This window comes from Cherax quadricarinatus, chromosome 63 (genome assembly GCF_038502225.1).
Source record: "Cherax quadricarinatus isolate ZL_2023a chromosome 63, ASM3850222v1, whole genome shotgun sequence".
In the NCBI taxonomy this organism is placed as follows: Eukaryota; Metazoa; Arthropoda; class Malacostraca; order Decapoda; family Parastacidae; genus Cherax; species Cherax quadricarinatus.
In genome coordinates, this window is record NC_091354.1 from 1,631,905 (window position 1) to 1,703,993 (window position 72,089).

General features: G+C 42.9%; 2 protein-coding genes across 3 annotated transcripts in view; both read right to left on the reverse strand.

The window, feature by feature from the left end:
* Nucleotides 1-27,548: 27,548 nt before the first annotated feature.
* On the reverse strand, nucleotides 27,549-54,927 carry VGAT (vesicular GABA transporter). Its single transcript, XM_053790400.2, has 3 exons — nucleotides 54,325-54,927; nucleotides 41,976-42,206; nucleotides 27,549-39,593 (listed from the first exon to the last, which is right to left on the reverse strand). Exons 1-3 carry the CDS (start codon nucleotides 54,655-54,657, stop codon nucleotides 38,643-38,645), a joined length of 1,515 nt encoding a protein of 504 aa, XP_053646375.1. The 5' UTR covers nucleotides 54,658-54,927; the 3' UTR covers nucleotides 27,549-38,642.
* Nucleotides 54,928-69,361: 14,434 nt separating this feature from the next.
* LOC128698287 (uncharacterized) overlaps nucleotides 69,362-72,089 on the reverse strand; it is a 134,396-nt gene continuing 131,668 nt past the window's right edge. For both annotated transcript variants that reach the window (XM_070098558.1, XM_070098559.1), the window contains one exon: nucleotides 69,362-72,089. In XM_070098558.1, coding sequence (XP_069954659.1) covers nucleotides 71,781-72,089 — 309 coding nt within the window. In that variant the 3' untranslated portion in view covers nucleotides 69,362-71,780.

The following is a 72,089-nucleotide window of genomic DNA, read 5'->3' on the forward strand; positions in this document are numbered from 1 at the left end:
TTCTTTCAATTATAACCCTACCGTATACTTTTCCTGGTATACTCAGTAAACTTATTCCTCTATAATTTTTACAATCTCTTTTGTCCCCTTTCCCTTTATATAAAGGGACTATACATGCTCTCCGCCAATCCCTAGGTACCTTCCCCTCTTTCATATATTTATTAAACAAAAGTACCAACCACTCCAACACTATATCCCCCCCTGCTTTTAACATTAACTGCCAATAAGTTTATTAATAAAGTTGTCTTGGCGTATATTATCAAATTAAATTAATCAGTTGAATATAATATATGATATAAGTTCCTACACTTCTCTCGTGTACAGTAGTACATGTATTGTGCTGAAGGCACATATCACATCTTAATGGCTTTCAAGTACCGTCTGGTACATTGTTAACATTTAATAACGTAATACAAATATATACAAGTAAGTTTGTGTGTGTGTGTGTAAGTGCTCTAAGTAGTTAGCTATGTCTCAAGACTCGATTAGACTTAACCAGTGACTGACTAAAAGTCTTCACATAAATTAACTTCTTGACCAACCTGGCAATCAGAACAGCTTGCTTGAACAATAAAACTACTGATAAGCCGAACAGCAATATAACAAGCAACAGGGACACAAAATCAGGAACGAGGAGATAATATAACGACACTAAGTAGGGACCATCTGCAGATCCTCCACAAAAGTCACAAAACTCCCATACTACTGAATCTAAGTTCAGCATTAGAAAATCCCCAACTGTGACAGTACACAGATACCAGTCAAATAAGGTCAGAAGCTACAGCTCAGGACCTGAGTTTCTCAGAGTGTCTATGCGACACACAACCTCAGTACAATGTTGAAAATCACTAAGTCTAGGCTATGTTCTGTGAACAGAGTTACACAGAACCAACAAGAAAGCGACAGAGACAATCTTCCAACAAGGGCCCACAAGGGAGTGGAGTAGAGGGACCCCTTGCTAGAAGCACGTCCAACCAGACAATAGGCCAAGCAGGCCAGACAGACTACTCCAGGTGAGGTGTGATCACCCCTTCCTGATCACGTGACCTCTTCAAGGGGGGCTCCTTGGCGTGGTGAAGAGGCTCTTGGTCTGAGGAATTAGACCTGTCGGTCTACTTCCTCAGACCGAACCTAATTACCCCCCAATCCCCCGTTCCCTATCCCATCCTCCCCTTTTTCCTTTCCTCCTCCTCCTCCTCCCCACCCCTCCCTTTTGCCCTTCCTTTTTTTTTTTTTTTTTTTTTTTTTTTTTTCTTCTTCCCCAAAGGCACACTAGTTCCTAGGTAGGGGAAAGTGTACCGGGGTCCATCCCATTCCGTTGAGGTTCTTGGCGGCGGCGTAGTTTGCCGTGGAATCTGGATTCCCTGGGGATGTCCTGATCCCTCTCCGGTGTCCCGGAGGGTGGCTTTGGGTGTCTCTCGGGCGACGGGTGTATCTCTGGAAGCCACCTTTCAGATTCCGGGGGTGGTGGCCGAAGGAGGTATGCTTTGTGGCGGATTTCCGGCCGCCCTCTCTTTTGTCCACCGAGGTAGCTCGGCAGATGTGAGGTTGCTATCCCGGATTGCCGGTTTACTGGCATGATGGGTAGGGTATGGCACAGGTTCCATGCTGCATCTGCGCTACTTGCGGTGCTGAGGTCCTCTTGGGCGCGGAGGGAGATTTCTGGCCCTTTCATTCCTCCTAGGAACTATCCCTCCCTGGTGCCCCCTTTTTTTATTCTTTTTTTATTTTTATTTTCTTTTCTTCTTTCTTTTTTTTTCTTAAAAACAAAAAGAAAGAAGTAACCTAACCATGGCAGCCCTAGTCCATGAACCTGCTACCCCCGGGCCCCTTCTTGATACCGCACCCCGTTCTGACCCCGCCTCATCTTTGGACCACTCTTCGGACACTCCTCATGCCTCTATACCTCTTGCCGGTGCTGTTTCCTCACCCGCTTCAGGTACTGAGGCCTCGACTGACTCCTTCGATTTATCTGACCTTCGCTTTCCTCTGACTATGCTTCTGGCCTCTCCCTCTACAGTGCGGCAATTTTCGAATCGCCGGCCCGTTCCACGTCGGACCAACTCTGGTCCCACGCCTAAACGACAACGACAATTACCTGATGATACTTCTCCACCTTCTCGTTCTTCTCAGAAAAGATCGACACGTCCTTCACTACCTTTCCACGCTCAGTTTCAGACTGCACAATGGACTAAATTCTTTACTTTACGACCGACTTCCTCTACTGCCTATCTTTCTGACCACAGTATTGGCAAGGCACTCCTACGCCATGTTGGTAAAGATATTTCTTTTCATGCTCTTAAGAGCGGTATGCCCATCGTCACCGTACAGAATGCTACCCAGGCTCATGAGCTTTCTCATCTTTCCCATATCGATACTGTTCCTGTAAGTATTGAAAAGCATCATTCCCTCAATTCTTGTAGTGGCACCATCATTCTGCCTCATACCATAGTTCAACAAAATTTCCAGACATGTGGCACTGACATTCTTGAACAGCTGGAACTCCAAGATCTCCCAATCCTCAAAGTAGACACTTACGTTCTTCCTGCCCGCGGGTGGAGACGATACCCTAGCAATGTGGCTTGTTTAACTTTTGACAGCCGTGAACTCCCATCCTCAGTTTATGTAGCAGGACATCGGTTACAAGTTCGAAAGGTGATCCCTACACCGCAACAGTGTAGAAATTGCTGGCGATTTGGCCATCCAGCGAAATATTGCAGATCTATCGCCGAATGCCCAGTCTGTGGTACCGATGACCATTCTAATACGTCTTGCAATCGACCTCCCTCTTGCCTTAATTGTCATGAGGCTCACCCTTCGTACTCTCGCCGTTGTCAAGTCTACTTAAACGAGTGGGAAATCCAGTACCTCAAAGAGGCAGAAGGTCTCCCTTATGCCATGGCAGTTTCTCATCTCCGCCTCCAAGGGAGACTACCTCGGGTTTCTTATTCCCGTGTTTCAAAACGTCCCCCCACTTCTGGTATCCCATCTTCTGCACCCACCTCTGTGGTTACCTCTCCCATAGTCACTCCTGTAGCTAATTCTTTTGCTGTCCTCGGCTCAGACGTCCCTACTTCAAAGTCTCAGTCTGATCTTGCTTCTTCGTGTTCTCTCTCACAAGCCTCAGTAGCGACGAGATCTCGTATGACACCTCCTCCCAATCGTCCCTCTACTTCTCAAAAGTCAAAAAAAGGTCCGTTAACACCTCCTACCCATCTTCCACCTCCTCATTTTCCCTTTCCTGTCTCTGTACCTGGTTCTCCCCCTCTCACTGGCTCTGTTACAAGTGTAGAGGTTCACCCTCCTCCTCGTACTGTACCTTCCTCCCCTATTCCCTCCCAAGTTTCTTCCTCTTCTGCCACCTCCCAGGTTTCTGCCTCTTCTGTCCCCTTCCATGCTTCTCCAGTTCCCTCCACCCTTCCGTCCCCCCCTACCTTGGTACAGTCCATTACAGTTCCAATCTTTACTCATCCTCCCCCTACCATTTCCAATATTGTCTCCCATACGACGTCTCTGAATTCTGAAACACTTGAAGCAATCTCTGAATATATTGCAGAGATCAAACCATCAATGGACACTGATCCACCCTCCGCTCCTTCTCTCTCCTCTACTCCATCTGCGCAACTCCTTTCTTCACAGCGCACCGTTCCTTCGCTGCTTGAACGTTTTCCACTGCCTCCGCATGTGGACTTTTCTAACCCCTCTAGTCCGTAGGAACCCTTACCTGCAGATTTCAGGTATCTTTATCATTGCCAATCATGGCCTATTTACAGTGGAATATACGCGGCCTCGGGTAATCGGGGTGAGCTTCAGATGTTACTCTCCCAGTTTTCCCCTGTTGGTGTTTTCTTACAGGAACCAAAATTACACTCTGCAGTTATCTCTCCCATCTCAGGCTATAATTTATTGTATTCTTCAGAACCTTTTCCTGATGGGACCTTTAATGAAAGTTCCCTTCTTCTACGCACTGATATTCCGTACCGTCAGCTATTTGTTTGTACTTCGCTGCATTACACAGCAGCCCGTATCCACTTGCATAGGTGGTATACGCTCTGTTCTTTATATCTCTCTCCTTCTCGGGCATTATCTATTCCGGATATTGCCTTTCTTGTTTCGTCATTACCACCACCGATTCTGTTACTTGGTGATTTTAATGCCCACCATTTCCTCTGGATGGGGGGGTCTCACTGTGATTCCCATGGCATTCAGTTAGAGGCTTTTCTTGCCACCCACCCCCTCCATGTTTTAAATACAGGTACTCACACCCCTTTTGATCCTCGAACTCACACTCTTTCTTGCATCGATCTCTCAGTCTGCTCTTCCTCCGCCGCATTAGATTTCACTTGGTCTGTTCTTCCGGACTTACATGACAGCGATCATTTCCCAATCATTCTTACTTCCCCTTCATATTCACCACCTCTTCGCATCCCACGCTGGCAATTTGATCAGGCAAATTGGAACCTTTACTCACACCTAACTGTTTTTAGAGAGGTTCCTTCTTCGTCCTCTATCGATGAGCTTTTACACCTCTTCTCGTTGTCCGTTTTAACCGCAGCTTCTCATTCTATACCCCAAACTTCGGGCAGGCATTCTCAGAAATGCGTGCCTTGGTGGTCTCCTGCTTGTGCTCGTGCAGTACGTTTGAAACGCGCTGCATGGGGCAGGTACCGGTACAATAGAACCACAGAGACTTCTTGAATTTAAGCAGAAGCGTGCGATCGCTCGCCGTGTCATCCATGACGCTAAACGCACTTGCTGGCGAGATTATGTCTCCACCATCACCTCTGCTTCCTCTATGAGTGCAGTCTGGAAAAAAGTACGAAAACTGAGTGGTAAATATTCTCCTGACCCGGCTCCTGTTCTGCGGGTTGCCGGTGTTGATATAGCAAACCCACTAGATGTTGCCAATGAAATTGGCAATCATCTGGTCCGTATTTCTCAGGGACTCCATCTATGCCCCTCATTTCTTTCCTCAAAGTCTGCCAGAGAGTTAGCACCCTTGAACTTTTCTTCTCTCAGAGAAGAACAGTATAATGTGCCTTTTACACTTCAAGAACTGGAGGCAACACTCTCAGCTTGCCGATCATCGGCAGCTGGGCCCGACGACATTCATATTCGTATGCTACAACATTTACATCAGTCAGCCCTTGCAGTCCTATTACGGCTTTACAATCTTATTTGGTCACAAGGAGTTCTTCCACAGCTGTGGAAATCCGCCATTGTTCTCCCTTTCCGCAAACCAGGCACTACGGGACATGAAACCTCCCACTATCGTCCCATTGCTCTTACCAGTGCAGTTTGCAAAGTGATGGAATGCCTAGTAAATAGACGTTTAGTGTGGTATTTAGAGACACACAACAGTCTCTCCACTCGTCAATATGGCTTTCGTAAGGGACGTTCTACCATAGACCCCTTACTACGCTTGGATACGTATGTTCGTAATGCCTTTGCGAATAACCACTCAGTTATTGCCATATTTTTTGACCTTGAGAAGGCATATGACACAACTTGGAGGTATAATATTTTAGCCCAAGCCTACTCCTTAGGCCTTCAAGGCAATCTACCATCCTTCCTTAAGAACTTTTTAACTGACAGGCATTTCCGTGTTCGGGTTAACAATGTGCTCTCCCCGGACTTTATCCAAGCTGAAGGTGTCTCCCAGGGATGTGTTCTGAGCACAACACTTTTTCTCCTTGCTATTAATGATTTGGCCTCTAGTCTTCCATCAAATATTTGGTCATCACTCTATGTTGATCACTTCGCTATTGCCTGTGCAGGCGCTGACTGTCACCTTATTACAGTTTCTCTCCAGCATGCAGTCGACCGTGTTTCCAATTGGGCCACCACACGTGGGTTTAAATTTTCCAGCACTAAAACCCACCAAATTACTTTCACTAGACGCTCTGTCATCTCCGATCATCCTTTGTACCTCTATGGCTCCCGTATCCCTGAACGTGATACAGTCAAGTTTCTGGGCCTCCTCTTTGATCGTAGGTTATCCTGGAAATCTCACATTACCTCTCTGAAGGCAACTTGCCACAGCCGGCTGAACCTCCTTAAAACCCTTGCTCATCTTTCATGGGGAGCTGATCGTCGAACCCTCCTTCGCCTACATTCCACCCTTATCTTATCGAAACTTGATTATGGTGACCAGATCTATTCAGCGGCATCTCCTGCTACTCTCTCTAGCCTTAACCCCATTCATCACCAAGGATTACGTTTATGCCTTGGTGCTTTTCGCTCTTCCCCTGTCGAGAGCCTCTATGCAGAAGCGAACGTTCCATCCTTATCCGATCGCCGTGATGCCCATTGCCTTCGCTACTATGTACGCTCTCATGATCTCTGCAATCCTTCCATTTATAGAATGGTCACTGATATTAGTAGACATTCTTTATTTGTTCGCCGCCCCTGTTTACTCCGTCCCTTCTCTCTTCGCCTTCATTCGCTCTTGTCTTCTCTTCAATTACCACCTTTCTATGTACATGTAGCATCTCACTTTTCCCTACCCCCCTGGGAAGTTCCAGCTGTTCGAGTCTGTTCTTTCTCTCTCCCTTGCTCGAAAGCCCAACTGTCTACGGTCGCTTCCCGCTCTCATTTTCTTGACCACTTTCACTCTCATTCTCATGCCATTGCTGTGTACACAGATGGCTCTAAGTCTTCTGATGGCGTAGGATTCGCAGCAGTGTTTCCAGACAGCGTCGTACAAGGGCATTTACTATCTTCGGCTAGTATTTTTACTGCTGAATTGTATGCCATCCTTACAGCACTTATCCGTATTGCATCTATGCCTGTGTCATCATTTGTGGTTGTCTCAGACTCCCTTAGTGCTTTACAGGCTATACAGAAATTTGATACACCTCACCCCTTAGTCCTCCGTATCCAACTTTGGCTACGCCGCATCTTTACCAAGGGGCTCTGGTGGCCTGGTGGTTAACGCTCTTGCTTCACACGGTGAGGGCCTGGGTTCGATTCCCAGCCAGAGTAGAAACATTGGACGTGTTTCTTTCCACCTGTTGTCTATGTTCCCCATCAGTAAAATGGGTACCTGGGTGTTAGTCGACTGGTGTGGGTCGCATCCTGGGACACTGACCTAAGGAGGCCTGGTCACAGACCGGGCCGCGGGGGTGTTGACCCCCGGAACTCTCTCCAGATAAACTCCAGAATAAAGATATTGTTTTTTGTTGGGTTCCTGGTCATGTTGACGTACAGGGCAATGAACAGGCAGACACTGCTGCGTGGTCAGCAGTACATGACCTACCAGTTTCATGTAGAGGTACGTATTCCATTTACGGACTATTTTGCTGCAATATCTTCCCAACTTCACACCCGTTGGCAACAACGTTGGTCTACTATGCTCGGCAACAAACTTCAATCTATTAAACCGAGTATAGGTTACTGGCCGTCTTCTTATCACCAGTGTCGAGGTTGGGAGACTATTCTCTCCCGTCTTCGCATTGGCCATACTTGTCTTACTCATGGATATCTCATGGAGAGGCACCCTGCTCCTCTCTGTGAGAATTGCCAAGTTCCATTATCAGTCAGCCACATTCTGTTGGACTGCCCACTTTATCAACGAGCACTCAGAATTTACCTCTGTCGTCGTCTTCGCTCTGCTGCTCTCTCTTTACCTTCCCTTCTCGCTGATGGACACACCTTTCATCCAGACTCTCTCATTGACTTTTTGACAACAACTGACTTACTTCACAAATTCTGATACCTTCAGCCCTTTCTACTTCAATCTCTTGCTACCCCCTACCCCCGTACTATCCCCTGCCCCGCTGTTTTCTGTAACCTACTGATCATCCCTCCTCCCTTCTGCCATCCAATACCCTCGCTTCCTTCCCTACCCTGCAGCGCTGTATAGCCCTTGTGGCTTAGCGCTTCTTTTTTATTATAATAATAATAATGATCATGTGACTCTCTGTGGACTGCTGCTGCCTAGCAACACACAAGCCGGCAGCATAACGAGCGGAGAGAAAACACAGTAGTTAGACAATGTTGTCAGCTACTTAATACTACTTGAACTATGACCACTGAATAATATATAAATGTTACATCCTACCTAATAAATATAACAGTCAAATAATAATATAAAGCAATATATTTATGATTTAGCTAATATTGCAAATGTAAGCAATATAAAATTATATGAACAGGTAATATACATTATATACATTGTGACCCATTCAGGGGTTGCAATAAAGGGGTTACTAGCCCCTTTCCCCCGGCATTTTAGTCACCTCTTACAACACGCATGGCTTACGGAGGAAGAATTCTGTTCCACTTCCCCATGGAAATAAGAGGAAATAAATTCAAATTCAAATTCAATTCAGATTCAAAGTTTATTCTCTATAAGGATTACAATGCTGAGTTTACAGAATTTGGTTATTGTGTGGTTTACATGTAGTAAAGTAATAATTACAGAGTGTACCACTAGAACACCTAGCATGGCTAGGCATTTCGGGCAGACTTAGATTAAATCTTAAGTTTAAAATATTACAAAATTACGAGGTAAGTTGGTATTATGGCCAAGTGACTAAATACTAGTGTGTGAGTTGAGCAATGTGAATGCTTTTGTTTTGGCACTATACATAGTTTCAGTATTGGAGTATCACAGGCCAACTTATGACTAGTTAAGATTCATTATTTTGAGATTGAGATTGATATTTCTGTTTATGGTCAAATGGGTGAATGAGTGTAAGCGTGAACCACCAGGTGGTATTCGTGTAGTTAGTTGAGGGGTGCATCAGGGAGATAAGATGTTTTCTAATGGTAGTTTTGAAGGTGATGAATGTGTCTGCAGTTCTAGAGTTCTCAGGTAGGGTGTTCCAGATTTTAGGGCCTTTGACATACATTAAATTTTTGTAAAGGTTTAGTCGGACACGGGGAATGTCATAAAGATGTTTGTGTCTGGTGTTGTGCCTGTGGGTTCTGTCACAACTATCAAGAAAGCGTTTTAGGTCAAGGTTAATATTGGAATTTAAGGTCCTGTAGATGTAGATTGCACAGTAGTAAGTGTGGATGTACTGAACAGGGAGTAAGTTTAGATCTATGAAGAGTGGGGGAGGGTGTTGCCAGGGATGGGATTTAGTGATTATTCCGGATCAGCCGGGCTGTGGCTCGTATGTTGGTTTGCGTGCAGCCAGCAGCAACAGCCTGGTTGATCAGGCTCTGATCCACCAGGAGGCCTGGTCTCAGACCGGGCCGCGGGGGCGTTGACCCCCGGAACTCTCTCCAGGTAAACTCCAGGTAAACTGCAGCTTTTTGTTGGGTTATTATTGGCTTTAGGTGTGTTGCTGCAGTTGAACCCCAAGCACAGATAGCATAGGTGAGGTATGGATATATAAGTGAATGGTATAGTGTGAGAAGGGCAGTTTGCGGCACATAGTATCGTATCTTGGAGAGGATCCCAACCGTTTTGGGTACTTTTTTGGTTATGTGTTGGATATGGGTGCTGAAGTTCAGGTTGTCGAGGTATAGGCCTAGGAATTTGCCCTCATTATGCCTGGCAATTAGAGTGTTGTCGATCTTAATGTTAATTTGCGCATCTCCTGCTCTGCTACCAAACATAATGTAGTAGGTTTTGTCAGCGTTAAGCGTAATTTTATTGGCTGTCATCCAAGTCGATATTTTGATCAGCTCCTCATTAACAATGGTGTTGAGGGTGGCAAGATTAGGGTGAGAGATGACATAAGTCGTGTCGTCAGCAAAGAGAATGGGGTTCAGGTGTTGAGATACGTTTGTAAGATCATTGATGTATATGAGGAAGAGCAGGGGACCAAGGACACATCCCTGTGGAACTCCAGTATCAAGTGGCTGTGTTGTTGATGCTGTGTCTTTAATGGTGACATACTGATACCTATTAGGTAAGATTTGAAATATGCAAGCACATGGCCTCTTATACCATAATGGTCAAGTTTGTGGAGTAGGATGCCGTGGTCTACTGTGTCAAAAGCGTTTCTTAGGTCAATAAAAACTCCTAGTGGATATTCCTTATTTTCCAATGCTGTGTAAAGCAGATCTAGCATTTTTATGATAGCATCGTTAGTGCTTTTATTTTTCCTGAATCCAAATTGGCAGGGGTTGAGTATGTTTGTGCCGTTATAAATGAATATAGTCTCCTGTGCACGAGTTTCTCAAAGATTTTGGATAGCAATGGTAAGTTTGATATTGGCCTATAGTTGTTTAAATCTGTAGGGTCACCACCTTTATGAATTGGTGTAACCCTTGCCATATTGGTGTAACCCTTGCCGTCTTGAGTAGTTTCGGGAAGGTGCTAGTTTGTAGTGACTTGTTAAAAAGTAATGAGATAGTATGCGAGAGGACATACCAGAAAACCCAGAGGGGTGTGTATATATATGCTTGTACATTCATGTATAGTGTGACCTAAGTGTAAGTAGAAGTAGCACGACGTACCTGAAATCTTGCATGTTTATGAGACAGAAAAAAGACACCAGCAATCCTACCATCATGTAAAACAATTACAGGTTTCAGTTTTACACTCACTTGGCAGGACAGTAGTACCTCCCTGGGCAGTTGCTGTCTACCAACCTACTACCTAGAACACTCATTACTTACCTTAAAATATTTTCCTCTTTTGCTTATAGTGAGTGGTGAGTAGTATTAGCCCCTAGCAAGAATGTTAGCCTGTCTTAATCATTTGTGCTTAACAATATTTTATTACATATAAAACTACACCTTTTATACCACAGAAAGAAGTATAGTGTGTCTTTTGCAGCCTTGAAGCCAGTCATTGACTTCTCTTTAATAATAAATGTTTTAGAGATCATCATCTCCCAAAATAAAACTGTTTCATCAACATTAAAAATTTGTTTCTTGGTAGGTATATCCACCATATGTGGATAATTTTCTGCAGCTACATTGTGTCAGTGGTTGCTGCCTCACCCTGCACTTTGATGTTGTGCAGTTGGCTTCTTTCCATTAACCTTTGAAACCAGCTTCTGTTAGCTTCAAATTTATCTTCAGCATATATTAGGTGTGCAGTAGAGCTAGGCATACAAAAATAAAATGAATGTAAAAAATTGCTAGAATATAGATGCAGAGTACCCAAATTCTGTAAACAGTGTTTTGGATGGACATGTAATATATGTGGTCAGATCAACTCAGATGGATACACATTAATCTGGCAGTTGAACAGGTATCTGGCAATTGAACAGTGCTAAACCCATGACATAATAAGTACAATTGTCAGTACTATCTCAGTCATAGACATACCTTGCTCACTGAGTTAAATCATTTCTAACTTTGCACATAAAGTAAGAGCCTGACGACTCTTCTTTTTACCACAACTACCTTTAGATGTCATTGTAACACAAAAAGTATACAGCCACTCCTCACTTAGTAATGTATACTTGTTTACCAACCACTCGCACTTATGACCAGCTCTCCAACCAGTATGCAAACCTAAGTAATGTATATTAGAGCTGATTTCCACTTTTCTGTTTATTACAGTATACAGTACACTACTGCATAAACATTTAAAAGTATACTAGAAATGTGATAAATGGTGCATAGGTGACATGAAAAAAATATCTAAAGATGGTTGACTCAAACCCACTGTCAGTATAGTACATATGCTCTTCATTTAACGATCAGGTCACTTACCGACCTACTCTTAGGAACAAATCCCCATCATTAAGTGAGGAGAGGCTGTATATAAAATATGTAATAACTTTGAAACACTTGGCAAATCAAGAACTGTATAAACGGTGGGAGATGGCCATCATTTTATAAAAAAAAAAAAACTGAAATGACCATATTAGTGAAACATCTTAACCCTTTCAGGGTCCGTTCCGTAGACCTACAGCTTCACATTGAGTGTCAAAACCATAGATCTACGCCAAGATTCTAGCGCCGTCAAATTTAGCGCGAGAGCGCTCATAAGCCTACATGTGAGAGAACGGGTCTGCGTGGTGGGTGTGCGCCATAAACAAAAAATCTAGGCGCCCGCATAGCATTGTGGGAACGCCGGCTCAGTTACCCTTGTTCACCATGCCTCGTCGCAAGTCAGCTCTCACTCCCCGGAAAATTGGGACTCTCCTCTTCCTGATAGTTCTGACACTGATGGAAGTGGAAATGAAGACGAATTCTATGGCTTTGATCAGTTAGTGACCGAAAGGAATGACCAGGATATCGATAATAGTGCAGAAAACCCTGACGATCCTCAACCTTCTACCTCTGGTGTGGGCACTCGTGACTCACGGTCGGTTGTGCCTCAACGCAAGAGAAAACTAATATTTTCGCGTGGCCAGGCCTCTGACTTCAGTAATGATGATGATAGTGACGTGGATTGTGATTTTATTGCGCTTGACGATCATTCAAGTAATGATAGTGAGGAATCATATTCACCAGTGAAGCGTTGGTATGTATGCCGCCGCATGTGCTCGGGTAGTGTACCCTATGCTGTGCCCAGGGGACGGAGTACATCCCGGAGTACATCCCGTGGCCCTACACCAGGTTTAGATAGTGATAGTGAGGATGATGTGGCTACACTTGGCGTGGATAGACCACAGGCATCAGTAGATGGTGGTAGTGGTGATGGTAGTGGCACCGCCATGCGTGACTCACCAGCCCAGGCTGGGACCCACGCTGCTGACTCGTCAGTTCAAGGACAAAGCGGAGCGTCAGCCACCAGCCCACCACAACCACAACCACCCGCACAACCAGCCTATGATGTCCAGTATCCACCAGCATACCGTATCTGGGATTGGCAGCAAAATCCCGATTTTGTTCCCAAGCCCCACCACTTTGATGACTCTCAAAGTGGAATTCTACCTACTTGTCCCCTTGGAACCACGGCCAATGAACTGGAATTCTTTGAATTATTCTTTGACCAGCCATTGATGGAAACTATTGTCAGGGAAAGTAATAAGTATTTTGAGTACACCATGGCAAATACGATCATATCACCACAGTCAAGACTACACAGGTGGAAAGAGACGACTGTTGCAGAAATGTATTTGCTTTTTGCAACAATAATGCTTATGCCTCATGTCTATAAGCATAATATAAAAGCATACTGGTCCACAGATCGGCTAATTTCTACCCCGGTCTTCAGTGAAATCATCCCAGTGAACAGGTTTATCTTACTGTTACATATGTTGCACTTCTCTGACAAAACCAGGCCTGACAGAAGTGACAGGTTATACAAGATTAGAAATGTTTTTATGTATCTCAAACAAAAGTTCAGCATATACTTTTATCCATTCAAGAATCTTGTAATTGACGAGTCTTTGATTTTGTTCAAAGGTAGACTGTCATTCAAGCAGTATATACCGAGCAAGAGGAAACTGGTATAAAACTGTTTGTACTCTGTGACTGTGACAGTGGCCTGGTGTTGGATATTGTTGTATACACGGGAAGTAAAACATTGAAAGATACCAAGATGTTATTGGGTATCTCAGGTGACGTAGTGAGAAACATGATGGCACCTTATCTTGGTAAGGGGCATACATTATATACCGATAACTGGTACACAAGCCCATTACTCAGTGATTTCATGCGAGTGAACAAGACAGATGTGTGTGGCACAGTGCGCTCTAATCGTAAACATATGCCCAGGCTCAACGCAGGTGCTCGTGGTGATGACGTGCAGGTGTTTACTGCCAATGACATCATGACATTATGGTGGCATGACAAACGAGATGTCACATTGTTGACAACCATTCACCGTAATGAAATGCAAGACAGTGGCAAAGTTGATCGAGTGACTAATGAACGTATTCGAAAACCAGTGACAGTGATTGATTATACACAAAACATGCACTTGGTTGACAAATGTGACATGCAGATTGGTTTTGTTGATTGTGTTCGTAAGAGTTGCAAGTGGTACATGAAACTTTTCTTCCATCTCATGGACATTTCAATGCAAAATGCATATAATATGTACCAAATAAAGACTGGCAACAGACCACCGTATGGTGAATTTTGTTTGTCTGTTGTCAGACAACTCATAATGAAGTACCAGGTAAGAACACCTGCTATACAACAAGGTCCTTGAATTACTCAGGATATACCCAAGCGTTTGAGGAGGGAAGGTGATCATTTCATAATACAGCTTCCTTCAACTCAGAAGAAATGCATCGTCTGTGCACAAACAAAACGACGGCAACAAAGACGCAAAGACACTCGGTTTATGTGCGAGGAATGTAAGGTGCCTCTGTGCATGGTGCCTTGTTTCAAGGAGTTCCACAAGCTCCAGCAGTTCTAAAACCATGTCCAGTGATTGTAAATATGTAAATATATGATAGAACATTAGTATTACACAAGATTTGTGCATGTTTATTGTAATAAACAACAGTGGTAAACAATAATAGTTATTAAACTTTAGTGCGGTTATTGTGTTCAATACAGTGAGTTTATATATACATGTACATTATATACAGTATTGGTCTCTCAGGCCCCAAATGTTAGTAGGAAAAGAAAAAAATTGGAAAAGAAAAGAAAAAACTACAAAAACCGCTAAATAAAGTAATGCGCGTATGTGGAATTCGTCGATGTTGCCGCCACCACATCATTTTGGACAAACTTCTTGGCGCTGTATCTCGGTAAGTACTGATCAGAAAAAAAGTTTTTTTTGTCTTATTACCTTCACAAAAATATGCTCTTTAATTCTGTAAGAAAAAATATTTTTTTTTTTTTTTTCAAAATTTCTTGGACACTGGAGCACCACTTCAGATTTTGGCCTTGGACCCTGAAGGGGTTAAAGCAGGGCCCTCCAGTAATGATGAAATGTAAAATACAAGAATAAGGAACATTAATAAAAAGATGGTATTTGTCTGGTATGGTTGACAATATGACTATCCCAAAGGGGGTAGATAATTGCTGATCTTCTGTAATAATAATAATTTGATTTTCAACTAAATACAGTGGAACCCCGGTTTTCACATGCTCCAGTTATTGGAAATTTTGGTTTTCAGACCGTTTTTTTTTGTGCGAAATTTTGTTCCAGATATCGGACTTTGCTCTGGTAATCAGACGTTTGATACAAGTCTGCCAGCCCGGCCGCCAGGAGGATGCTGCCACTACACCTCTGTCTGCCTCTGTCACTGGTTGAGTGAGCATTACCTTGCGCATTCCAAAACATTTCATAATAATAACTTGTTTTTGGTGCTTGTTTTTTAATTGTGACTGCAAAATAAACCAGCATGGACCCAAAGAAAGTTTCTAGTGCCAGCCCTTTGATAAAGAAGGCGAGAAACACGATAGAAATAGAGATTGTAGAAAAATACGAAAGTGGTGTACTCTTAGCCAACCTTGCCAGGATGTATGGGAAGTTGACATCAGCAATCTTCTCCATTCTGGCAAAGAAAGTAGAAATCAAGGAAGCTAAAGTTGTGAAAGGGCTAACAAAACAGAGATCACAAACAGTGGAAAATATGGAGTTGTTGTTGGTGTGGATCAACAAAAAACAGTTAGCTGGAGATAGTGCCATGGAGTCGATCATTTGTGAAGAGGCAAGGCAGTTACATGTGGATCTCGTAAAGAAAATGCCTAGACGAGTGCTGCTGTTAGTGATTTTCAGGCCAGCAGAGGCTGGTTCAACAGATTCAAGAAGTATAGTGGCATACACAGTGTTATAAGGCATAGTGAGGCTGCAAGTTCAGACAAAATTGCAGTTGAAAAATTTGTGCATGAATTCAAGGGGTACGTAGAGGCTGAAGAATTCCTCCCCCAATGAAACAGGCCTCTTTTGGAAGAAAATGCCAATGAGGACCTACATCACACAGGCGAAAAAGGCACTGCCAGGACGCAAGCCTATGAAAGACAGGCTAACACTCTTGTTCTGTGCTAATGCTAGTGAGGATTTCAGAGTGAAGCCTTTACTGGTGCATCACTCAGAAAATCCTCAAGTGCTCAAGAAAAACAATGTCTTCAAGAGTAAATTGTGTGTGAAGTGGAAAGCTAATAATAAGGCATGGGTCACGAGGCAAATTTCTAAAGAGTGGGTCCATGATGTGTTTGGCCCAAGTGTGAAAAAATACCTCCTGGAAAAGAAATTGCCACTCAAGTGCCTCCTTGTCCTGGAGAATGGTCCTGCTCATCCTCCAGACTTGGAAGATCAATTGTCTAGGGACTTAAGTTTTATAACAATGAAGTTCTTGCCCCCTAGCACCACCACTCTCATAGAGCCCATGGACCAGCAGGTCATTTCTAACTTCAAAAAACTCTACACAAAAGCAGTGTTTGAAAGGTGCTTTGAAGTGACCTCAGACACTGAATTGACCCTAAGAGAGTTCTGGAGGGATCACTTCAATATCCTCCATTGCATAAGCCTTATAAGTAAGGCTTGTCAGGAAGTGATTTCCAGGACTTTGAACTCTGCTTGAAGAAATTTGTGGCCAGACTGTGTCCAAGAGGAGGATTTTGAAGGGTTTGAGGCTGATCCTGTCGACTCTGCCTGTTGTGGAATCAGTTATCATTGGGGAAGTCCATGGGGTTGGATGTGAGTGACGAGGATGTGGAAGAGTTGGTGGAGGACCACAGGGAAGAGCTAACCGCTGAAGAGCTGCAAGACCTTCACCTCGAACAGCAACAGACTGCAGCTGAGGAAATTGTTTCAGAGGAGAAGGTAGAGAGAGGGGAGAAGGTGCCTTCTTCAGTAATTAAGGACATTTGTGCAAAGTGGAAGGAGGTGCAAAGTTTTGTGGGGAAATACCACCCTGACCAAGCTGAAACAAGCCATATCTGCAACATGTTCAGTGACAGAACCTTGTCCCACTTCAGACAAATCTTAGAGACGCCAGAAATAGACCTCTCTGGACAGAGATCTTGAGCGACAGGGTCCAGTGACTCTCAAGCTGGTCCTACTGCCATTAAAAGACAAAGAAGTGAAGTAACCCCAGAGAGGAACTTGTTACCTGAAGTAATTATGGAGGGGGGATTCCCCTTCCGAACAAAAACCCCCAACTCCCTCTCCCCTCATCACCTTCTTCCATATGCCAACAAGAGTCTTCAGTAAAGGTATGTAATGTTTATATTTATTTAGCATTGTTTTGTGTATGTTAAACTATATTTGTTCTTTAAAAAATGAATTTTTGGTGAATATTTTTGGGTGTCTGGAATGAATTAATTGTATTTACATTATTTATTATGGGAAAAATTGATTCAGTTATCGGACGTTTTGGTTTTGGAACCACCTTCTGGAACAGATTAAGTTCGAAAACAGGGGTTCCACTGTAATTTGGCATTATGTGCAAGATTATAATTTTTAATGTTAAGGTACTGAACCCTTTTTCTGCTACAACCCCTGAAATTCTGAAATTAGAAGTTCTGACAGTGTTGAAATTTAAAAAAAAAATTATCTTCAGAAATGGTAAAGAATCTTTTTCTGAAGGCATTGATATTAAAAATGTACAATTTGGTAGGCACAAAATTTGTAGTCTGGGCACAATTTGTGCATCAGCAATTTCACCCACTTTTGAACTTTGGCAAAAATTGAACATTTCTGCTACTTTGAGCTCAATTTCAAGGTACTTTTCATTGTGAAACCAATCAGAATCATCTCAATTTCTGTAATATGTCTTCCAGGAAAACTAGAATACAACCATAAATACCATACAAAAATACAGTGCAAAGTCGCTGTTTTAAACCAAAAACACGGTCAAAGTTTTTTTTTTTTCTCGTTACACACTGTGTGCTGCAGGATTTTTTTTTATACTGTGCACACTGACCACATAGACCCATTCTTTCATATGTAGGCCTACCAGCTTTCTCTCGCTAGATTTGAAGCCGCTAGAATTTAGGTGTACTAGTACGTCAATAACCCTGGTGCGTAAGCCGTACTAGTATATGTCGGAAACCCTGAAAGGGTTAATTTAAATACACTTACAATAATCACAAATAGACTTTCTGCAATAAAAATAATGCAAAATATACCAAACAATAAATTTCAATCAACATTTTTTAATATAGTACATATTATAAAATATAAATTTAAAAAACCTCAGTTATGGATAAATTTAGGTTAATCAAAATGTTTTAAAGAGAAGTGAGAATACCATACTGAATTATCTGTATGAGTTTAGTATTTGTTTTGAATATCATTTCTGTGTTGTCATCAACTGTGAGAATCTGGTCATTTTAGTTTTTTGGAGAAAAGCACATTTTGGGTTTGTTGACAAAGGTACTTACTCATGTATTGGTGTTTTGTAGGCTTCTAATGTCATTTTTCCCAGTTTGTCAATAACAATAGTGAATCAGTTGTTTGTTTGTGCTTCATGATGAACCTTGAATGTCTTTTAAACTGCTCTCTTGTGATACAATACTTGTTACCATGAAGGTGGAGTATAGAAGGGTTAGGATGACAACTAGTATATTTTTTTTTTTAACAAGTTGGCAGTCTCCCACCGAGGCAGGGTGACCCAAAAAGAAAGAAAATCCCCAAAAAGAAAATACTTTCATCATCATTCAACACTTTCACCTCATACATAATCACTGTTTTTGCAGAGGTGTCCAGAACACAACCTATAAAGATACACAACATATCCCTCCAAACTGCCAATATCCCAAACCCCTCCTTTAAAGTGCAGGCATTGTAATCCCATTACCAGTACTCAAGTCCGGCTATATAAAAATACGTAACCGGTTTCCCTGAATCCCTTCACTAAATATTACCTTGCTCGCACTCCAACAACTCATCAGGTCCCAAATACCATTCGTCTCCATTCATTCCTATCTAACATGCTTGCTGGAAGTCCAAGCCCCACACCCACAAAACCTTCTTTACCCCCTCCAACCTTTTCGAGGACAACCCCTACCCCGCCTTCTTTCCCCTACAGATTTATACGCTCTCCATGTCATTCTACTTTGATCCATTCTCTCTAAATGACCAGACCACCTCAACAACCCCTCTACAGCCCTCTGACTAATACTTTTAGTAACTCCACACCTTCTCCTAATTTACAATCCAAGCTTCACATCTATATAAGTGTTAGTACCACTATACGTACTTTCATATGTTCCCTTCTTTGCCTCCATAGATAAGTTTTTTGTATCCACACATACCTCAATGCACCACTCACCTTTTTTCCTTCATCAATTCTATGGTTAACCTCATCCTTCATAAATTCATCCGCTGACACATCAACTCCCAAATATCTGAAAACATTCACTTCTTCCATACTCCTCTCCAATTTGATATCAAATTTTTCTTTATCTAAATCATTTGATACCCTCATCACCTTACTCTTTTCTATGTTCACTTTCAACTTTCTACCTTTACACATTCTCCCAAACTTGTCCACTAACCTTTGCAACTTTTCTTTAGAATCTCCCATAAGCACAGTACCATCAGCAAAAAGTAACTGTGTCAATTCCCATTTTGTATTTGATTCCCCCATAATTTAATCCCACCCCTCTCCCCAACACCCTAGCATTTACTTCTTTTACAACCCAATTTATAAATATATTAAACAACCATGGTGACATTACACATCCCTGTCTAAGACCTACTTTGACTGGGAAGTAGTCTCCCTCTCTTCTACACATCCTAATGTACTTATACTAATTAAAAGAATTTTCAGTTACATTTGAGATTCTTAAGGAATAATGATGACTGGGTGTCTCTTGAGCATTATAGTTGCATGACCGCTATGGGTTTAGTGCTTCTTTATGAGCTTTTTCGACGAACTGGCCATATCCCACTGAGGCAGGATGACCTAAAAAGACAATCAAAAGTTTTTCTTTTTTAAATTCAGTAATTTATACAAGAGATGGGTAAGTTACTGGCCCCTTGCTTCCAGCATTTTAATCACCTCTTATGACACACATGACTTATGGAGGAAGAATTCTTTTCCGCTTCCCCATGGAGTTCTTTATTTTTTTTTTTCCAACAAGGCGGCCGTCTCCCACCTAGGCAGGGTGACCCAAAAAGAAAAAAAATCCCCAAAAAGAAAATACTTTCATCATTATTCAACACTTTCACCTCACTCATACATAATCACTGTCTTTGCAGAGGTGCCCAGATACAACATTTTAGAAGCATATACTATAACATACCTCTCCAAAGTGTCAATATCCCAAACCCCTCCTTTAAAGTGCAGGCATTGTACTTCCCATTTCCAGTACTCAAGTCTGGCTATATAAAAATAACTAGTTTCCCTGAATCCCTTCACTAAATATTGCCCTGCTCACGCTCCGACAGCTTGTCAGGTCCCAAAAACCATTCGTCTCCATTCACTCCTATCTAACATGCTCACACATGCTGGAAGTCCAAGCCCCTAGCCCACAAAACAACCTTTACCCCCTCCCTCCAACCTTTTTGAGGATGACCCCTACCCCTCCTTCCTTCCCCTACAGATTTATACGCTCTCCAAGTCATTCTACTTTGAACCATTCTCTCTACATGACCAGACCACCTCAACAACCCCTCTTCAGCCCTTTGACTAATACTTTTAGTAACTCCACACCTCCTAATTTCTACACTTTAAATTCCCTGCATAATATTTACACCACACATTGGCCTTAGACAGGACATCTCCACTGCCTCCAGCTGCCTCCTTGCTACAGCATTTACAACCCATGCTTCACACCCATATAAGTGTTGGTACAATTATACTTTCGTACATTCCCTTCTTTGTCTTCCTGGATAATATTTTTTGTCTCCACAGATACCTCAATGCACCACTCATCTTTTTTCCTTCATCAGTTCTATGGTTAACCTCGTACTATAATAATAATCTAGAAAGTCACAGCCTTTATACAATTATAGCAGTGAATCCTTTAGCAAGAATTTACAAGTATTAATTTTCTTCTTGATATGGAAAATGCATTAGGCATTTTCAAGAAGGGGTAGAACCTTGATGAGGAATTGGATCCATCTTCCCCTTCCTAGGATCAAACCTGATTACAGGTCTCCCTCAACATTCGCGAGGGTTAGGGGATCAAGAGCCTCGCGAATGTTGAAAAACCGTGAATGCTTGGTGCCCCAATATATTGTAGGGAAATATAATACAATACTGCTTCCTTAACTTGTTGAACCATGAACAATCATAAAATACATGAAAACGTCGTAAATTGTACTAAATATATACATGTTATGCTTTAATAACATGTATGTTATTAAATACCACAGACTCCACCAATGCCTCCACCACTTCCCCAACCACTGCGAGTCCCTACTACCCTCCCTCCGACCCCCGCAACTGGCAGCCAGCCCTCCCACCACTCAGTGTGGTGAGTGTTTTGTTTGTTCATTATTTGCTATTAAACTACAGTATAAATAATGTAAACCCATTCATGACTGCATATTGGAATGGCTATTCGGACAGATATTGGACGGTGACATCATGTGTTTAGTCTTGAACACAGCAAAGAATCAAACATTTCTGCTACTGCTAATAATAACAATAGTAATAATAATAATAATAATAATAATAATATAATAATAATACGATATAATTGAAGAAGGAAATTGTACAAAAATACGAGGGAGTGGTTGACACATCGTCAGTGTGGCTTTGTTTATGCTGGAGTGAGCATTAGTCTCCCTGCTCTTTCCCCTCAAGGAAGGTTCCTTGATGTTCGTGAGGGGCTCTTGATTTAGGAAATTGGATCTGTGCTCCAGTTCCCCGAATTAAGCCTGAATGCCTTCCACATCCCCCCCCCCCAGGCGCTGTATAATCCTCCGGGTTTAGCGCTTCCCCTTGATTATAATAATAATAATAATAACTCCCTGCTCTTCCAAACATTTCACAATAATTCAGCGGTTGAGGCAGTGGTATTTAATAACATATATGTTATAAATAATAATAGTACATATTAATAACATGTATTATTATTATTAATAACATGTATGTTATTAAATACCACTGCCTCAGTCGCTGCTTCAACAGTTGCCTCAACAGCTGCCTCAATCGCTTCCTCAACAGCTGCCTCACCCACTGCCTCAATCGCTGCCTCAACAGCTGCCTCAGTGACCACTGCCTCAATCGCTGCCTCAACAGCTGCCTCAATTGCTGCCTCAACAGCTGCCTCAATCGCTGCCTCAACAGCTGCCTCAACAGCTGCCTCAATCGCTGCCTCAACAGCTGCCTCATGCACTGCCTCATGCACTGCCTCAACAGCTGCCTCACCCACTGCCTCAATCGCTGCCTCAACAGCTGCTTCACCCACTGCCTCAATAGCTGCCTCAACCACTGCCTCAATCGCTGCCTCAACAGCTGCCTCACCCACTGCCTCAATCGCTGCCTCACCCACTGCCACAATCGCTGCCTCAACAGCTGCCTCAATCGCTGCCTCAACAGCTGCCTCAACCACTGCCTCTACCACTCCAGTCGCACTCAATCTACAAGTACCAAACACAATGAATTATTGTGAAATGTTTGGAAGAGCAGGGAGACTAATGCTCACTCCAGCATAAACAAAGCCACACTGACGATGTGTCAACCACTCCCTCGTATTTTTGTACAACTTCCTTCTTCAATTATATCGTATTTATTATTATTATTATTATTATTATTACTATTGTTATTATTAGCAGTAGCAGAAATGTTTGATTCTTTGCTGTGTTCAAGAGTAAACACATGTCACCGTCTAATACCTGTCCGAATAACCATTCCAGTATGCAGTCATGAATGGGTTTACATTATTTATACTGCAGTTTAATAGCAAATAATGAACAAACAAAACACTCACCACACTGAGTGGTGGGAGGGCTGGCTGCCAGTTGTGGGGGTAGGAGGGAGGGTAGTAGGGACTCGCAGGTGGCGGGAAACTTGAATATGATTTGGCGGCTGGGAATTTGGCGGTTGGGAATTCGCGAATGTGTGAAGCCCGCGAAAGCTGAAAACGTGAATGTTGAGGGAGACCTGTACTTTCAGTTTCCCAGGAACTGTATGATCCTTACAGGTTTAGTCCTACCCCATGAATACAATGAAACTTTGATTTAATGACCCTCCATTTAATAGATTTCAGAAAGAACACAAAATTTGGGTAAATTTTTTTTTCTTATAGTACTTCATGAAGCAGCCAGTATGTAGCAACTCAGTTTGTTATTGCCTTTGTATTCTGAAGAAGAGTTATCATTCCCCCTCTATTCTTTCCTGGATTAATTGTGTTTATCTATACTTTATTATAATATAAATTACATTGTGATTAACCATGGCCTCTAAAGCAAGTGCTGGTGTTAAGAGGAAGAAACCAAAAATGTCAGTTGTACAGATTTGGTTGATCTCGCCATCTGCACTGACATTTCAGAAGAGAGATATGTGCAGCTCTATTATGAGCACTTTCACGCTGTTAGAGAAATTTTCGTCAGAGAGCAGCATCAACCACCCAGAAGGCAGCCAGCAGTTGCACAGCTCTTCTGACTTAAAATAAGTTATTCTGTATCAAAACAATCTCATATATCCACCACAAACAGGCAAGTACTCTTACTTTCAATGTTTATTTGTAAACTGTGTCCATGGTACTGTACCATGTATACTGTATAGTGCTTTATTTTGCCATTCAAAATTACAGGACAATTGGCATTATTGGACACCATCTCTGTGTGGGATTTTGGGCAAGATGAGTACGTAATTACATATTATAATAAAAGGACTCACTGTGTTGTCAGATACTCATCTTTGCTGATGACAGCTCAAAACACCTGCAGCCTCTACCAGGGTTTTCCTTCAACATTTGCTGTTTTAGTACATACCATGGCTAAAAGGAAGGTGATTATAACTAGGGTTAATACATGCCCTGCTGACACGTGTTATCAGCATATCAGGTATAATACCTGGAAGTTGTGAGCAACCCTTACTTGTGTTTTGGGCTTGGCCTGCTCATCACAGCCTTGAATGGTTAGGGCTATTCATCTAACATTGACCCTAACCACTGCAGTGGAATTAGGAGAATATCCAGTAAAATAGACTTACCTGGCTCATTGTAACAGGAGCTGGTGACATTACGTCAAAGGGACTGCTATCGACGGCTTGAGACACGTAGTGACGTCATGGAGTCTTCACATGTGACGAAGTGGCCGGGTAGCATTAGGCCACTTTGTCACATGTTCATTGGCTGAAATCAAACTGCAATCCGCCTGTTGCAACCTCCACCCTCCTTTCATGGGCGTTTATCTGCTGACATGATGTCTACAGGCTGGATGCCTGTATAACTCAGTTGAATCAAGTAGTGTGGATTACTTGAGTCTGAGATGCTGGCTGAGAATAATAATCCCCCCTAGAAATATTATCATCTTCAAGGCATATATTTTTTATATTAAATAGCCTGGGAAAACAGAAGTTTCCTCAGACAAACACAGAAACTCCCGTAAGAGTGTAAAATTCTGCTGGACACACGTAAATATTCGGTGTTGATTATATCTGCTATCCCATTAGACGGGGTCTGATTTTGCAGGGTCAGAAACATATGTTAAAATAAATGGGCATCTTTGCTATGCACTAATTGAAGCTATGTAGCAAAACACAAGACCTTACTTTATCTCTGCTAGTGCAAAGAGAACAGAGCATGACCCCTTTCATGCTCACTTCTGTTCTCCAGTGTGGGAAAGTAGAGAGAGGGGTTTTAGCTCCCTTGAGAAAGATAGCACCCCCCCATAGGGTAGGAGAAAATTTCCACAATCTCCCCTCTATTGATATGTTAAATCCACATTTACTGTATATCAATAATATACTGCAAACACAATTACAAGATTTATACGTATAATGCTACACAACATGAGTCAGTAGTCAGTTTACATTAATGGAGGTATAAATTAAAAACAGTGATATCATTCATTTTATTTCAGTATTGTTTCGCACTGACTCGTTTCAAGAATTTGCCAGGGCCTCAGCATGACTTGCCTCATTAAGGTTTACATGATGAAGCCAAGGCGAGCTAGCCACCGAGCCTATGTGGGAACGTTACGCAACTTATCCCTCTTCTGTCTTTGCTAGCCATCTCATAGATTTTGATTCATATAAACTATTTTGATTTTTAAACCATAATTTTTTCAATATACATACATCATTTTCATATACTGTACATCATGATACTGCATACATACATTATATATATATATATATATATATATATATATATATATTATATATATATATATATATATATATATATATATATATATATTATATATGTAGTACACACACACACACACACACACACACACATATATACAGTGGTACCTCAGAATACATCCTTAACTTATACCAAACAGGACATATACCAAATTAATTTTCCCCCCATAAGAAATACAGGGAAAACGATTAATCCGTTCTCACGAAAAAAAAAAAATCCTATTATTATTGGCATATTATACATTGATAGGGTTGTATAAAATAATTTAAACATTGCTTAATACTAAAATATGTAATTTAAACATTGTTTAATACTAATATACATACATGTACATAAATATAAAAGAATTAGATGAAATAAATGCAAATTTAACCTCGCTTTACTTTGCTGAAAAGAGTCAAGTGCCTACTAGGATAGTGCTGAGAAGGGAGGAGGAGGAGGAAATGTTATTATTAGGAAGGAGAATACCCTTCTCTTTTCTGTCTCTTTTCCCTATTTGGACCTGGTTGAAGCTCACCAGGTTTGACTTTTACTAAAAATCTGTCCAAAGAACTTTGCTTCTGCCTTCTCCTCAAGAAGTTTTGAAAATGTGACATTGTCTGGCCATTCCAGACAATGCTATTACGGCTTATTTGGGCTTTGTTGGGGTGGTACTTCTCTGCAAAGTTTTTGACGCCCATCCATTTGGCAAAGATTTCCTTGATTAATGAAGTAGGGGCTTCCTCTATCTCCTCTTCTGAGCCTGAAGAGAGTGCATCCATCTTAAGTCTTGTACTCCTCCTCAAGTTCCTGCAGCTCCTCAGTGATCAGCTCTTCCCTATGCCCCTCCACTAACTGCTCCACATCACCATCAATCACATCCAGACTCACGGACCTGCCCAGAGAGAGAATATCCTCCACTACAGACACTGCCTCAAAGCCCTCAAAGTCCCTTTCAGCCACTGCTTCTGGCCACAAATTTCTCCAAGGAGAGTTCATTGTTCTGCATGAAACTTCCTGCCAGGCTTTGTGAATGAGAGATGCAATGGGCAATAATAAAGTAATCGTTCCAAAACTCTCTCAGGGTTAACTCTCTGTCAGAGCTCATTTCAAAGAACCTCTGGAATAGTGCTTTAGTGTAGAGTTTCTTGAAATTACTGATGACCTGCTGATCCATGAGCTGAATGAGAGGAGTTGTGTTAGGGGGGAGAAACTTTGCAGTCCTCTTCTTAAAATTATCAAACCAGTCATGGCTAGCTTTTAACACCACTTTCTTGGCTCGTTCCTGCCTTGTTTTTCAAAAGATCGGCATGCATCAGTTTTGCGTTTTTGCAAATCATTGCCTTAGATACACTATTGCCAGCACACTGTTTTCTGTTATCCACATCAGAAGCAATTTTTCAACATGCTCTAACATCCCTGATCTTTGTTTGGTAATCGATTTCACCCACTTCACAACATTAGCTGATTTAACAACATTTTTGTTTTTCACAATCATAGATACTGTTGTTCTCGTCATATGGTATGCAGCAGCCAAGTCCCGGATATGCATGCCACCTTCATTCTTTTCAACAATCTCTTTTTTGACCTCCGTGGTGATCCTAACCATTTTCTTTGTTGCTTGGCTCTTCTCATTAACTTTCTTAGAACTCATGGTTAATGAATTTACTAATAGTTTATATGAAAAAACACAAAATCACAGTTACAGCGTGGGTTGTTCACTGAATGGTAGCAACGGGTGTCCTGACGCTAGTGGGCAGTCGTGCCCGGTGGCCTGGTGGCTAAAGCTCCCGCTTCACACACGGAGGGCCCGGGTTCGATTCCCGGCGGGTGGAAACATTCGACACGTTTCCTTACACCTGTTGTCCTGTTCACCTAGCAGCAAATAGGTACCTGGGTGTTAGTCGACTGGTGTGGGTCGCATCCTGGGGGACAAGATTAAGGACCCCAATGGAAATAAGTTAGACAGTCCTCGATGACGCACTGACTTTCTTGGGTTATCCTGGGTGGCTAACCCTCCGGGGTTAAAAATCCGAACGAAATCTTATCTTATCTCTAGAGAGAGGTAAACAAGGGGTGTTGTGGCTCATTTTAACCCATACAAGTTCTAGCATGAGTTGTATTCCAAACAAAGGTTGTATACCAAGCAAAAATTTTCGCGTCCAAACAGGACACATACCAAGTTGGACTTATTCCAAAACGGACATATACCGAGGTATCACTGTGTGTATGTATGTATGCATGCATGTATATATACATGTATATATATATATATATATATATATATATATATATATATATATATATATATATATATATATATATATATATATAATATATAAATATATATATATATAATATATATATATATATATATAATATATATATATATATAATATATATATATATAATATATAATTAATATATATATATATATATATATATATATATATATATATATAATATATAATTAATATATATATATATATATATATATATATATATATATATATATATATATATATATACACACCTACCATCCGACTTACGACCTGCTTGACTTACGACCACTCGACTTACGACCGTGTTTTTTATGCCAAATTTCTGGGAAATAAACAACAATTTGTGTTGTACACAGTGTTTATCCTAAACCTTACAGTATAAAATACAGTACTAACAACATAAAAAGTAAAGTAAAACATGAAATACCAAAATAAAACAATAAAATAAAGTCATTACAAAAATGTTTTGTTGATATTCAGTAGTAAAGTTCGACTTACGACCATTTCGACTTACGACCGGTTTCTCGGAACCGAACTCTGTCGTAAGTCGGATGGTAGGTGTATACGTATATATGTATATTATTTTTTCAACACATCAGTCTCATTTTTATCACAATGTGATGTAATGGATTACAAAGGTGATAGTTGGTAAGATTCCTGCAAGACTGTAGCAGAAAATATCTTTATCTTACAGACAGCGACATAACCAGGCAACTAACCTTACACACTAACACATAACAGAGTAACACATTGAACATAATAGAGCTGCGTGGCTTCAAAGCTTTGACTTCATTCATTAGCTAATTCATCAACTTCAACGCGAGCTACACAATGCTAATAATGAAATAGAAAGCCTTGAAGCCTGAGCAAGGAATTCATAGGCCTTTGGCCCAGAATATTATGTTCGGGTCACCCAGTTCACAACCCAACTTCAACAAGAGAAACCTGCCATATAGTACACTGTAATTAATTTCAACTATCCTCATAACTACTACTGGAAGACTTGGTTTCAGAGCTAACACAGCATTGTGACCCACAGAACGACATGTCGATCATAATGTCAGTACACATACACACAAACACATACCAGATACACACATGCAGTAGTGTGAGAAAACAAACAATATCTGGAAGTGAGGAAAACAACACATCATCCAGAATGGGTAAGGATAAGGAATAGTAATAAAAAAATTAGAGTAAGCATTGAAGGGTTTGTAGTAAGTGAACATGTTGAATACTATAGGTGAATAAGCAGACAGGTGAGAAAATATGGGCCTTAAAAAATTACATTTATAAATGTTAAACTGTTTAGGAATTCCAAGAATTTAAAGACAAAAAGAGGACTGTAAGTTCATCAGTATCAGGAAAGATTTGCCAAAGGAAGACCATATTAAAATCAAGACAGACTTTATATAGAAAGGGCCAAAAAAGTTTTAATGAATGCTGAAATAAAAACTACACAAAAGCAAATTAGCAGTTGTATGGAAAATGGCAGATACAGTTTTGTTAAATGTTTCCTTTAAAGGGAGAGGGGGGTTGCCTTGATACTGGTGAAGGGCTCTTGTTTGGAGCTACCCTCCCTTTCCTCAGATTAAATCAATTACCTCCTATTTCCCAAGTGTTATATAACCCATATGGATTTAGCACTTTCCCATTAATGTTTGTCAATGCACCATCAAAAAAAGTGATAGGTAAGACCCTTTGAACTAAAGAATTCTTAATAAATATTGCCAAAACACTGGAAAAAAAATTGAGAAAAGTGGCTAAAACACTTGAGAAGAGAGAACAGTGGCAAAGACAGGATTTCTGTCTGGGTGGTGGTGGCTTAACAATCATAAGATACTGAAAAAAATCAAAGAAATCATTTTTTAAACACTCATGATGTTCAGTACATGAAACTTCTTATACTAATACTATCATGTTTTCATGGTCACTAGTCAATATTTAGCCTTTCTCTCCCTCCCATATTATTATTATTATAATCAAAAAGAAGCGCTAAGCCACACGGACTATACAGCTCTCCCTCCCATAGCTGCACCACCGAAAGAGAAAATATGTTAACTGACAAATACTATAGTTTCAGGTAGGAAATTCTGTATATCGCATCTCTTGAGCAACTAAAAAGCATTTAAATTATGCAAGCACAAAATGGTAGACAGATTGCATTCACTTATGGAATTTGAAAAAGTCTTTGTATAGTTCCTCATGAAAAATTTATTTTGAATATACAGTACTGCATTTTGAAGAAAAGTAATTGCAATGAATGTGGGATTTTATGTTTGAGAGAAAAATGCACTGCGATAAGATAAATGTCCCCACAGAATAGTGTCACAAGCGAAGTTTCATAAGGATCAATATTTGCCCAAGGTGATGTTTTTAATTTATAAAATGACTTAACATAGGGACCATTTAAAAACGTTATGCAAATTGGAAGTCAAAATTATTCTAAATTCCTACAGGGAGATTTGAATAAATTGAGTAAATGAAGTAATAAATGGATAATGGAATTTTGTAAATGCCTCATAATTGTGTAACTATAAGCAGGACTTAACAAGAAAATTAATTGTTTTATCATAAATTAAATCATAAATTATGACCTAAAGGCTACATTAGTACAATAGGTACAAGCTGATGTGTTTTAATGGTAAACTTTGTATACTGTAATCTTCAAATGGTGTGATGTAGTAAATACTGTGTGGGTTATTCTTGATCATAATGAGTGCATGTAACTGTAATATGATGTTCACACCTTAAAAAAACATGTGCAGTAGTTAAGATAAAAAATTCAGACATGCAACCAAATGGATTCTAGAGTTAAGAAATTTGATTTAAGAAGAAAGATTGAAGGTACTGCACAAACAGCATGTCTTCTGATTCATAAGTGAGCTTTTTACTGGCACTCTTTATGAGTTGTATAAATATTGGTAAAATTACCAACGAAGTTAAGTAAATGGACAGAACAACTAATGAGACTTCCTTTACTATATAGTATAGAAATCTTTAGAAATTTTTTAAAACTATTATTTTTATTATGATGTTTTAAGTATATACATGTGATTGTCCATTGTCGAAGCTAGTACGTTGTATTTTGACTTATTCGTATGCTGGATTCTTAAACAAATATATTGAAAACTAACATACATTAGTATGTTGCAGCTGGATACATCCTCAATGGAGGACAGGCTGGGAGGTGCCAATGGGGGATTGGGGGCTTCAACCTCCCAATAATTCTCCTTGCCTCCCAAATAAAAATAGCAATAATAATGCTGCTTCAAAACAGGTCTCTGTATGACCATTAGGGTTTAGTGCTTTAATTACTGATAAGTGCCCCTCTCCTCAGTACATAAATTTTGGTGCTGCCCCTAAGACAGAACGAAAAAGTGACAAAATAACTGCCTTTAAAGTCTAAAAGAATACAGTAAAATAGAAAAGATTCGCAATAGAAGTGGTAGGGAGAAAATGAGGCCATTTTTTTAAATTAAGAAGTTGAGATTATTATAATTATTAATATAATCATGGGGAGCGCTAAACCTGTAGGATTATACAGTTCATATGGGGGGGAGATGGAAGGTATTCAGGCTCAATTCAGGGAACTAGAGCACAGATCCAATTCCCTAGATCAAGAGCCCCTCACCAGCATCAAGGAACCTCCCTCGAGGGGTAAGAAGTTCAGAATGAATATCGGAGCATGTCACAAAAACAGTACAGTTGATAACTGGAAGGGGATCAAAGAGGTAGTATATTTCGGCTATTGAAAAATAAAATTGTACAAAAAATATGGAAGACAGTACACCATGAGCATAAGCTCTATTCCTGCAAAGAAATAAAGATACAATGCACATATACACACTGAACAGTCCTGCTCCTCCTAGTTTTAACTTCTGACATTCCCAATCAACATTACCGGTTTTATTTATAAAGTGACATAACATGTTAACTTATTTATCTTATTTATCCCGGTCAGTTTCACTTTGCGAAAGAAAACTGTGTGCTGTTAAGGCCTACTGTAAATTGTGAGTTCATTACCTCTGTAACTTGCTCAGCTATCAAAACTTTGGAGTCCAGTCCCTGGACCAATTATGTACCTCTGTAATCTTTTGACTACCGCCCACAGGATGGGTATGGGGTGCATAATAAACATATTAAACTAAGGCCTACTGACTGCAGAGGTTGCATTCACCTGAACCTAGATGTTAGTAGTAAGGGACCACCAGATGAAAGACAAAGTTGCCAACATCCACATAAATATGTAAAAGGAAGCAACTACATCTCAGTTTTTCGGCTTTAAAGAAGTTCTTTTTTAGGTATAAAGCCAATCAACTTCATGCGGGTTATTAAAGTTGCACTTCACCTGTACACTAAGTCAAAGAAATTCATTAATAACAGAGATTAAAGCAAATTTACACTGTCCTGTAGTTTATACACAGGGATACAAACAAGTGTTGCTATACATATTTTGATTTAAAGAAGTAAGTGTGTCAACAAGGGTTGTGTTCGTTTGTTGGCGTTTACAGATGTCCTTGGTAACTGAGGGAGCAACGAACAAGTGTGTTAAATGGGCTGGATAAGAAAGTTTGGATGTTGCTGCTGCTGCCAGGTCAGAGAGGGTAACTAGTTGAACAATGAAAGGGCTGAGGAGCAGTCCAGGCGGGATTGCCAATATGATATATACGAGACGGTTGATGAAATAGGCGGTCAGCCAATCTGCTTCGGAGGATTTGAATGGTCTTCAATGAAGCACTGTCGGCTCACTGAATTAGTCACCGAGTTAATGATTTCTTCCATTTCCTTTAAGCAATATGTCCCCTACAAGCTAAGCGCTCTCTCTTGAATATTATCACTAATAATACCAAAGTAATGCAAATTTCGAAGTAATTTAAATAGATTCAAGGTCAAATCTAAAGATTTCTCTTGGCGCATATTTTTTTTGTTAAACAGTAATAATAATAATGAAAGTTATGGTACTGGAGGATAGGATGAATGTTAGGTAACAGGATGAATGCTGAAGGACAGTAGTGCTAGAGAAGGGTAGCAGTGCTGGACGACAGCCAACCACACTAACATCCTAGCAGTAGACACACTCTGCCAGTATCGATCTCTCACTGGCAGAGTAACCGGTGTCGCCGCTATGATCCCACACCAGATTTACTCTTGGAGCTACCCTCCCTTCCCTTGGTCAAACCTCACTGCTTCCTATTCCCCAGGCACGTAACGGCTTCTACTGATTCAGCACTTCCCCATGAATATAAAATTTTAGATAATCCATGCCAGTAATTGATTTACCACATACGAGGTGCAAGTTTACAATAATGCTCTGGGAATGCAGTAACTAAGGATGACAAATTGGCTCACTGGTCTCATGACTGGGTTAATCCCATTGATCACTAGGCTTGAGCCTCGATTTAAGACCTCGGGTTCTAGATGGGGGCGATGTCTGCACAAGGAAAAATGTCTTTACGCTAGTCCTAGTTAAATGATGATCTGCTGAGTGGTGTACGCAACTACCGATGTACCAGAGCTGGGTTTGCACCCCACTAAAAACGCGAAGGATCACACACAAGGCTTTCAGGTGCTAGATTAAGAACAGTGATTAGTCAGTGCAACGCAGTTCAAAATAACACCTCAGCTATTAAAAAAAATGGGGTTAGAAATTGGAGTGAGTTGTATAACATACACACGTATGTGTGTGTGTGTTATGCAACAAATACAAGAATTAAGTGAATCACTGATGTAAGACTTCCTTCTGCTTCCTTGTTTCACCAAGTTAACCTTTCCAAAGGATCAACCTTCAAGGGGAGGGGAAGGGGTGCCCTGTGCCCGGTAAAGGGATCTTGATCTAGGAAACTAGAGCTATCCCTCCCTTTCGTTGGATCAAACTTGATAACCCCCATACCCCAAGAGAGATAAAACCACTATGGGTTTAATGTTTCACTATGAAAGTAAAACTCATTAAGCTCAGTTGTTTTGTCCCCTTTCTTGTCTCTGGTATCTTTCTGGATCATCCAGCGTGCAAGGTATAACAACTTCATGTAATTACCTGCAAGACAAACTTAATAAAAAAATGCAGTATAGGGGGTTACTTTGATAGATCGACCTTTGATATTCATTTTATAATTTGTTTCTGTCATTTCTAATGCCACCCACCGTTCCCGTGAGTTATATGACATGTCCGCCTGTCTATCTGTCTGTCTGCACCTCCTTCCCGGAATGTCTCAGTGATACAGCATTACTCAGAGGCTGCAATAGTGTGTATGTAACCGAGAAGTTATGTCAGGATGTATGGGACCTCCCGAAATGCGTTGCATAACTATAGGCTTTTCCCTGTATTATTGAACAATATATATTGTAATATTATGGTATGCCAAGGGAAATAAACCTGACTAAAGGCATCTCAAGAAATACATGTTTTGAGAAAAACAACCTCAAGTGCACCAAGCGAGTGATCTCTCAAGGGTAATACTCATAAACTAGACAATTTTAGTCGTGGCATTTGACAATGTTTTGAAACTTCTGTAGATTATTTTGAAAGCATACAGCCAGCTTTTTTGGAGTAATGGTTTATAAATATGATTAATTTGACGAATTGTTTGAATAAAGTACTGCAAGATTCTTTACAAGGTTATAAAGGAATGCAGGTATGTTAATACCCAAGTACAATAGAGCCACTGAGTGGGGGGGGGGGGAGAGGCTATCATGTAACCAAGACCCACGTAAATTTCATATTCCTTGAAGAATAAACTGCTTCCACAACCACCAACGATATTTTTCCATATCACTGTCTCCTGTTCATCACTGTTTTCACACCCTCACGTCTCCTGTACATTACCGATACACACTGTCTCCTGTATATCGTCTCACTGTCTCCAGTCCACCGTCACTGTCTCCTGTACATCATCACTGTTTCCTGTTATTACCGTTACACTGTCTCCTGCACATCATCACTGTTTCCTGTTATTACCGTTACAGTCTCCTGTTATAACCGTTACACTGTCTCTTGTTATCACCGTTACACTCTTGTTATCACCGTTACACTGTTTCTTATCACCGTTACACTGTCTTTTGTTATCACCGTTACACTGTCTCCTGTCCGTCACTATCACATTGCCTCCTGTCCGTCACCGTCACACTGTCTCCTGTCATCACATTGCCTCCTGTCCGTCACCGTCACACTGTCTCCTGTCATCACCGTTACACTTTCCTATTTCTGTCGTCACTGACAAACATAAACAATAAAAGAGTTGCAACATTCTGGGGATGATATCCGTCTCTCTGCTGCCTATATTGATTTTTAGCATCTTCCTTCCCCTTTGTCCTTCTTCCCCCTACCCTTCTCTTCCCCTCCCTTGTCCTCCTCATCCCTCCTTGTGCCCCTTTGTCCTCATCCCTCCTTGTGCCCCTTTGTCCTCATCCCTCTGTCCTCGTCCCGCCTGTCCTCTTTCCCCTTATTCTCCATTTCCCCTTGTCTTCGTCCCTCGTTCTCGTCCTCTTTGCTCTCCTTTCCCTGTCTATCTCCCTGTCTTCTACTCCTCACTCTCTTCGCTTATCGTCTTCCCTCTCCTCCAGTTTTCCCTTCTCCTTGTTCCTTTGATTTTTAACCGTGTCCTTGGTTGCTAGATGTACCTATTGTTGCACAAATAACCCGCACTTAGGAGACTCAAACTTACAATGACGTTCCGGCCCGGCTTCGACTATTAATAAGTCACACCGTGTGACTTGTTAATGGTCCAAGTCGGATCAAAATGTGCGGGTATTTCGTGCATTTTTCCAGCCATGATATTGTTCTTTTTCTTTCTGTACCTGTTGTTATTTCTGTCTTTGTAATTGGCAACTGTATTATGTATTTCTGTTTCTACTTATTAAATGGATTGACATATGAATAGAATGCATGTGCTTGTTTCCATTGTGGTGCTTTATGAGTCTTGTGAAAGATCTCCACACATTGGCTGACTGCCTTCCATTTACCAGTCGGTACATAACTCCTATGGTTTAGCGCTTCCTCGTGTTGCTGACTTGCCCCAGCTAAGGATTTAAAATAACGTTATTTCTACAGTATGTGGCTGGATGAACCTTTTTATGAAGAAGGAAGATAAGGAGGAAGGACTAAAAGAAACAAGAAGGGTAGAAATGGAAATGATAGAGAAGGGTGTTGTGGAAAATACTGTATATATTTTCCAGAAATTCAGTATTTATATGTATGTAGATGGCCATACTGTATTTAATAACATTTATGTCAGAAAATGGGAAACTGAGCCTGGGGAGAAGGGACAGTCGCCATTGTTAATTTGAATTGGATACAACATTAGTGTAATGGGAAGGAATTTTCATACTCTAGAGCAGTGGTTCCCAAACTGGGGGTAAATTACCCCCTGGGGGTAATTTAACCATTTTTGGGGGGTAATGGAGGGGTGACAGAAAAAAAGTTATGAATTCTGAAAATCAAGAAAACAATGCGGTACCCGGTATGAGGATTATTGTTAACTTTGTCTTAGTATATAAAGTTGTAAAGTAAACCTATTATAAGTAAGTAATAAAGTTAAACCAAATAACAATAAACATCAAAAACTAATATACAGTATTAGAAAAGAAGAAATATATAGCTAAGTGTGTGGAAACCCAAAAGTATTTTGACAAGTATGCTTCAGGACAAAAGTCACGCAGTAGCCCAGATCGACCTGTCCAGTACGCGTCACTCACTTCCTGAGGCTGCCTCTATTTCACACTGTCAGTTTATCTGTGAGCATCAGCCGAGGTAGACATAAGCTGGTATGAAGCCAAGAATTCCTAAACTAGCTTCAAGTATGCAACTCCATCCATCCCACTGATGTTCTTGACATTTTTGGTAATAGTCATTAGAGATGCACAATGTTCAAATACAATAAATAAAAGAAAATATCTCAAGTGTTTTAATTTAGCCATATATATCAATAATAACAAAATTTTGTGAAAGGGGTAACATGCTTTATGTGGCATGTTAAATTGGGTAACAAGCTGAAAAAGTTTGGGAACCACTGCGTCTAGAGGTTAAAATTGGGCTGACACCTCTCAAATAGGAGGCGAAATTGTTGGATGTGCATTCCTGCATAACTTGAGATATCAGGCGACTGGACAAGACAGCTCCAGGAACCTCAGATAAGTCTTATGTTATAACTGGCCAGTTATTTTCATGTATAGACAGAGGTTTTCTGAGTATGATACACCTTGATTTCCAGTCAAATTGGTGAGTGTTATGATTAAGATATATTCTCCTTCTGTTATATAAATGTGTATTTATATATAATCATTTTTTAATTTAATATACAGTCCACAAATTTATATATTTACCAGCATTCCTGGTGTATGTATATTTCATTTAATTAATAGGTCCAGAGCAACTTGTGGATATGACAGTGGTAGGTATCGAAGGGGGACATTTTTTGCGACCTAGGTGTCCCAAATTCCTACTTGTCTAACTGATAAATAATAATTATCTATGTTCATTTATTGTTATATAAATAATGATACATTCAGATAAATGCAATTTTCCACAGGTGTATAAACGAGGAAGACCAGGAAGAGGTAAAAAAAAAAAGGTAGGAAAGTAGGAGTTAGTGGAAGAGATAAAAAGAGAAGGTGGTTGAGAGAAGAAGAGGGAACCAGGGTGCAGTGACGTCACAACATTCATCCACCATCTTAAAGTTGGTGGATGATACCATCTACCCATCCCCCTTACCCCCCTATCCCTTCATTCACGATGGTCTCAGAAATCATTTTTGTAACTGGCATTCCCACAAAATTTAATTCTTTACAATCAGATTATTGAATGTGAGGGATTCTGAAAGTCTGTGGCCAATCACAGTTACTAGGTTAGAGGGTAGATGGTTTAGCATTTATGATTGTTTAGTATCTGTCTTAGCTACAACAAAAGCTCTATTCCTGTTATCCAAATTTTAACGAGAGCACAATGTTACATTCAACTTTTTTAATTTAATTACACGATACTGTGTAAAACTGAAAAGTAAGGCTTAAGAAAAGACAGGTACAGAGTAAGCTTTTCCAACAACATTTCGCAGTATGTAGAGCTTCATGTCATTGGCTTAATAAAACTCTAGAGAAAGACGCTGTCACAATATAAAACTTTTTTCATTACTGTCAGCAGTATGCTGCTACATCCATGAAGCAAGACTGTTACAGCACTGGACACACACACACACACACACACACACACACACACACACACACACACACACTCACACTCACCTCAACGCTCCACTGATATATACACAAAACATTACGCTGAAAAATGGAAGACATTATTACCATGCTTATCACGGCATCTGGGACCTGTGACATCACAAATGAGGTGTAGATTGCGTGGTTGGTGGTGGTGATGGGGACGGCGGCGGTGGTAAGTGGTAGTTGTGGATGGAAGGTCGTTCTTAATGTAGGCACAGAGGGTAGAATTGAGAAGCCAATAACATTTTATCAGTTCTTACGACACTCACGTTAGTAGTTTATCATTATTTCCATATCATTAAAGCTTAATGGAACAAGACTCTAGGCCTTCAACATAGGCCCCTCAATAAAGAGCCCTACACACAGGTCCCTTTATGAAGGGTCTTCAACACAGAACCTTACACTTAAGACTCTCAACAGACGCCCTTAACACTGTTCTCCGCGCCACCAAGCCACTACTAGTAAGCCACTCGCATGGCTTCCCGCGTCCGCCACACACCAGCAACGACCAGCAAGATCGTACAAGCCACGGTTTGATTCCATCACAGTCCTTAACACCTGTTTCTTAGACGCACTTTTGTCCTACATCTGCAAATGTCCTACACTTGTATCTTCGACACGTTTGTGCCCTAAACTAATAGTCGACACAGACTTGCCAACCTTGATCACTGTAATTGGAAGACTTGGTTACCGTTCAGGTAAATGCTGAGAACATGGGAACAATTCCCTGGAAGACACGATAGACCTGACGTGGGCCAGGCAATGACTGCAGGTGCTGGTCCCGAAGCCAAGGTGTCGGTATCCCTGGCTCAGAACGATACTGCACATGCTGTACTGATACAAGGCTAATATGCATGCTGACGTGCATGGGGAACTGGCACGCAGCATTCTAGTACTGCTGTTGAAGGCCGCCTCAACACCGCTGTTATGCTGCTATTTTTTCTGATTGATTATTGCTTCATAAACTCATATTAATTCTAACATTTTCAGTAATTTTGTCAACGTGATGCAGATATACACATTTATGAAAAGATTCATAGCATGGCAGGTGCCAGTTTGTCGTATAAGATTCCACTGTAAAACTTGTTTGACTGGAAGAATATCGAATTCAGTATTTGATGTTGAGCACTAGAAAGGTAGACCAATCTGGAAGGCCTCCACCAGGGCGTAGAAGGAGGTGGTAATTCCTATTATACCAAAAAGAAAGCCTAAGAATATTACAAAGTAGTCATAGGCAATGTCTCCCCACTCCAGCTTGCCGGCCTTGATTTTAAGATGGAAGTAACACGGCCAAATGAAAGACAACATGGTACCTGTGAAGGAGCCGATCAGGCCCATTAGGATAGCAAAGTGTGGGATGAAAATGGCCATCAGAATGGTGAAGACTACAACCAAGACCCTGATGGCCAAAGCCCACACCTTGAGTTCCCCGTCGAGCGCCCACACGGAGGGAAACGTTGTCTTGGGCCGCCCACGAAAGAAGGTAACCTCGATGATCTCGACTGCGGCGTAGTATGGAAGTGGGTATGACAACAAAGCTTTCACTACCAGGATAAGATTGACGAAACCTTTGAAAGTTGGGTTTGGGAGATTGTTGGTGATGACCTCCTCGGTATCTTCAGCCCAGGTCAAGAACCCGACGTACCCAAACAGCGCTTTGAAGACGGCGGCTGCAATGTGACTCCAGTTCAGCATGCATGTGAACTTTGACCTGTCGATGAGATTGTACTCTAGCGTGGGCAAGAAGATGTGTGACGTGTAGCTGAAGACGATGATCCCCAGGGCAATTGGGAATTCAAGGAGATCTATACGGAACATGACTTTAGACCAGGCCCAGGTGGAGGCATTGCCAATGCAGTAGGCGAAAATGATGATGTTGATGGCTAAATGAGCAATCATGCACCAAAAAGAGAGCGTGGAGACGTGATGGAGGTTCTTGAGGAAGCCGCACGGAAGAAGGATCATGCCACAGAGCATCATCCAGGAGCGAGCATCGATGGGACCGTCAGGGAAGCTGCCAATCATCAGGTCCCCGCACAACACTAAATACAGGATGCAAGTCATCAGCAGCTCGATCAGCTAATGGAACAACAACAAAATTAGTCACTGAGTTCAAATTATTTCAGAATGTTTCATTATTATTATTATTATTACTATTATTATTAGTAGCAGTAACATTAATAATAATAATAATAATATTATTGAATTTTTACCACAGTGACCCTAACATGGAAATATTCACCATCTTTTAATAACTGTCTTGCCAAGAAAGACTAATAATATATTATATAGTGATTACTTTTACAGAAAATTCATTAGGTCATCTAAGCGGATAAGTAAGTCCATTATTAATTCATTTCTCTGGATGATTGAGCCATACATAAACACCATATTATATTATAATATGGTGTTTATGTATATTATATATTAACATTTTAGTCTTATAGTGATGATAATGTATACGCAAGTAATTTGTATAATATATAAACAGTGGGAATTTCAAAATATTAATTTACTGGAAATAAAATTAAGCATATTTAATAACAAGATTGTTAAGAGTCTACGGCATCAACACATTGATATTCCTTATTTTCATGTAATTTTATGATGCTTTTTCAAGTTAATTTCAGGGGATATACACCGAGAGGTGTACATCTTTCGGTGTATATACACTGAGAGGTCATCTGAATTCCCTTTAAAGGGATTAAACCATTCTTGATTGGTGGTGAAATGGTTACATGCAGCCTTAATGACCCTCGCGTGGCTGACAGGCTTTAAACTTCATTAACCATTAACCAGAACGTTGCCAAAATAATGTTCTGTTGCTTTTTGTTAAATGCCAAATAATTGTTTAATAAAAAAAATACCGTCTGCACTCCTGTTTCCCTTATAGGAGTATCACCACATTTCATTACATATTTCCTGAAGGCCACGATAGCAATGCGTCAGGTTCAAGGATCATTGGTATCATTAATATTAAGTAGTATTAATGCAGACTGTATTAGCGTATTGATGGATCAGGTGTTAGTTTGTTAGATTCATGGTCTTCATACTGCACCTGGGTCATCAAGCCACAATTTACCAATCTGCTAACATCAAGACCCTAATCCCTTAACGGTGCCCCGTGACCTGGTGGCAAAATCTTTCGCTTCACACGGCGAGGGTCCGGGTTCGATTCCCGGCGAAGGGGTGGAAACATTGGACGTGTTTCCTTACATGGGTTGTCTATGTTCACCCATCAGTAAAATGGGTACCTGGGTGTTAGTGAACTGGTGTGGGTCGCATCCTGGGACAAAATTGACCTAATTTGCCCGAAATGCTCAGCATAACAAGCAGCTTTCTATATAGTAGTTTGTCATCAATGTCAGCTATGGTCTGTATACCTTGTACATGTACTTGTAGTAAATAAAGATATTATATTATTAAAAATTATTAGCAAAGCTCAGTTTATATAAACGAGATATACACCTCTCCGTATACTTAGTCTACAATATGTAGTTGAAAATAATCAGTGAACATACGTCCACATTCAGGTTTATAATACAATCAGTGAACATACGTCCACATTCAGGTTTATCATTTTTTTAACACCGGCCATGACCCTTGTCGGTTTAGCGCTTTCTCTGATTATCATAACACCGGACGTATCCCGCCGAGGCAGGGTGATCTAAAAAGAAAAAGGTTTTTTTCTTTTTAAATTTAGTGATATAAACATTATTTATTCAAAGTGCTCTCATTGCAGTGAAGTATATATACATATATATACATATCATTTACCAAACTGCGGCAGGCCAGGACTCGACCCTACGAACCTTGTACCGCCTCCAGAGACAGCACAATGCATGCATCACCTTACCACTACGCCGCTGATCAGTGGCGTAGTGGTAAGGTGATGTGTACATTGTGTTGTCTCTGGAGGCGGTACAAGATTCGTAGGGTCGAGTCCTGGCCTGCTGCAGTTTGGTAAATGATTTAAAATCACTTGTTTCGTGATTTCATTGCTATAAAATTCATATCAAATTATATCCATGTGGGGAAATTCTGCTACAATTACTCCATCCTTCCCCTGGATGGGTCAGTCGGTTAAAAGATTCTTATTATGTGTGTTATTTTTAAAACTACAGTAAATGTGCAATAAAAATATAATTATATGGCATTACATCAGTTGTGTAGAAATAAATCAATTTAAGTGACGGTGAATTGTCAATGAGTGTTACCATACAGCAATGTAAGATAATGATAATATTAAAAATTTTAACAAGTGATAAAGCTGTAGCCAGAATCACAATAATACAATATGGCAATATCAACAATTAGCCAAGTCTTGTTAGGTTCTATCTAGAATGAAACAGTCTGTAAATATAGGGTTAGCTCAGCACATAGTCTTTGTACCATATTTGTTGGCAAGTCTTGCCATACAACAATAATGCCTAGTATAGGAACAAGAAAAACAAGCTTCACCTGGGCAGAGTTGACAATCTTGCCTCCCCACTTCTGGCCAAACACCTCCCTGGCTATACCCTTATAGGAGGACCTCACACGGACCAGCTGCCCTTCCTCGTTAAGATCGTAGAGACAGTCGACCAAGATCTTTCCTGTATAACAGCATATGTAGGCTATCCCCACCATGGCAACTATAGCCCAGTAGCCACCGTGTAGCACAGCATATGGCAGCGAGACGATGAACATCCCCTGTATGGGAGAAGAGGAAAGGAAGGTTGAGGACTGGATTTACTGTTCGTGCTTTAAGGTAAATTCAGGTACTCTGGTAGCTGGTACATTGTAAAATGCTAGTGATCAGGTAGGTTCTCAGCATGTTTTTAAAAGCATCTGGAGTGCAGTAAGTTATGTTGGACTTATCACTTGTATTAAACTTTTATCTTACCTATATTCATGAACTACCCGTCAAATAGTTGTAATGTACTCCCCACTTCGAGAGATAATATGGTAAAAATGCAGTTCAAAGCGAACCTTCACCAGGTGCAGCCAGAGGAAGCACAAGGCTTCAGTTTTTTTTTTCAAACGACAACGTTTTTGTCATTTGTAGTTATATGGATATATACATAGATATTAATATCACTTCCCCCATATATATACATATCCATACAGCAATCACACGTACATTCATATAACTGCAAGTAGGCAATTGCATAACTTTGTATATATATATATATATATATATATATATATATATATATATATATATATATATATATATATATATATATATATATATATATATATATATATATATATATATATATATATGCAAAACAACCACTGTGAAAGAATAGAGAAATTCCAAGCGTTTCGTGACTACTCACATTATCAAGGAACATTGTTCCTTGATAATGTGAGTAGTCACGAAAGCGCTTGGAATTTCTCTATTCTTTCACAGTGGTTGTTTTGCATATTCTGAAATCACCTGTTTACTGTGATCTTATTGATTATGGATTGGTAGATAAAAAAAACTGATGGGTAGATTTCAGGATGTGCATGTTTATAGAGGGGCCACAGATATACATCAGATAATTTTTTGGTTGTAGGTACAGTGAGAGTAAAGAGTATGTATGTATACTCATAATTTAATCCCATATTTGGGATTAAAATATCCTTCATTTGTGGTAAACAGGTTACATGCAACTTTAATGACCCCTCGTGTAGTCGATAGGGTTTAAACACATTTGACCAACCAACTGTGTAGTCTATAGGCTTTGGACCCAATTAAGCGACCCACCAACAACCACCACCAGTCTTGTGGTGGAGGCAGTAAGTGGGGAGCCAACAATCAATACATGCTCATGCGGGCCGCCATCTTGGAAGTTCAGGATGACGCCAAAAAATTGTAGGGAAATTTAATTGGGTAACATTTCAATAAGAGTGAGGAGTGGCGGGGGAAATTGTGACGAAGTGGTGGGGGATTATTAGACTAGAGGTAAATGATGGTGAAAGTGGTGTGAAACACTGGGATCGGTCATCTTCACCGTCACCTCGCAACTGTATCTCCTCAGTACTTACACACACACACACACACACACACACACACATATACACACATATACACACATATACACATATATACACACATATACACACACATACACACACATACACACACACACACACACACACACACACACACACACACACACACAGGTATGATAAAGCTCACGGCTCAGGGAGAGTGACCTAGTAGCGATCAGTGAAGAGGCGGGGCCAGGAGCTCGGACTCGACCCCCGCAACCTCAACTAGGTGAGTACACACACACACACACACATACACACACATACACACACATACACACACATACACACACATACACACACATACACACACATACACACACACACACACACACACATCACACACACACACACACACACACACACACACACACACACACACATCACACACACACATACACACACATCACACACACATACACACACATACACACACACACACACACACACACACACATACACACACACACACATACACACACACACATACACACACACACATACACACACATACACACACATACACACATGCACATCAGGGCCAGGAGCTTCGAATCGACCCCTACAACCACAAATAGGTAAATACAAAACACACTTCTCCTTTACACTCATACCACTTGCTATATACCAACACCTCAAGTTCACTCACACCTCCCCTACTACACTCACACCTCCCCCACTACACTCACACCTCCCCCACTACACTCACACCTCCCCCACTACACTCACACCTCCCCCACTACACTCACACCTCCCCCACTACACTCACACCTCCCCCACTACACTCACACCTCCCCCACTACACTCACACCTCCCCCACTACACTCACACCTCCCCCACTACACTCACACCTCCCCCACTACACTCACACCTCCCCCACTACACTCAGACATTCCCCAATACGACTACTCCTCAGTAACGTTTATTTCTATTTAACGCATTAAAAAGCGCTAAATACAATGCTGAAATTTTGTAGTAGACTGACCTGACAGAGTCCACTATTGTTACACTCAGACCAGTGATTCTAGCACTGGTAAGCTAGTGGTCACTGCTGCAGTGGTCCACTATTGTTACACTCAGACCAGTGATTCTAGCACTGGTAAGCTAGTGGTCACTGCTACAGTGGTCCACTATTGTTACACTCAGACCAGTGATTCTAGCACTGGTAAGCTAGTGGTCACTGCTACAGTGGTCCACTATTGTTACACTCAGACCAGTGATTCTAGCACTGGTAAGCTAGTGGTCACTGCTGCAGTGGTCCACTATTGTTACACTCAGACCAGTGATTCTAGCACTGGTAAGCTAGTGGTCACTGCTGAAGTGGTCCACTATTGTTACACTCAGACCAGTGATTCTAGCACTGGTAAGCTAGTGGTCACTGCTACAGTGGTCCACTATTGTTACACTCAGACCAGTGATTCTAGCACTGGTAAGCTAGTGGTCACTGCTGCAGTGGTCCACTATTGTTACACTCAGACCAGTGATTCTAGCACTGGTAAGCTAGTGGTCACTGCTGAAGTGGTCCACTATTGTTACACTCAGACCAGTGATTCTAGCACTGGTAAGCTAGTGGTCACTGCTGCAGTGATCCACTATTGTTACACTCAGACCAGTGATTCTAGCACTGGTAAGCTAGTGGTCACTGCTGCAGTGGTCCACTATTGTTACACTCAGACCAGTGATTCTAGCACTGGTAAGCTAGTGGTCACTGCTACAGTGGTCCACTATTGTTACACTCAGACCAGTGATTCTAGCACTGGTAAGCTAGTGGTCACTGCTGCAGTGGTCCACTATTGTTACACTCAGACCAGTGATTCTAGCACTGGTAAGCTAGTGGTCACTGCTGCAGTGGTCCACTATTCTTACACTCAGACCAGTGATTCTAGCACTGGTAAGCTAGTGGTCACTGCTGCAGTGGTCCACTATTCTTACACTCAGACCAGTGATTCTAGCACTGGTAAGCTAGTGGTCACTGCTACAGTGGTCCACTATTGTTACACTCAGACCAGTGATTCTAGCACTGGTAAGCTAGTGGTCACTGCTGCAGTGGTCCACTATTGTTACACTCAGACCAGTGATTCTAGCACTGGTAAGCTAGTGGTCACTGCTGCAGTGGTCCACTATTCTTACACTCAGACCAGTGATTCTAGCACTGGTAAGCTAGTGGTCACTGCTGCAGTGGTCCACTATTGTTACACTCAGACCAGTGATTCTAGCACTGGTAAGCTAGTGGTCACTGCTACAGTGGTCCACTATTGTTACACTCAGACCAGTGATTCTAGCACTGGTAAGCTAGTGGTCACTGCTGCAGTGGTCCACTATTCTTACACTCAGACCAGTGATTCTAGCACTGGTAAGCTAGTGGTCACTGCTGCAGTGGTCCACTATTGTTACACTCAGACCAGTGATTCTAGCACTGGTAAGCTAGTGGTCACTGCTGCAGTGGTCCACTATTGTTATACTCAGACCAGTGAGTCTAGCACTGGTAAGCTAGTGGTCACTGCTGCAGTGGTCCACTATTGTTATACTCAGACCAGTGAATCTAGCACTGGTGAGCTAGTGGTCACTGCTGCAGTGGTCCACTATTGTTATACTCAGACCAGTGAATCTAGCACTGGTGAGCTAGTGGTCACTGCTGCAGTGGTCCACTATTGTTATACTCAGACCAGTGAGTCTAGCACTGGTAAGCTAGTGGTCATTGCTGCAGTGGTCCACTATTGTTATACTCAGACCAGTGAATCTAGCACTGGTGAGCTAGTGGTCACTGCTGCAGTGGTCCACTATAATTACACTCAGACCAGTGAATGTAGAACTGGTAAGCTAGTGGTCACTGCTGCAGTGGTCCACTATAGTTACACTCAGACCAGTGAGTCTAGCACTCGTAAGCTAGTAGTCACTGTTACAGTGTTCCACTATAGTTACACTCAGACCAGTGAGTCTAGCACTGGTAAGCTAGTGGTCACTGATGCAGTGGTCCACTATAATTACACTCAGACCAGTGAATCTAGCACTGGTAAACTAGTGGTCACTGCTGCACTGGTCCACTATAGTTACACTCAGATCGGTGAATCTAGCTAGTGGTCACTGCTGCAGTGGTCCACTGTAATTACACTCAGACCAGTGAATCTAGCACTGGTAAGCTAGTAGTCACTGCTGCAGTGGTCCACTATAATTACATTCAGACCAGTGAGTCTAGCACTAGTAAGGTAGGGGTCACTGCTGCAGTGGTCCACTATAATTACACTCAGACCAGTGAGTCTAGCACTAGTAAGCTAGTGGTCACTGCTGCAGTGGTCCACTATAATTACACTCAGACCAGTGAGTCTAGCACTAGTAAGGTAGGGGTCACTGCTGCAGTGGTCCACTATAATTACACTCAGACCAGTGAGTCTAGCACTAGTAAGCTAGTGGTCACTGCTGCAGTGGTCCACTATAATTACACTCAGACCAGTGAGTCTAGCACTAGTAAGGTAGGGGTCACTGCTGCAGTGGTCCACCGTAGTGCCACCGACTACCTCACCTTCACCTTCAAGGTCTTCAGCTTGGTTGTCGCTAGGCTGGTGCATGTATTCTTAGGCATATAACGTAGTGTTCAAATGCCGAAGAGACACTCACAATTATGAATCTACATTTGTTCCACATTAATGTATTCTTGTATATATATAATGTAGTCCAAAATTTCTCTCCGGTCCTTCCTCCCAGGCTTTTTCGTTTCTCTCCTACATTTAATTTTTGTTGCTCTGCTCTGTGATTCTGCAGATATCTTCATAAAAGTTTCATTTCTTATTTATATGGGATAGACCTTCCTGAGAGGTGGCAGTTCTTAAATAATAACTCCATCTCTCCTTAAAGGGAAGATATAAAGCTCCTGGAGCTGATGAACTATTGAAGCTACGGGAGCTGATGAACTTTTGAAGCTCCGGGAGCTGATGAACTTTTGAAGCTCCGGGAGCTGATGAACTTTTGAAGCTCCGGGAGCTGATGAACTTTTGAAGCTCCGGGAGCTGATGAACTTTTGAAGCTCCGGGAGCTGATGAACTTTTGAAGCTCCGGGAGCTGATGAACTTTTGAAGCTCCGGGAGCTGATGAACTTTTGAAGCTCCGGGAGCTGATGAACTTTTGAAGCTCCGGGAGCTGATGAACTTTTGAAGCTCCGGGAGCTGATGAACTTTTGAAGCTCCGGGAGCTGATGAACTTTTGAAGCTCCGGGAGCTGATGAACTTTTGAAGCTCCGGGAGCTGATGAACTTTTGAAGCTCCGGGAGCTGATGAACTTTCGAAGCTCCGGGAGCTGTTGAACTATTGAAGCTCCGGGAACTGATGATCTTTTGAAGCTCCCGAAGCTGATGAACTTTTGAAGCTCCTGGTGCTGATGAACTATTGAAGCTCCTGGTGCTGATGAACTATTGAAGCTCCTGGTGCTGATGAACTATTGAAGCTCCTGGTGCTGATGAACTATTCAATCACATATTTCAACATAGTGATGACATTAATTCTCACTCTATAGCTGTCTCGGAAAGTGACAAGAAAATGACAGGATAAATAACGAGAACCTTCAGAACAAGAGATGGCAAGTTAATGATGGACCTCTTTAAGTCAATTGTTTCCTCGAGGCTGAAGTATTGTGCACATTAACATCCCCTTTAAGGAGGGCGAAACTGTCAAGGCCTAGATAATGTACAAAGAACTTTCACTGTATGTATAAATTCAGTAAAGTACCTGAATTACTGGGAAAATCGGAAATCCCTTGACCTGTAGTTCTTGAAGCTCAGACTACGAAAGTTACATCATAATTTGCACTTGGAAAATCCTAGAGAGATACTAATCCTCAATCTGCACACAGAAATCGCCCTCTACGAAAGCCAGAGGCTCGGCAGACGGGGCAAAATACCCCTAATGAAAAACAGGGGAGCAGTAGTACACCAAGAGATAAGCTAATAAGTATAAGAAGCGAAAGATTTAACAGTTTCCCTTCACACATAAGGGAATTACCAACAGAACGCTGGCTGTCTTCAAAAGGGAAATTGTTAAGTTACTTAAGTCAGTTCCTGATTAGCTGAGCTGTGGTTAGTACCTCAGACTGCGTGCAACCAGCAGTAACACCCTCGTTGATTAGGCCTTGGTTCTGAGGTCTGATCTGAGACCGGGCCGCGGGGGCGTTGACTCCGGAAAGCATCTTTCAGGTATCATATAAAATAGGATAGCAGCGCACTGTTGTTGTATCCAATTTTAATAACTAAAGACAAAATTAAATGCTGTTCACCGCAACAGTCAGCAACACAGGGTTAATATTTCTTTTTGAAATATAAACTAATAACAACAACACACACACACACACCACAGATCAACAGATATACATGACAAGAGACCTAGGGCAGACACCGTCAGAGATGCTTGCTGGACCCAGACGATACAGAGATATCAACAAGTTGTCAACGTCCTGCTATATTTAGCTGTTTGCGCTACCTTGGTTCACTTGTTTTATCTTTATTTCTTTTTTTTTTTAGATTTTCGAAGCATGTTAAATTTAGTATTAGTGCACTGGAGAAATACGCACAGCAGTGGTTTATTATTAGTACTATTATTATTAGTAGTAGTAGTAGCAGTAGTAGTATTAGTAATAATGTTACTGCTGCTATTGTTGTTGCCGCTGCTGTTCTTGTTGTCGCTGCTGCTGTTGTTCCTGTTCTTACTATTCTTGCTGCTGCTGTTGTTGCTGTTGTTTTTGTTGCTGCTGCTCTTGTGGCTTTTACTGCTGTTGTTGTTGTTGTTGCTGTTACTGCTGTCGTTGTTGCTTTTGTTCGTGTTGTTACTGTTGTTTGTTGTTGGGGTTGTTGTTTATTTGCCTATTACATCTGTGTGCGCATTACTTAACATACTGGGAAGAGTGATTAAGAAGAGTGAGATGTGGCGAAGGTCAGGCCGAGTGTGAGGCCACTAACTCCTCTTAAGGGAGGAGGTAATTATCTATAATTAATTAATATTAAGTAAATATTACTTAATTGCGCTATACAGGAAATATTGGGCAATACTTCCTTCTACACTACTTCCTGCTCTCTTCTACACGCACACACATACATGGAGAAGTTTATCAGGAGTTTATCAGAAGAGTGGTGGAGTACCTACAGAGAAATGAGCTTATTCACGATAACCTGCACGGTTTCAGGGAGGGAAAATTCTGTCACAAAACCTAAAGGAGTTTTACGACGAGGTGACAGAAATAAGGCAGGAGAGAGAGAGAGAGAGGGAGGGGTAGATTGCATTTGCTTGGATTGTAAGAAGGCTTTCGACACAGTTCCACACAAGAGATTAGTGCAGAAGATAGAAGAGCAGGTATGAATGACAGGAAAGGCACTGCAATGGATCAGAGAATACATGACAGGAAAGAAACAATGGGTGACGGTACGTGACGAGTGGGTAACTGTCATGAGCGGAGTTCCACAAGGGTCAGTCCTAGGGCTGGTGCTGATGACGTGAAACTAATGAGGAGAATTAAAGTGGATGAGGATCAGGTAGAACTACAGAGGAATCTGGACAGGCTGAAAGCCTGGTCCAATAACGGGCTTCTGTAGTGCAACCCCACCAAGTGCAAAGTCATGAAGATTGGGAAGAGTCAAAGAAGACCGCAGACAGTGTACAGTCCAGGGGGCCAAAGACTACAAACCTCACTCAAGGAAAAGGATCTTGGAGTGAGTATAATACCGAGCACATCAACCAAATAACTGCTGCAGCATATGGGCACCTGTCGAAACCAGCGTTTCGACACCTTAGCAAGGAATCGTTCAAGGCTCTATACACCGTATACGTCAGACCCATAATGGAACATGCAGCACCAGTATGGAACCCACACCTGATCAAGCACGTCAAGACATTAAAGAGCAAAGGTTTGCAACAAGACTAGTCCAGGAGTTAAGGGGCATGTCCTACAAGGAGAGGTAAAGGGAAATCGACCTGACGACACTGGATGACAGGATAGATTGGAGGGGACATGATAAAGACATGCAAAATACTGAGAGGAATTGACAAGGTAAGTATGGACAGAATGTTTTAGAGATGGGACACAGCAACAAAGGGCCACAACTGGAAGCTGAAAACTCAGATGAGCCATAAAGATGTTAAGAAGTATTTCTTTAGCCGTAGAGTTATCAGGATAAAACACCTCAATTACTGGGAGCGCTTGAGGTTCCTGAACCTGTATTCCCTGGAACGCAGGAGGGAGAGATACATGATTATATACACCTGGAAAATCCTAGAGGGACTAGTACCGAACTTGCACACGAAAATCACTCACTACAAAAGCAAAAGACTTGGCAGACGATGCAACATCCCCCCAATGAAAAGCAGGGGTGTCACTAGCACGTTAAGAGACCATATAATAAGTGTCAGGGGCCCGAGACTGTTCAACTGCCTCCCAGCATACATAAGGGGGATTACCAACAGACCCCTGGCAGTCTTGAAGCTGGCACTGGACAAGCACCTAAAGTCGGTTCCCGACCAGCCGGGCTGTGGCTCGTACGTTGGTTTGCGTGCAGCCAGCAGTAACAGCCTGGTTGATCAGGCTCTGATCCACCAGGAGGCCTGGTCACAGACCGGGCCGCGGGGGCGTTGACCCCGGAACTCTCTCCAGGTAAACTCCAGGTAAGTGGAATAATCTGGAGAGAGTAGTAGTGGAGGCAAGATCCATACATAGCTTTAAGAAGAGGTATGATAAGGCTCTTGGAGCGGGTAGAGAGTGACCTAATGGCGACTAGTGAAGAGGCTTGGCCAGGAGCTGTGAATCGACCCTTGTAACCACATGTTGGTGAGTATGCACACACACACACACACACATACTAGATAAGAAAGTGCTGAGCCCAAGATTCCAAGAATCAACTACCTTAATCTATTCACGGTTACAAGACGGACCAGGAACTTGAGTTATATTCCCGCAGATACAACTCGGTAAGTACAGCCACGACACAACTGGCTAACATAGATAATTTCCCTCTGACAGCGAAAGCAACTAGCTCTACATCTCATGGCAAGAAGATAATGATCAAACTGTCTCATATCCAACTTACAGGTTTACTCACGTTTTTAATCATGTATGTTTGAAATTTTATGAAGCATTTTCAAATATGCTTTCTGAGCACACTTTTTCTTGTAATCACGCATCGCTTTTAACAGACTTGTGTTTCGTTCTTAAGAGGCTACTTCCGTAGCCGCTTAAGTGATGTTTATTTGCGGGTGATGATCTGTTTTATTGTCACCAGAGCTGCTGTTATATCTTCACTTTGTTGTCACGAGCTGTTGGAGTGTGAGCAGGGTAATATTTAGTGAAAGGATTCAGGGAAACCGGTTATTTTTATATAGCCGGACTTGAGTCCTAGAAGTGGGAAGTACAATGCCTGCACTTTAAAGGAGGGGTTTGGGATATTGGCAGTTTGGAGGGATATGTTGAGTATGTTTATACGTATATGCTTCTAAACTGTTGTGTTCTGAGCACTTCTGCAAAAACAGTGATTATGTGTGAGTGAGGTGAAAGTGTTGAATGATGATGAAAGTATTTTCTTTTTGGGGATTTTCTCTCTTTTTGGGTCACCCTGCCTCGGTGGGAGACGGCCAACTTGTTGAAAAAAATATATATATATATATATATATATATATATATATATATATATATATATATATATATATATATATATATATATATATATATATATATATATATAATCTGTACCAGTACAGAATGTGTGCTATGACTTTTATCAATATAGAATAGCTGCTATAACTATTATATAAGTATAGTGTCTGCTATTACTAGTTTATCAATATAGAATGTCTGTTATAACTATCATATCAATACAGAATTTCTGCTATAACTACCATATCAATATAGAATGTCTGTTATAACTATCATATCAATATAGAATGTTTCCTAATAATTACTCTCATGATATCTACTAAGTATATCTTCGGCCTATCGATTAAACTAGGATCATTAAGGCTGCACATAACCTGTAATCCATAAAACAGGTATTAAGTAAACTTTCAGTGTAAATTCACTGAGAGAGACACACCGCTCAGTGAGATGCTTTGTTAAGTAATTTAAGAGTAAAGAAATAAATGACCAAAGAATAAATTGACTACGAGGACAAATTTAAGAACATTTGAAAATAGTGTTGGGAGAGAACCAGAACAACAAGAAGATGAATATTTTATTAGTAACTGTTATTTTAATATTTCCAAAGCAAACAAAATAATACAGAATGACAAGGAAATTGAACAAACTGATAATACGAGGTTTTGAGAAACAAAGCTGTTCCACTGAAAAGAATCAACTTACACACCACAAGGAATAGTTGCATGATGACCCATCCGGGTTGAGCGTTAATAATAGTAGTAATAATGGCGTGCTGTTGGAGCGTGAAGAAGGTAACATTTATGAAGAGATTCAAGAAAACCGGTTAGCCAACAGAGGTGGGAAGTACAGTGCCTGCACTCTGAAGGAGGTGTTTGGATGTCGCAGTTTGCTGAGTTATCTGAACTGCTCGCCTCTGGCAAGACAGTAATTGAGTGTTCGTTAAAGTGTTTCTTCTTTACTGGGTCACCTGACCTGGGTGGGAGGTGGCCAGTGTGTTAAAAAAATCTGATTATGATATTAATAATTATCACAAAGAGCGTACATTTCATGTCTGTGAGGCCAGAAGTGCATCTTTCATACTAAGGAAGAACTAAGATGGTACAGAGGCACTAGGATGACCAGGACACATTAGATGGACTACGTGAACTAGGATGCCCAGAGCTAGGAGGGACTAAAGGAGTGGGAGATAGATCTAGAAGAAACTAGGGAGATAAGTATTTGGAGGAACTAGGATCACAACTAGGAGGAGCTAGGGCCAGAACAAGAAGGAACCAGGGGTGCCAAAACTGGGAGGAATTAGGGGGACCAGGGCTAGGATGAACCAAGGGACAAGAACTAGGAGAATGAGAACTAAAAGGAAATAAAACTAGGGGGAACAGAATCACGAGGAAATAGAGGGACCAGAACTAGGAAGGACTAGGGTGACCAGAACTAAGTGGAAATAGGGGGACCAAGTGAAAAAAGAAAAATTCTAAATGCAGGATTATCAAGGGACCTCAGAGAGAACTAGAGAGATCGCTCGATTCTAGGAGGACGGGGAAATAACAGTAGTACCAGTAGTACAGTAGTAAGGAGAAATTTGAAGACTTACGAAGACCCAGTGGACGAAGGAACAACATCCAGGAGGGATGTGGGAGACTTAGCAATACCTGAGGGAAAGTGATTGCAATAAAGGAAATTAAAGGGAGATAGATAAGGATTAGTGAGGCAAGAATGCTTTGTTGATGGGAGATGATCATTAAGGGTTACTAAGGGGAAAAAAAAGTCGTGTAAGGAACACTGAGGCAAGAAGAAAGGTTCCCTTGGTGGGGAAAAACCATAAAGGATGACAAGGCAATAATAGAGAAAGGTAAGGGATAATGAGGCAGGAGTAGTGAGGTAAATGATGAGGCAGAATCAGGATTTATATTTTCAAAATAATATACAGAATTGAAAAGATCACAGCATGCACAACAGTTGGAGCAAACTAAGGCTAGTCTTATAACGAAATGAGGGAGATAGAAGAAGTATATTAAAAGTGAGGCAGGAATAAAAGCTCTATTAACATTGATCAATGAATGGGCTTGATCACCAGATAGCCACGAAGGACGCTCACAACTGGGCTTCTACGAGCATTGACAATGAGTGGAGAGCATTATGTGACACTGAAGGCTGGACACAGTACCTGGATGGCGTTGGTGACATTCCAACCCGCCTGCCACTCCGTGATCTGGTCATTGTCCGCGCACTCCACCCCAACCGTGGACACGCTACCCACGGAGCCCTCCCTCTGCAGGGGCGGCTGTCCTTCAGGAGGAACGCCCTCTTCGCCAGGCACGCCCTCGGCGTTACTCACGGCCGTCATCTCAACATCGCCGCGGTTGCGCCCGTGTTTGGCGAAATTGAGGCGTTCGTCTGGCCCCCCCAGACAAGATTCAGGCAAGTTGCTCTTAGCCACTTCCCACACCGCCGAGGCACTCTCCACGAAGGCGGAGAGTGGCGGTAGACGGAAGGGCATCTTGCCTGTGTTCGGAAGTACCACGGCAACACTGGTCACTGAAGACGGGATACCACTAGCATGGTTATAGCTACAAATATGTAATTACACTCATCTTGGTACCGTCGACAGGGTCTCCATAGATCTAGAAACCTAGAACGGGAGAGGTCAGAGCAGGCGTAGGAGAGGTGTCTGTAGCGGAGGTGGTGGTGAGGTTGGGGTGGAGGCGGGGGTGCGGCAGTGGCAGGCAGGAGCAGCAGCGGGGCCTGGCACTACTGTGTGGCACCACAACCCAACTGCCGCCCCCCGACCCTACACCCGCACACCCGCGCACAAGTCAATACGCCCGCACACGCGCCCACCCCTCACGCCCTGCTGCCGCCGACCACCAGCTACCACCACTTACCTCCAGCTCTGTCATGAGCTCTACAACCAGCTACCACCAGCTACCACTTCTAATACCACCAGCTATGACAAGTTATTACCGCCACCTGCCACCAACTACCACCAGTTACCACCGCCACCTACCACCAGTAGCCACCAGCTACAACCTCTACTACCAGCGACCACCACATACCATCTCTACCACCAACTACCACCTAGAACATAACACCACCTACCAGGAGTTCCCTCCGGCTACCACCACCTACAATTAGCTACTACCTTCTACTAATACTAACCACCAGCTCTTCTGAGAGCTCTACAGCCAGTTACCACCACCTACCACCTCTTCTGTGTTAGCATCTACCACTAGGTACCACCTTCAGCACCTTCAGCTACCAGCACTTATCACTGCCACCACCTACCACTACCTACAACCACTATTACCGGATACCATTATCTATAACTAGCCATCACCAGCTACCACACCTTCCACTTTCTAACAATAGCTACTACAAGCCACCATGTAACACCTCCTACCACTAATTAGCACCAGCTACCATCATCTAACAGCATCCACCACCAACCACCACTAGTCACCACCACCTACCGCTGCTTACCACCATCTAACACCACCTACTACCAGCTACCACCATCTTCCACCAGTTCATAATATGTGCCTGTTCAGTTTTCCATGTTTGTTTTTCTCCTGAAACTGGGCCACCTCTTCGCGTTGTTGTTGTTGTGGTGGTTGTGAATATTTAGGAAAAATAACTTGACATAAGTCTTTGCCATTTAATAATCTTACTTAACCGGAACTAACTTAAATTAATCTAACCTAACCTAACGCCTTATATTGGTGAGCTGCCATCTTGCTGCCTCTTCTGTCACCTATCTGTTTTTCGCTGCCTCTTCTACTTTCTACGAAGGTTACACAATACAAACAGTAATACTCTACCATTTATGCTTCTAACGTTTTCAATACAGTGATCATCCTCTCCTTATAATACCTTCAGAGAATCTTTATTGTTTGATGCAATCATCAGTCCCTCCTTCAGAGGGTAAGAGGTCCCTCCTTCAGAGGGTAAGAGGTCTCCTTCAGAGGGTACGAGGTCTCTCCTTCAGAGGGTAAGAGGTCTCTCCTTCAGAGGGTAAGAGGTCTCTCCTTCAGAGAGTAAGAGGTCCCTCCTTCAGAGGGTAAGAGGTCTCTCCTTCAGAGGGTAAGAGGTCTCTCCTTCAGAGGGTAAGAGGTCTCTCCTTCAGAGGGTAAGAGGTCTCTCCTTCAGAGGGTAAGAGGTCCCTCCTTCAGAGGGTAAGAGGTCCCTCCTTCAGAGAGTAAGAGATCTCTCCTTCAGAGGGTAAGAGGTCCCTCCTTCAGAGGGTAAGAGGTCCCTCCTTCAGAGGGTAAGAGGTCTCTCCTTCAGAGGGTAAGAGGTCCCTCCTTCAGAGGGTAAGAGGTCCCTCCTTCAGAGGGTAAGAGGTCTTTCCTTCAAAGGGTAAGAGGTCCCTCCTTCAGAGGGTAAGAGGTTCCTACTTCAGAGGGTAAGAGGTTCCTACTTCAGAGGGTAAGAGGTCTCTCCTTCAGAGGGTAAGAGGTCTCTCCTTCAGAGGGTAAGAGGTCTCTCCTTCAGAGGGTAAGAGGTCTCTCCTTCAGAGGGTAAGAGGTCTCTCCTTCAGAGGGTAAGAGGTCTCTCCTTCAGAGGGTAAGAGCACATCTTCGAATGCACTACCTTACGTAACTAAAGACTACATGATTACTGGAGGTAAATATGCATCCCTTGAGATAATCTTAATAATATAGCTAGTGATCTATAAATATATCTAAGGAGTACTAATATGGTGCCCAAAAATTCATTTCTGACCTGGAATTTATTTTCTAAGATTTTGAAAACCTGTTTTAACCAGATGTAGTTTCCTGGAATAGTTGACGAAGATTCAGATCAGTTACTTTATTAGGTTCAAGGTTTATCGACTGGTCATTAGGTTTAAGGATTATCGACTGGTCATTAGGTTTAAGGTTTATCGACTGGTCATTATGTTTAAGGTTTATCGACTGGTCATTATGTTTAAGGTTTATCGACTGGTCATTAGGTTTAAGGTTTATCGACTGGTCATTAGGTTTAAGGTTTATCGACTCGTCATTAGGTTTAAGGTTTATCGACTGGTCATTAGGTTTAAGGTTTATCGACTGGTCATTAGGTTTAAGGTTTATCGACTCGTCATTAGGTTTAAGGTTTATCGACTGGTCATTAGGCTCAAGGTTTATCGACTGGTCATTAGGTTTAAGGTTTATCGACTGGTCATTAGGTTTAAGGTTTATCAACTGGTCATTATGTTTAAGGTTTATCGACTCGTCATTAGGTTTAAGGTTTATAGACTGGTCATTAGGTTTAAGGTTTATCGACTGGTCATTAGGGCTGCAGCATCAAATCTCTATTTAATGGAGTAAAGATACGGGTCGAGTATGTACACAGACAGTTACACTCCTCTTGTGTTTATGCTATGAATGTGTCAGAGTTTCAAATAAATAATCTAACTCATACGTTTGTGTTACTGGACACTTTTCACTGACTAAGCAACGCTGAATGACTCATTCGGTTTTAGCGCGTTTTTTAATGTAATAATAATAATAATAATAATAATAATAATAATAGCCTTCTAGTGAATAGTTACTTTAACAGTGTTGTTTGATGATGATACACTAGACTAATGTACTCACAGAAACTTTATATCAAGATTGTGACGTTTTCAAAGTTTATCTGAAACAACAAAAAAGAACAATGATCAATCAAGTCAACATTTTCTTTCTATATACAGTTTTCTTTAATGTAAAAACCTTGGTGAGAGGCACAGCGGTTCATAAGACAGGTTGATGTAGTGAAGGATCCTCCAATTTACGTCTGTCATAAAGGAAACGCAGTAAGTGGTTTGCAGAGCAGCAGAATCTAGCTTCTCTCAGTCACATATGATCGGTTATTAGAGTCTTACTGAATGTCAACATTGTATCCAACAAACTGGAGTTCATAGATAAACTGGCTTCATTGACAACATTTTATAAACATCCTCTGGGGGAAACATTAATTATTTTGGCTACATTTTATGAACATCCTCTGGGGGAAACATTAATTGTATTAGAGACAACATTTGATAAACATTCTCTGTGAAAAATATAAATTTAGGATTAAGTTACAAAGACAAGTTGCTGTGGACATCGTCTTTCCCATGAACATATCTCAATGATTTTTTGTAATGTCTAGATTCAGAACGTCCCAGTAGCTATGATGTGAGAAGCCCATGAGGAAGACACTATCCCTAAAATAGGAATTAAAGGAAACTTTCAGCATATATATACGCTGAGAGAAATAAACCTCTCAGCATTATATATATGCCGTTTCTTACGACATTCTGACAACAGAAGCAAACAGCGTCATTTAATACATTCAGCACGTCACCTCTGTCTAATCAAATAAGACAGAAATTTACCGTAGAGTTTAAAAAATATATTAATATTGAAAACGTCAACAAATCCAAATAGTTAGAGGTACTATAACAGTAGAACTAGCGCTGTTATGTATCTCTGAATTGCTAACTACCTGGACGTGAGGAAACGAGCATCAGTGATTTAACCTTCATAATATGTAATACAATCAATTATTGAAGACCACTGAAAAATAAAAATTATGTCAGTCTTGGTGATATCTAAGCTTAGGACATTAAAATCTTCCAGATCTTAGAAAGAATCAAGATCTTCCAGAACATTCAAGTCTTGCTTCAAGATCTTCCAGAATATCAAAGTCTTCCAAAACGTCAAGATCTTCGAGATTATCAAGCTCTTCCACACTATCAATATCTTCCAGAACATCAAGATCCTCCAGAAGATCAAGTTCTTCCAGAATTTCAAGATCTTCCAGACTATCAAAAATTTCCAGAACATCAAGATCTTCCAGATTATCAAAATCTTCCAGAACATCAAGATTTTCCAAAAATCAAGATCTTCCAGAATATCAAGGTCTTCCAGACTAAGATTTTCTAAGAACATCAAGATCTTCCAGAACATTAAGGTCTTCCAGAACATTAAGGTCTTCCAGACTAAGATTTTCCAAAAGATCAATATCTTCCAGAACATCAGGGTCTTCAAGAACATCAAGATCTTCAAGAACATCATGGCTCGCGATCCAAGGAGATGTATAAACCCACTCCCAATTTAGATCAAACAAAATTATATCTCCTTCCCAAGGGGCTGTGTGACTCATTCGGGTTTAGCGTTTCACCACAAATTAAAAAATAAGTAACAAAGAGGCCTGTGTCCCAAATTTTGCAGGTCGCCAGAATCACTCCTCCAACGCACACCACAAGCTGTTGTAATCTCCTATTCCATGTATCACTGCCAGATAGATTACACCTCTCTCCCCATTCTACTTTGAGCTTATTTATCTCATTACACTTGTATTTAAGTAGGAGAGTCGCCATTGCAAAAATGGGCCTTGGTATGATGTCTATATTTCGGGTTTTGTTATTGGCAGACGAGGATATTATTCTCATTGTTTCAACGTTATTTAACAATTTCATAATAATATCTCTTCTTGGGAGACGAGCATTTAAGAGACCTACGTGAGGAGCAGTGGGCCAGCAGCAGCCCATAAGACAGGTTAATGTGTTGAAGGTTGCTCTCTGGGGTGGCATTTCATTGGTAGAAACCCCGTGTTGACATCCGTCATAAAAACCAGTCACAGGATGCGTACTGTAGGATGGTATTTCCCTAAGCTGTTTGCCACATGATCGGCGATTGGATGCATTTTATAAATGTAAAAATTGGATTTAGCCAATGGGAGTTCAATAATCAGTTGTTTTTGACGTTATCTAATATTCAGCTCAACAACCTGCATTATGTAGCACTGTATTATTAAGCACTATATTAGGGGGCAGTGTATTATGTAGCACTGTATATACCAGTTATATACCAGCTATATTTCAGTTATATACCAGTTATATAACAATATATACTAGCGATATAACAATATATATAAATTATATAACACCTATATAATAACTATATATTTATTATATAGCTGGTATTTAGTAGTTATATAGCTGGTATATAGTGTTATATAACTGGAATATAGCTAGTTTATAGCTAACCAGTTAGCTATAACAACTATATAACAGCTATATAATAACTATATAACGGCTGTATAATTATATAACAGCTATACACGAACTATGTCACCTCTAGTGCAGCAGTACCATGGCACTTCTAGTGCAGCAGTACCATGGCACTTCTAGTGCAGCAGTACCATGGCACTTCTAGTGCAGCAGTACCATGGCACTTCTAGTGCAGCAGTACCATGGCACTTCTAGTGCAGCAGTACCATGGCACTTCTAGTGCAGCAGTACCATGGCACTTCTAGTGCAGCAGTACCATGGCACTTCTAGTGCAGCAGTACCATGGCATCTCTAGTGCAGCAGTACCATGGCACTTCTAGTGCAGCAGTATCATGGCACCTCTAGTGCAGCAGTACCATGGCACTTCTAGTGCAGCAGTACCATGGCACTTCTAGTGCAGCAGTATCATGGCACCTCTAGTGCAGCAGTACCATGGCACTTCTAGTGCAGCAGTACCATGGCACTTCTAGTGCAGCAGTACCATGGCACTTCTAGTGCAGCAGTACCATGGCACTTCTAGTGCAGCAGTACCATGGCACCTCTAGTGCAGCAGTACCATGGCACTTCTAGTGCAGCGATACCATGGCACTTCTAGTGCAGCAGTACCATGGCACTTCTAGTGCAGCAGTACCATGGCACCTCTAATGCAGCAGTACCATGGCACTTCTAGTGCAGCAGTACCATGCACTTCTAGTGCAGCAGTACCATGGCACTTCTAGTGCAGCAGTACCATGGCACTTCTAGTGCAGCAGTACCATGGCACTTTAATGCAGCAGTACCATGGCACCTCTAGTGCAGCAGTACCATGGCACTTCTAGTGCAGCAGTGCCATGGCACCTCTAGTGCAGCAGTACCATGGCACTTCTAGTGCAGCAGTGCCATGGCACCTCTAGTGCAGCAGAACCATGGCACTTCTAGTGCAGCAGTACCATGGCACTTCTACTGCAGCAGTACTCTCAGTAGTAGTACCAGTTCCTAGTAACCAGTTACCAGTAACCAGTGTACCAGTAGATGACTCACTACCAACCGTCTCTGCGTGAATCACTGACTGTATTCATATTGCTGCTGACCATAGCAGGATTTCAAACACCCTCACCCGTAGGCACTATGAGTCAGTCAAGATAGGGAGCAGAGAGAGGCAGGTCGGCTGTTGGTGCCTTCCAATACTTTCCGTTATATTATACGTACTACCAGCCTACGTGAGTATTCTTACCCCATCCACATTATCGAAAACCCACATGACAGTACCATGGCACCTCTAGTGCAGCAGTACCATGGCACTTCTAGTGCAGCAGTACCATGACACCTCTAGTGCAGCAGTACCATGGCACTTCTAGTGCAGCAGTACCATGGCACTTCTAGTGCAGCAGTACCATGGCACCTCTAGTGCAGCAGTACCATGGCACTTCTAGTGCAGCAGTACCATGGCATCTCTAGTGCAGCGGTACCATGGCACCTCTAGTGCAGCAGTACCATGGCACTTCTAGTGCAGCAGTACCATGGAACTTCTAGTGCAGCAGTACCATGGCACTTCTAGTGCAGCAGTACCATGGCACTTCTAGTGCAGCAGTACCATGGCACTTCTAGTGCAGCAGTACCATGGCACTTCTAGTGCAGCAGTACCATGGCACTTCTAGTGCAGCAGTACCATGGCACTTCTAGTGCAGCAGTACCATGGCACTTCTAGTGCAGCAGTACCATGGCACTTCTAGTGCAGCAGTACCATGGCACTTCTAGTGCAGCAGTACCATGGCACTTCTAGTGCAGCAGTACCATGGCACTTCTAGTGCAGCAGTACCATGGCACTTCTAGTGCAGCAGTACCATGGCACTTCTAGTGCAGCAGTACCATGGCACTTCTAGTGCAGCAGTACCATGGCACTTCTAGTGCAGCAGTCCATGGCACCTCTAGTGCAGCAGTACCATGGCACTTCTAGTGCAGCAGTACCATGGCACTTCTAGTGCAGCAGTACCATGGCACTTTAGTGCAGCAGTACCATGGCACCTCTAGTGCAGCAGTACCATGGCACTTTAGTGTAGCAGTACCATGGCACTTTAGTGCAGCAGTACCATGGCACTTCTAGTGCAGCAGTACCATGGCACTTCTAGTGCAGCAGTACCATGGCACTTCTAGTGCAGCAGTACCATGGCACTTTAATGCAGCAGCACCATGGCACTTCTAGTGCAGCAGTACCATGGCACTTTAGTGTAGCAGTACCATGGCACTTTTAGTGCAGCAGTACCATGGCACTTTTAGTGCAGCAGTACCATGGCACCCCTAGTGCAGCAATACCATGGCACCTCTAGTGCAGCAGTACCATGGCACTTCTAGTGCAGCAGTACCATGGCACTTCTAGTGCAGCAGTACCATGGCACCTCTAGTGCAGCAGTACCATGGCACTTCTAGTGCAGCAGTACCGTGGCACTTCTAGTGCAGCGGTACCATGGCACTTCTAGTGCAGCAGTACCATGGCACTTCTAGTGCAGCAGTACCATGGCATCTCTAGTGCAGCGGTACCATGGCACCTCTAGTGCAGCAGTACCATGGCACTTTGAGTGCAGCAGTACCATGGCACCTCTAGTGCAGCAGTACCACGGCACCTCTAGTGCAGCAGTACCATGGCACTTCTAGTGCAGCAGTACCATGGCACTTCTAGTGCAGCAGTACCATGGCACTTCTAGTGCAGCAATACCATGGCACCTCTAGTGCAGCTGTACCATGGCACTTCTAGTGCAGCAGTACCATGGCACTTCTAGTGCAGCAGTACCATGGCACTTCTAGTGCAGCAGTACCATGGCACTTTAGTGCAGCAGTACCATGGCACCTCTAGTGTAGCAGTACCATGGCACTTTAGTGCAGCAGTACCATGGCACTTCTAGTGCAGCAGTATCATGGCACTTCAAGTGCAGCAGTACCATGGCACTTTTAGTGCAGCAGTACCATGGCACTTTTAGTGCAGCAGTACCATGGCACCTCTAGTGCAGCAGTACCATGGCACTTCTAGTGCAGAAGTACCATGACACCTCTAGTGCAGCAGTACCATGGCACTTCTAGTGCAGCAGTACCATGGCACTTTGAGTGCAGCAGTACCATGGCACCTCTAGTGCAGCGGTACCATGGCACCTCTAGTGCAGCAGTACCATGGCACTTTGAGTGCAGCAGTACCATGGCACCTCTAGTGCAGCAGTACCACGGCACTTCTAGTGCTGCAGTACCATGGCACTTCTAGTGCAGCAGTACCATGGCATCTCTAGCGCAGCAGTACCATGGCACCTCTAGTGCAGCAGTACCATGGCACTTTGAGTGCAGCAGTACCATGGCACCTCTAGTGCAGCAGTACAACGGCACTTCTAGTGCATCAGTACCATGGCACTTTTAGTGCAGCAGTACCGTGACACCTCTAATGCAGCAGTACCATGGCACCTCTAGTGCAGCGGTACCATGGCACCTCAAGTACAGCAGTACCATGGCACCTCTAGCGCAGCAGTACCGTGGCACCTTTAGTGCAGCAGTATCATGGCACCTCTAGTGCATCAGTACCGTGGCACCTTTAGTTCAGCAGCACCATGGCACCTCTAGTGCAGCAATACAATGGCACCTCTAGTGCAGCAGTACCATGGCACTTCTAGTGCAGCAGTACCATGGCACTTCTAGTGCAGCAGTACCATGGCACCTCTAGTGCAGCAGTACCATGGCACTTCTAGTGCAGCAGTACCATGGCACTTCTAGTGCAGCAGTACCATGGCATCTCTAGTGCAGCGGTACCATGGCACCTCTAGTGCAGCAGTACCATGGCACTTCTAGTGCAGCAGTACCATGGCACTTCTAGTGCAGCAGTACCATGCACTTCTAGTGCAGCAGTACTATGGCACTTCTAGTGCAGCAGTACCATGGAACTTCTAGTGCAGCAGTACCATGGCACTTCTAGTGCAGCAGTACCATGGCACTTCTAGTGCAGCAGTACCATGGCACTTCTAGTGCAGCAGTACCATGGCACTTCTAGTGCAGCAGTACCATGGCACTTCTAGTGCAGCAGTACCATGGCACTTCTAGTGCAGCAGTACCATGGCACTTCTAGTGCAGCAGTACCATGGCACTTCTAGTGCAGCAGTACCATGGCACTTATAGTGCAGCAGTACCATGACACTTCTAGTGCAGCAGTACCATGGCACTTCTAGTGCAGCAGTACCATGGCACTTCTAGTGCAGCAGTACCATGGCACTTTAGTGCAGCAGTACCATGGCACTTCTAGTGCAGCAGTACCATGGCACTTCTAGTGCAGCAGTACCATGGCACTTCTAGTGCAGCAGTCCATGGCACCTCTAGTGCAGCAGTACCATGGCACTTCTAGTGCAGCAGTACCATGGCACTTCTAGTGCAGCAGTACCATGGCACTTTAGTGCAGCAGTACCATGGCACCTCTAGTGCAGCAGTACCATGGCACTTTAGTATAACAGTACCATGGCACTTTAGTGCCGCAGTACCATGGCACTTCTAGTGCAACAGTACCATGGCACTTCTAGTGCAGCAGTACCATGGCACTTCTAGTGCAGCAGTACCATGGCACTTTAATGCAGCAGCACCATGGCACTTCTAGTGCAGCAGTACCATGGCACTTTAGTGTAGCAGTACCATGGCACTTTTAGTGCAGCAGTACCATGGCACTTTTAGTGCAGCAGTACCATGGCACCCCTAGTGCAGCAGTACCATGGCACCTCTAGTGCAGCAGTACCATGGCACTTCTAGTGCAGCAGTACCATGGCACTTCTAGTGCAGCAGTACCATGGCACCTCTAGTGCAGCAGTACCATGGCACTTCTAGTGCAGCAGTACCGTGGCACTTCTAGTGCAGCGGTACCATGGCACTTCTAGTGCAGCAGTACCATGGCACTTCTAGTGCAGCAGTACCATGGCATCTCTAGTGCAGCGGTACCATGGCACCTCTAGTGCAGCAGTACCATGGCACTTTGAGTGCAGCAGTACCATGGCACCTCTAGTGCAGCAGTACCACGGCACCTCTAGTGCAGCAGTACCATGGCACTTCTAGTGCAGCAGTACCATGGCACTTCTAGTGCAGCAGTACCATGGCACTTCTAGTGCAGCAGTACCATGACACTTCTAGTGCAGCAATACCATGGCACCTCTAGTGCAGCTGTACCATGGCACTTCTAGTGCAGCAGTACCATGGCACTTCTAGTGCAGCAGTACCATGGCACTTCTAGTGCAGCAGTACCATGGCACTTTAGTGCAGCAGTACCATGGCACCTCTAGTGTAGCAGTACCATGGCACTTTAGTGCAGCAGTACCATGGCACTTCTAGTGCAGCAGTACCATGGCACTTCTAGTGCAGCAGTACCATGGCACTTCTAGTGCATCAGTACCGTGGCACCTTTAGTTCAGCAGCACCATGGCACCTCTAGTGCAGCAATACAATGGCACCTCTAGTGCAGCAGTACCATGGCACCTCTAGTGCAGCAGTACGATGGCACCTCTAGTGCAGCAGTACCATGGCACCTCTAGTGCAGCAGTACCATGGCACCTCTAGTGTAGCAGTACCATGGCACCTCTAGTGCAGCAGTACCACGGCACCTCTAGTGCAGCAGTACCATGGCGCCTCTAATGCAGCAGTACCATGGCACCTCTAGTGTAGCAGTACCATGGCATCTCTAGTGCAGCAGTACCATGATACCTCTAGTACAGCAGTACCATGGCACATCAAGTGTAGCAGTACCATGGTACCTTTAGTGCAGCAGTACCATGGCACCTCTAATGCAGCAGTACCACGACACCTCTAGTGCAGCAGTACCATGGCATCTCTAGTGCAGCAGTACCGTGGCATCTCTAGTGCAGCAGTACCATGGCACATCAAGTGTAGCAGTACCATGGCACCTCTAGTACAGCAGTACCGTGGCACCTTTAGTGCAGCAGTACCATGGCACCTCTAGTGTAGCAGTACCATGGCACCTCTAGTACAGCAGTACCGTGGCACCTTTAGTGCAGCAGTACCATGGCACGTCTAGTGTAGCAGTACCATGGCACCTCTCGTGCAGTACCATGGCACCTCTAGTGTAGCAGTACCATGGCACCTTTAGTGCAGCAGTACCATGGCACCTCTAGTGTAGCAGTACCATGGCACCTTTAGTGCAGCAGTACCATGGCACCTCTAATGCAGCAGTACCATGGCACCTCTAGTGTAGCAGTACCATGGCACCTCTAGTGCAGCAGTACCATGGCACCTCTAATGCAGCAGTACCATGGCACCTCTAGTGCAGCAGTACCATGGCACCTCTAGTGTAGCAGTACCATGGCACCTCTAGTGCAGCAGTACCACGGCACCTCTAGTGCAGCAGTACCATGGCGCCTCTAATGCAGCAGTACCATGGCACCTTTAGTGCAGCAGTACCATGGCACCTCTAGTGTAGCAGTACCATGGCACCTCTAGTACAGCAGTACCGTGGCACCTTTAGTGCAGCAGTACCATGGCACCTCTAGTGTAGCAGTACCATGGCACCTCTCGTGCAGTACCATGGCACCTCTAGTGTAGCAGTACCATGGCACCTTTAGTGCAGCAGTACCATGGCACCTCTAGTGTAGCAGTACCATGGCACCTTTAGTGCAGCAGTACCATGGCACCTCTAATGCAGCAGTACCATGGCACCTCTAGTGTAGCAGTACCATGGCACCTCTAGTGCAGCAGTACCATGGCACCTCTAATGCAGCAGTACCATGGCACCTCTAGTGCAGCAGTACCATGGCACCTCTAGTGTAGCAGTACCATGGCACCTCTAGTGTAGCAGTACCATGGCACCTTTAGTGCAGCAGTACCATGGCACCTCTAGTGTAGCAGTACCATGGCACCTTTAGTGCAGCAGTACCATGGCACATCTAGTGCAGCAGTACCATGGCACCTCTAATGCAGCAGTACCATGGCACCTCTAGTGTAGCAGTACCATGGCACCTCTAGTGCAGCAGTACCATGGCACCTCTAGTGCAGCAGTACCATGGCACCTCTAATGTTGCAGTACCATGGCACCTCTAGTGCAGCAGTACAACACCTTCCTGCACACACTTGTCAGTGACCTCGATAAGAAGTTCGTACAAGTTAATTAGTTCTCTGCTCACAGGCTGATAGGGTCATTATCAGTATGTTAATATGGCACAATATGAGCTTCATGACCCTTTGCTAAGACGTTTCGTCCACCAGGGACTCAGTCAAGTGATAAAGAGAATCGATAAACTCCCTGGTGGGCTAAACATCGTCTCAATAAAATGTCATAACCAACATATTGTCTTCTTAACACACTTGTCGGTACGTAACAACATTAATATATGAAGGTTATTTTTACATAAAACTAGTGTCACTACGAAGGATAATGAAGCTTGTGTAACAATTTACATAGTATTTATTTTAGGTTAACAATAAATAAACAGCCTATGTACATTTTAGGCTCGTGACCCTTATACAAACAATACAAATTTGCATTATTTTATAACCAAAACCAGTACCATTCAATAAGAAAAAAAGAAAAAATAATGCTTCCTTCGTGGATAACAATATCTACATTGAACAAGTATAAAAACTACACTTTTTAAATATAACAGACAAATAGTCATATAAACACAAACACACACACTTTTAAACTCGTAAACTGTGGAAAACACACAGCAAAATTTGTGTAGCAGATCAATAGTGAAGTATCGCGGTGCACAGAGAGAAATGCATAACTAATGGGAGTTGCACAGCAACAAGAAAGTTTTACCTTCCTTAACAACTGCACCACAACTTTCCCCTCTGGCTTCCGCTTACACATAATAACTATAATAACACAAAGCAGCACCAGCTGATGCTGCATAACACTGGTGGAAAACCATTGTTAAGTTTACAACCAACACGTTGCTCACACTGCTGCCTCCGCTGTGCAGAGACGGTGTGTGTATGAGGTGATGCGAGCGTGGGGGGGGGGGTGAGGTGAAGGGAGGGGAAAAACATTACCGGGGTGATGAAGCGAGGAACATCACCAGGGTGGTGGAATGAGGCGGGGACCACACCACCAAGGTGATGGAATGAGGCAGGGACCACACCACCAAGGTGATGGAATGAGGCAGGGACCACACCACCAGGGTGATGGAATGAGGCAGGGACCACACCACCAGGGTGATGGAATGAGGCAGGGACCACACCACCAGGGTGATGGAATGAGGCAGGGACCACACCACCAAGGTGATGGAATGAGGCAGGGACCACACCACCAGGGTGATGGAATGAGGCAGGGACCACACCACCAGGGTGATGGAATGAGGCAGGGACCACACCACCAGGGTGATGGAATGAGGCAGGGATCACACCACCAGGGTGATGGAATGAGGCAGGGACCACACCACCAGGGTGATGGAATGAGGCAGGGATCACACCACCAGGGTGATGGAATGAGGCGGGGACCACACCACCAAGGTGATGGAATGAGGCAGGGACCACACCACCAAGGTGATGGAATGAGGCAGGGACCACACCACCAGGGTGATGGAATGAGGCAGGGACCACACCACCAAGGTGATGGAATGAGGCAGGGACCACACCACCAGGGTGATGGAATGAGGCAGGGACCACACCACCAGGGTGATGGAATGAGGCAGGGACCACACCACCAGGGTGACGGAATGAGGCAGGGATCACACCACCAGGGTGATGGAATGAGGCAGGGACCACACCACCAAGGTGATGGAGTGAGGCAGGGACCACACCACCAGGGTGATGGAATGAGGCAGGGACCACACCACCAAGGTGATGGAATGAGGCAGGGACCACACCACCAGGGTGATGTAATGAGGGAGGCACCACACCACTAGGGTGATGGAATGAGGCAGGGACTACACCACCAGGGTGATGGAATGAGGCGGGGACCACACCACCAGGGTGATGGAATGAGTCAGGGACCACAACACCAAGGTGATGGAATGAGGGAGGCACCACACCACTAGGGTGATGGAATGAGGCAGGGACTACACCACCAGGGTGATGGAATGAGGCAGGGACCACACCACCAGGGTGATGGAATGAGGCAGGGACCACACCACCAGGGTGATGGAATGAGGCAGGGATCACACCACCAGGGTGATGGAATGAGGCAAGGACCACACCAAGGTGATGGAATGAGGCAGGGACCACAACACCAAGGTGATGGAATGAGGGAGGCACCACACCACTAGGGTGATGGAATGAGGCAGGGACCACAACACCAAGGTGATGGAATGAGGGAGGCACCACACCACTAGGGTGATGGAATGAGGCAGGGACCACACCACCAGGGTGACGGAATGAGGCAGGGACCACACCACCAGGGTGATGGAATGAGGGAGGCACCACACCACCAGGGTGATGGAATGAGGGAGGCACACACCACCAAGGTGATGGAATGAGAGAGAACCGCACCACCAAGTTCATGTATACAATGAGGGAGGAATGTGGGTGTGTGGTGTGACGTGTGTTCAAGTGACAGCACGCCAGCGTCACCTGTGTTGGCCTTGCAGGGGTTTGAGCCACGGTGCCTTGCGAAACATCATGCTCTTGGTGGGGTTATCAACATTGCTGGGCACCTGCAGCCAGCCCAGGACGAAGGGCGAGCCATTTGGGTAGGAGTCAACCGGCCCTGACGGGTGAGGGGAGTGTAGATATTCATTAGAACGTGTACGGAAGAAGACATCAGTGGGGTGAGGGAGCAAATGAGAAAACCTGGGTGGGGGAGACGAAGGTACAGAGTCTATTTCATCATAATAATGATGACGACGGGAGGAAGGTGATGGTGTTTCTTTCTTCATTCTCTGAGAGTTACGATTTTGTTGCCTAATAGGATGTCGGTTAGCAGAGGCTGTGCTGTGGTGGTTAAAGACACGTAGGTGTTTACTTTTTCTGAGCCCCGGCTCACTTGGTGTTACATGAAGGCGAGGAGGGGAGGTAGATCTATGTGTGGGCTGCTGACGGAGGCGCCAAGAGTCGAAGGGATTAAGAGTGTAGACGTCCTCCTTCTGCCACGCCCGCCGCAACCGCTGCAGTCGAGAGTCAGGCCGTGAAGAATCACAGTTACTTTGGCAAGAACGTCGGGAAATCCCTGACTCAAGTGTCGGGGCGGGTGAAGACGATGTTCTGCTCCTGTGAGAGTAGCGCATACCTTCTGAAGATACTTGGTGATGTTGCTCACTATGTGGTTTCGCTGATCTACGTCCATGATGCTTACCATGGAACGAAGATCCCGCATTAAATCTGTGACTTGAATGATCAGCCTTTTTTTGTTTCCTTGGAAAAAAATGCTCCCTTTTACTCTTTTTTAAAGAATTTTGTGCTAAATTATCAGTTTCTGGAAAACAATAAATTTTATTCCCGAGTCTCCGAGTAACAAAATCACCTGATCTTTTTCTAGAAGATCGCTGCCTCCCTTTGTATCTAACACTATTGTGATTTGGTGTTTGATATGCCCTTTCATGCCTCCCTGAACTGCTTTGTCTGGATGGTGATCGTCTAAGAGCCGTAGAGAATTGAGAATGTTGTGGGTTACGTCTGGAGGGAGTCACATGTATGGGTGTCAGATAAGAGTCACTGCTCGTCCCAGGCTGCTGTGATGAGCCCGGCCTACTTATACCACTTGGGCTCTTTATGCTGCCGCTACAGCCAGTACCATTGTGACTGTTTACAGCACTGCGGATATCTGCAATACCACAGCAGAATGCACCACTGTTACTGTCTACAGCACTTTGGCTCCATGGCTCATTTGCCGTACGAGACTCTAAGATGCCTCCCAAGTGTGCTCTTCCACTTCGCCTCTTCTTCACCCATCGGTGAATCATCTTAATTGGAGGAGCTTTGTGCCAATTGTCTTTTGACTTCATTGTCTTATGGAGTAATTTCCTAAGCTCATTTTGAACAGGCTTAGAAGTCATGAGGCAGCCTTTGTGGCCATGACCCATCATGAGCTCTTTTATAACTAAGCTCCGTTGTCTCAGTAACATCGTGCTGTTACCAAACAAGATCCTTCTCAGCTTATGATCTCTACGCTTTACTCTTTCTTTTTTATCACTGCATTTTTCAGCAGCAGCTGGTGAGACTATTGTCATGTGTGGTGTGTCACGGTGGATGTTGCTTGTTGCACGTGCACTTCTTTGTGAAGCAGACTGCAAAAGCGAGTCCTGAGAAAAGTTGTACAAGTCTAATTGATCAGCTAGTGGAGTGGGAGTCACAGGGTCAGGGGTGAACCTAATCACCCGCGTCAGGACAGGAAGAGAGGCAGAGATGCAGGAGGGGGCTAGTGAAGTCTCTGAGGAAGAACATTTGGGGATGCAGAGTAAAGAGGGAGAAAGGCGGTGATGGTGAGAGACAGACTTGTATGAAGGGCGAGGATTGTGAGGAAAAAATAGGTAGGAATTAGTTGTGTGTGACCTGGAGACTTCAGAAGACTCATTAAGTTTATAACGGGTTAAATTTTGATAAACAAATTCAGAGCTTGTTCTACATGAGCAAGAGTTTGAGAGACAGTGGTGAATGTTGTATGTGTTGTGGTTAAGAAGGTGAGCTTGGCTGCTTATATCTAGACTGGCTGTAGGTGACTCCTCCTAGGCAGCTTTAGTTCTATAAGTGTTCTTCCAGATCTCCACCAGGATGACAGCAGAGTGGAAACGGTACAGAATGAGAAGCGGGAGGGAGATGCGGGAGATAATACCCCAAGCTAACACTCCATAAAATCCGAACTGAAACTGTTGCGAGACACTTGTGTGCGTCATGAAGGTATCCAGGATCCACAAGGTGATGTTAGCAAACAAGAGGAAGGTGATCACCTGCCGACCTGGTTTGGTCAACATCTGGTATCTGGACGAGCAAGTTCGTCGACTCGCTTCAGCAACCAGCATGTCCTGCAGCGATAC

Bases quoted from the DNA above. Each gene is read 5' to 3' on its own strand.
- VGAT (XM_053790400.2), bottom strand. From the start codon at position 54,657: ATGCCCTTCCGTCTACCGCCACTCTCCGCCTTCGTGGAGAGTGCCTCG. The intron at 42,207-54,324 runs GTACTGTGTCCA...TCTCCCATACAG, and splicing joins ATGTCACCAACGCCATCCAG to GGGATGTTCATCGTCTCGCT. The intron at 39,594-41,975 runs GTGAAGCTTGTT...TTGTTCCATTAG, and splicing joins AGATTGTCAACTCTGCCCAG to CTGATCGAGCTGCTGATGAC.